At 41.1% G+C, this 72089-nt stretch overlaps 1 protein-coding gene across 3 annotated transcripts; it reads left to right on the forward strand.

Moving 5' to 3' along the window:
* The first annotated feature begins 25279 nt into the window (after positions 1-25279).
* Positions 25280-52623, forward strand: LOC147606426 (NAD-dependent protein deacylase-like). 3 transcript variants are annotated; one of them, XM_086791789.1, is made up of 9 exons: positions 25280-25402; positions 25536-25599; positions 25920-26015; positions 26104-26171; positions 48727-48829; positions 51101-51241; positions 51481-51678; positions 51762-51853; positions 52291-52623. In XM_086791789.1, the coding sequence occupies exons 1-9, from the start codon at positions 25377-25379 to the stop codon at positions 52373-52375; spliced, it is 873 nt and encodes a 290-aa protein (XP_086647915.1). In that variant the 5' UTR covers positions 25280-25376; the 3' UTR covers positions 52376-52623. The 3 variants fall into 3 exon arrangements, with proteins under 3 accessions (XP_086647915.1, XP_086647914.1, XP_086647913.1); XM_086791788.1 differs by having other exon boundaries at positions 25320-25438; positions 51122-51241; XM_086791787.1 differs by having other exon boundaries at positions 25323-25438.
* The last annotated feature ends 19466 nt before the right edge of the window (positions 52624-72089 follow it).

Genomic DNA, 72089 nt, shown 5'->3' on the forward strand with positions numbered 1-72089 from the left:
TCAATTAACTTCAATAGCATTAAAAAGCCATTCCAATTAAGCTTCTCAAGCTTGAGAGGGGTTGAGAAGAGAGAAACATTGAGAAATTATAGAAAAAGATCAAAATTCACCCTTTACCTTACAAATTGCTTGATTCTTTGATCACGGTAGAGGCCCCCAACCAATCAATTGGTTTGGTATATTGATGGAGCCACCAATGGAGATTGAAGAATGAGGGAAGTTCTAATTTCTTCAATTTGGAGAGAATAGTAAAAATTATTATTATTTCAGCATAATACTGGCATAGTATAGTTCTAATATTTTTTTACAAAGGGCTAAGGATCTATTTATAGGAGAGGAAGGCCTCTAACCAAGTCCAACTAATTTCTAGAATTTTCCAGGTTCAGCTTGGTTGAATTTGGACAAGATTTGGACCTAGTTTGGTTCCCTTTTGATTTGGTTTGATCCAAGAGAGAGGAGAGATAAAAATATCACATTATTTTTGAGTTTAAAACTCATTCAAGCATGTGAAGTAGGCGCCTCCTTGAAGGGACTCCCCTTCCTTACATGTGTCAAAATGGAATCATTATACCCAAAATATCTCATTTTTTTCTAAAACTCATAGTCTTTTACTAAACCTTGTACATAGTCAACTCTTCATCTTATGTGGGCATTCACTCATTTTTGGGTATCTTCTTTTACAAATTGGATTTATCTCCTCCCCACACATGGAGTGATTCTATTGGCCCATAGGAACCTTAATTGGACCATAATCCAAAATTTTTTGAAAATCTAGACCCTTAGGCTAAGGTTCTTTATACCCATTTCCAATTAGTTCCAATTGCACATTGGAAAGTTCTTTTTGAATTTCTGTTTCAGGGGAATTCATTTTAGACACTAGGAGGATTTTTATATCCAAAAATATCTCAATTTTGGACTACCTCCCTCTAGATATTTTCTCTCTCTAGATCAAAACAAGGTAAAACAGAATCTTTCTTTTATTTCAAAGAGGGGAATAATTATAAGATCAGAAGGGGAGGTTCTTACACCTGCACACCTCAAAAAGCTGGAGGGAGGAATCTTACACTGACGTATAACTCGGAATGGACTATAATATCTAGGAGATAATTTTGAGCACTTTCCTGTTTGATAAAGTCTAAGAATCTTTAGGAACTTTCAAATAAACCAAAGCTTCTAGCTCAAAAGATCTAGGTGAGATTCCCCTATCAGCATAAAACCGTGCTCTATCATGAGCACTCCTGATAGAATCTTGAGCTTGGGTCGCAAGAAATCTCTCGATGCATCAAGCTCAATGTCCTTAAGACTGACATCAACAAGTGCCCTGGGTTGATACCCATACATAAGCATGTGAGCATAAAGGGTTAGACCTAACCTTGGGTTGGGGTTAGGGTCAAGCAACCAAGGGTCACACATGGAAATGGAGAGTCAAGAGTCACTTGAGAGCTCTCCTATATATAATAGGGGCATGGGGCACTCTCAAGGGATGTTCTCTTGTGTAGGGCATGATATCTACTCTCTTGCCATTTCATGCTAGAGCTACATGCTGCTGGATTGAAGGCATACTTCCTGGTGGTATGGGATACCAAGGTTAGGTATGTGGTTCTTCATTACTTTGATATATGCACCCTTGGGCTCGAGGGTGGTCGGGTGGATGAGTATATGCTTGGATTATGTGTGTTTATGCATAGTGATTAGCTAGAGAGATCTATGGGATTTTAACAGTTGCTTTGGCTTATAAGCTGAGTTTTTTACAACCAAGGGTATTGACTTATATAAAAATGATTAATTTTGAATCAAAATTATGCTTTTTTAAATGAGTGATTTTTTGCAAGAAATCATAGAAATCAAAGAGTGAAAAATAAGTCTAAAAATTATGAAACGTTCATGTTAAAAGGCAACCATCTGTCGATTTTTTAAGACAATAATTTAAAAAAAGGGTGAATGAATGTTCGTTCTTCTTTTTTTCATTTCACCATTGTTCAAAAATGTTCGTTCTTCTTTTTGTCATTTCACCATGCATAAAAAATTGTGGTCAAAAGGGCAAACATTTGTTCGGCCTTTTTTTTTTAAAGACGAAAATTTGAAAAAGCTCACCCTTTTGGCCATTTCACATCCACATAAAATGTGGTCAAAAGGGTGGACAGATGTTCACCCCTTTTTTTGTTTGAAATTTTGAAAAAGGGAAAAAAATAAGTTACCCTTTTGCATGTCTTGAAGGGCCAAAAAACTTTACTAAAGGGCCGAAAAGCCCTCTTTTTTTGTAGTTGCATGGAGAGTTAAATTTGAAGAGAATACACAAGAAAGATGGAGAGCCAAAGTTGAAGAACATACATAAGAAGGATAGTCTTTACAAGAATTAACCACTATACTTATGACATATCAAAATATTAAAAAGATATATGCTATAACTATTATAATAATGTACTTTTAAAAAAAACTCAAGTAATGCAACTACTAACCCCTATGATTTAGGGATAATAGGTCGTTCTATTAAGTCATGTGCACCTCTTGGTGGGTGTTAACTTTGTGTCCTGCTATGAGTCATGTGTACCTCTTGGTGGGGGTGTTAACTTTGTGTCATGTTTTGATCCATTGGGTCATGCATACCTCTTGGTGGGTGATGACTTTGTGTCATAATGTTTGCTTTACTATCTAAAGTTTTGTGAGAAAAATCTCAAATTCAAAAATATTGTTCAAATCTAGTGCATTAAACAATTTCTAATATTCTTCGGATCTAGTGCATTGAATAATTCTTTAATAGTGTTTTTTGTACAAATTATAAATATCTAATGTTGTGTTATGAGAATGTATTTTAAGCTCTCTTAAAAATATTATTATACCCTCTTAGATAATTAAGGGATGCTTGGATTCTCTTTACATCATGCCAAATTATGTTAATAACATGGGTGATGCCATTGTAAATATTAATACGTTTAGTATACATTGATGTATGTTTGGGGGCGTCCAATGTTTGTTACATTTGGTTTGTCTGGCAGGGTGATTCCTGGGTTCCTTACGCGCCTAGCAAATATGTGTGTGGTTCCCATGGAATATTTTTTAACCAATTTATTGTTGGATATTTTATAGGTGAAGAGGATTCATAAGATTGAGGAGGATGTGCACATTATTATTTGATGGCACACATTTTTGGAAACAAGCTATATATATATATATATATATATATATATATATATATATATATATACATACATACATACATACATACATACATACATACATATACATATATATATATATATATACATATATACACACACACACACACACACACACACACACACACACACACACACACACACACACATATACATATATATATACACATATACATATACATATACACATATACATATATATATATATGCTAGCTTATGCACATTTTGATTTAATTTAAAATCTTAGATTTATCAAGTTTAGACTTGAATATTCAAACTTTAATATTTTTTTAAAGTGTTATATGCTTTAACCCTAGCCTCAATATATTGACACTCTATTTGAGCATAAGAGAGTGCCATGCAAGGAAAAGCATACCTTTTGTATTTTTGGACACTATGGCCTATTAAAGGAATAAAATTATGTAAATACGCATGTGTGGGATAGGCCACACATATGAGGGGAGAAGATTGCACCCATTAATGTGTCGTTTTCATGAGCTAAGTATTTTTGCAAGTTATTTTATTCAATTCTTGAATATGTTAAACTTGTTGTCTTTCATGCGTTATTTTGGTTGAATAATATATTTCTTGCAAGTCTCTATTTATTCTATTTTGCTAGTAGTGGATCTGTCATTGGTATTCGAACTATGGGTCTAGGAAGATAGAGGCAAGATTTAAAAGCTTGAAAGATTAATCAAAGGTTTGAAGAGTTGCAAGCTTTTATCCAAAGGGCAAAGACCACAAGGCAGAAGAAGGTGGAAAACCACTTTATATAAGCCAAAAACCACTCTTCTTCATGAAAAATGGATTTTCCCAATTCTTAACCTCTCCATAATTCAATCATATAGATGGAATTAGCAATTGAAGGAGGCTTGAGCCCAATTGTCACTCTACACTAAACCAATGGTAGTAGTGTTAGAAACCTATAATGGATGGCAGTTGTTTGCTCTCAATTCAATTTTGAGGAAAAAAAGAGAAAGCTATTTTTTATAAGCTATTAATCTTTTAATTAAATATTAATTAAGCTTGATTATCAAGATTTCAAAGAAAAAAATCAAAGTTTTATTTTTTTTTCTTCCCCTCCTTCCAAAAATCGGTGGCAAATTCGGGCATAGGCGAATTTCTGTGTGTGTGTGTGGGTGTTGTTATCGGGAGGTGGATTATTACAGCCATGGAGAAGTAAAAGTTTTTAAAAAACTTAAGCTTTAAGGCGTAAAGATTATAACCTTATAAGCTTAAAAGCTTAGTCTTATAACTTCATAAGCTAAAAGCCCATTATGATAAAGCTTTAAAAAATCAAATTACCACCACACAAAGGAAGTTCATAGCCCTGTAAATTTAGTTCTAAAGAAGTTGCAAGTCACTTACAAGACAAATTCTAGCAAGCCAAAGGAGGGAAAAATTTTTCAAAAGTGTAATTCACAACTTCTTCATCAAATTTAAGCTTTTGGCAAGATTCTTTCAACACTCTACGAATTCAAAGTGGCTTATAGTCTTGCTAAAGTTGACTGAAAACTCAAGACTCTTGACTATGCTCGAAATTCATTCGGAATTAGAGTAAAGGATGATGCTAAGATAACCTTTTGACAAATTTCAAACTCGAATTCAACATGGTTCAAGGTATATCAAGAGATAAGTTTTTCATCTTTATTTTATTTATCTACATTATAAATGTATATTTTTTTATTTGCAATGGCCAATTTACCCACACAACCCACTATGAAGGAGCAAATTGCCACACTTCAAGAGAAAATAGCAAATGGGCATGATCATAGGCATGAGTTGGAGTGCCGTATTAAGCGTAAATGTGATTCTTCTGATCTTGATGAAGAGGAAAGTGATCATGTTAGATCCACTATTAAGACTACTTTGCATACCCAGAGTTCTTGAAGAGACTCATGAATTAGCCAAAGAACTATGATGGGAAGAAGATGCTCGAGTGGTTATTACATGGCTTAATCAGTTGGATTATTATTTTCACGCAATTTTTTTTGAAAAAAGACAAGATTAAATGTTATTGTAATCATTTAATTGTTGAAAGCACTACTTTATGGTGGAATGTGATTAAGTAAGGCAAGCATCGACCTACTTTATGGAAGGAATTCCAAAAACTGAACTAAAGAAACATTTTCTTCCTTCGCAACTCAAGAATATAATGAAAGAAAAGAGAACATAACCCTCAGATTGATTATGACACCCATACAATATAGTTAATGAAAGATGATAAAGAAATGTGTCTTTAATGTTAGACTAAGGGTGCTTTAGGTTCTCTTTTAATGCATACTCGAGCTAAAAGAGCCACCCACACTCACACACTTGTAGATACATGTAACACATAGATCACACATGGATACACATGCTCAATCACATGGTGATTTGAAATGTAATATTGATCTTTGATTGTAGTTTCAATGAAAATTTGCATGTTTGTTGCCTTTGATTAGATGTTGAGCAAATTTCCTCTCATCACAAAGGCTTGCATTGAAATTTATGAATTTTTAGAAGTGCTCTCTCTCTCTCTCTCTCTCTCTCTCTCTCTCTCTCTCTCTCACACACACACACACACACACACACACACACACACACACACACACACATGCACACAAAAGGGTAAACACCCAAATGTACAAATTTAAACACACGTACGAACACATAGTAGTTACAATTTTGATTTTTACACCCATGCACACACACACACACACAGTAGTTACAATTATGATTTATACACACATGCACACACATTTAGTAGTCACAATTATGATTTTTATACAGATATAGTAGTTACACTTTTATGAGTTTTACAAATTATTGCTAAAATTAACACACACACACACACAAAATGGTAAGCACCCAAATGTACAAGTTCAAACACACATGTACACACACAAAGTAGTTACAATTATGATTTTTACACCCATGCACACACACAATAGTTATAAATTTACACTCAATTGCACACACATAGTAGTTACAATTATGATTTTTATACACATAGTAGCGACACTAATGATTTTTACAAATTATTGCTAAAATTAGAATCGTTCAATGGTGGCAAAGACTTGGAAAATATTGTTGTTGTTGTTGTGTGTGTGTGTGCGTGCGTGTGTGTGCGTGTGTGTGCGTGTGCATGTGCGTGTGCAAAAAATTATAGTATTAGAGGAGAACCTTCTTTTAAATATACATGTTTTTTATGTAATGTTGCTTTTTAATTAATACACATGAGGAGCACCCTTTCCTTTGAGGAAAGGGTGAATTTAGCATACAGAGTTCGAGCGTCACTTTATTCATGGTGGTTTGAAGTTGCTGGATGGTATGATGCTTTTAAAATTATTATACATTTAGAGCCAAAAAAAGTAGATAAAAATATTGTGCTTATGTATATTAAGGAAAGTCTATGCTTGATAGATTTTTATGAAATAGACTATAATGTCTTTGTGATAGAGATCAAGTATGATAAGTATTTGATGAAGTTATTAAATGTATTCTGAAGCATAAGAAAATAAATATAGGTGTGTCCTCCTTTTGTGACCATTAGGTCTCTTTTAGTATTTTAATAGTTTGTAAATTATATATATATATACTATCTTTCTCTCTCTCATTCTTTTCTTCTACTCTCTCTATCGCTCACTATAAAAAAGATCATGATTGTTATTTAATGTAAATTTTGATTATCTATATTAATAGTTTGTAAATTATATATATATATACTATCTTTGTCTCTCTCATTCTTTTCTTCTACTCTCTCTGTCACTCACTATAAAAAAGACCATGATTGTTATTTAATGTAAAGTTTGATTATGTTTTATGCAAGAGATAGGTCATTAGACATTTTAAAGCTGATCTACGAAAATAATAAATTGTCAGATACGATCTTTTTTTTAGGAGATGTCACAGTTGTGTTTTTTTGGATACCATGGATACCAACCTAGCCCAAAATAGAAAGTTCTTGGATTTGATGGATGGGATGATACTAATCCATGGTATATTTATATAGTCTTAGACCCCCTATATGCTAGATGACAATCTCAAGCTCCTCTTAATCAAAGAGGCATTGGGACTACTAGATGGATTTTATATTGTGGGTAGCAGATGTAGGAGCTCCAAGGAAAAGCGCTTCATTTTTAGGGACATACTAAAGTGCATTCCGATAAGGAAATTGATAAAGATAATGATGTAGTAATCTTTGAGATTATTGATGAATGTCTCCTCTCTCTCTCTCTCTCTCTCTCTCTCTCTCTCTCTCTCACACACACACACACACACACACACACACACACACATGTAATACACAAATAGTTACTTTTGCCTTTTTCTATGTGTTTGGTGTGAAACGTAGATGGGACAACGTGAGAAAAATAGAGAGACCATAAGTTTTGTTGTTTTGGTTTTTGTGTGTGATTGTGTAGAGGTAAGCACAAGGACGATAACTATCAAAGTTGGTGGTTTCGAATATCATTCTCTCTTCAACTTGAGGTTAGTTTTATTATTACCCTTTTTCTCTCTGCTATGGGCTACCGTACCTCCCAAGAAGGAACTCCACACAAACACCAATAGGAGAAGCAATAGACACAAAAATCGTTGGGTACTTACCAATGCTTTGAGCTCATGTCCCTTGAGGCTACCGAAGCTCACTTTGACAGCTCCACTCCTCCAAACACCACCTCCATGCTGTCACCGTAAAGTCGCTCACACCACAACGTAAGGCAATCTACCTCTCACTCTTCCACACATACATGCATAGAAAAGAAACATGCACTAGAGTACTCTCTCTCTCTCTCTCTCTCTCTCTTACACAAGACAGAGAAAGAGCTCTCATAGTACAAAGGGGATTGTGTCCTTTCATTATAAGAAAATGCCTTATATACAACTGGCCCTTATTCACACTTGGGTGCCTAACACTTATAACTAAGGCCTTGGGTGGCTAATATCTCATAATGTACAACTTGTATAGTGCCTTTGCATGACACTTATTAATGTCCTCAAATGGAGGAGCATATTTGTTAATCCAAAATGGGATTAACATCCCCCCTACTACCTGATGTAGGTTCTATCCCTAGAACCTTATCGAGGTTGAAAGACCTGGTTGCCGAACTCATGTCTGTAGAAGTTGTGGCATGATTGAAGTTTTTTTAAGGTTCTTCTAAATGCTAAGTGATATGTCCAGAACCCTGTGTTGACCATATCTTCAAAGGTTATATGCATGTAGCCTAGAAGACACCTTAGACAATGATAGTACAACATCATGTCTCTTTTATTTGGCCATGTGTTCATGTCGAAGAGAAGGTGCTATGCACCAAAACCATCATATTTCTCCTTTGGTTAATCAAGAAGCACAAAAATTAACTTCAGGAACCTGACTATTGCCACGATACCGAGATCTAGAATACGATGCCATGCTCGTATCCAGGTCAGCATTTATTGCCTTTGTTATGCTATATCTGAAAATGTTGCTGGTACAAACTGCGAGAAATTATAGCACACATGAGAATCCCTTTACTTGGCATCATGGAACTACAGTGGGGTGAGCCTCCGCTTTAGAGGCATGTATAGCGGATCAACCCTTTGGGTTGGTGATGAGCATTGGTATTGCTGACTATACTTAGGAATTGTCAAATACTCCTTATGCAACTTTGGTTGTATATCGAAATCCTCAATGTAAGGATTGGTATCATATGTTATGATGGCAGTATAGCCCCCTCTTGCATGAATAGGATTTGCCTTTTGCACCACCCATAAGAAAATAGTGACTAATCATGAATGTCACAATTCTTATCTCGAGCAGGTCTGCTAAGTGTGGGTTGGTCAGCTTTGTATGTTTTGCCACATATTCCCATAATATACCTTCTCTTGCAACTGGTAACAGTATCTCCAATTTGAGCATTGGTACTCGGAGAGGATGGGGCACATAAGGTTGCCACGTAGATGATATTGTAGAATAGACATTTGGCAGAATTCTCTGGTTGGGATCAAACGGTGTGATTTGCATCAACACCTTGAACATTAGCTTTGGCTTCAGTAATGGGTTACCTACCCTGATAAATCCTTTATATTCTGCACACGACAAGGACTCAAGAATATTGATGTTAGTAAAACGCTCAATGTCATCTCTTGGTTGAATGGGACATACCTCTTGGCCTTGGTGGAGATGGGTTTGTTGTCGGCATCTCCTCGGGGACGAGTGTTAGTGGGAAAATCTATAGGTATAGAAGGTATTCGAGAGAAAATACAGCCGGCCTTAGTTTTGTTAGTAAGAATAACACTCGAAAAGGGGTGTAGTAATTTACTTGCCATAGAAGAGAACACTGGATAGGTAGTAGAAATGGATAAGCCTTGTGTTTCCTCTTGGCCCTCACCTGAACTAGGGGTGAGTGGGTGGGCTTGTTAATTTTCATGAACTCTTACTCTTGTAGTTTTGTGAGATCTTCTATGGTAATGTTAGGATATTCTATATGTACTTTATCAAAGTTATATACCACATTAGTCATCATGGCCTCCAAATGTTTATGTATATTACAGTAAATTTTTATAATACCAAACGGATGATAAAGGGTGGATTTAATAGATTTAAATGTTGGTGTGTATTATAAACCTCTAACCACCCATGACTAATGATCCATTGATAACTATGTGCAACCACCTCGTAGTTAGTCAGTGGTGATGCGAGTATCATCTGGCATAAACAGGTTGAGTTTGTCGACACTGTTATCCAAGATGTCAGATTGTTGTAACACCCGACACCAACTACGGAGGTTAAGCATGATTGGATGTAAGGGATAGAAAAATATATCAACTGGATCCGGTTAGTACTAAGTCCTAAAGATACCCACCATAATGATAATTGGATGTAAGGGATAGAAAAATATATCAACTGGATCCGTTTAGTACTAAGTCCCCCCTAAAGATACCCATAATGATAATTGGATTGGCATCTCTTTCTGTATTTTAGTGAATTAGTGTTAAGTTGGCATCTCTTTCTGTATTTTAGTGAATTAGTGTTAAGTCTCTTAAACTAAGGTTGTCAGTTAAGTTAATCTCATATTGAAGAAGGGAGAGAGTTAGTGTAGACAGAAACAAGGTTAAGGTTTGAAGAGGGGCCCGAGGAGTTACCGACAACGAACCTATCTCTCCGAGGCTCGTTCAATGAGTAGTCTCAATTCATCTGTTCTTTATTGCCAACTGGCACTCTAATTCCTCTATCCTTGAGTCTTTTGTGATAGAAGGAAAGATATTATAGTCTCGTGTACAATTTGTGCAGCATCCAACTCTTCATATCTTCATGTAGCCGCTTCTTGTCGATGCTTCCAATGCATTAGCATCTTCAATCCTCTTTAGTTAATCTTCGGCTAATAACTGGTTGTTCTTAGCTGTTGATTGACATGATCAAGCACTTGTTTGTGGACTGGCCAGCATCTAATCTATTTCCAAAGATTTGGCAGTGATTACCTCATTCAAAGCTTTAACCTTCTCGGCATGGGCTTTGTTTAAATGTTTCCTTTCAACTTGAAGATTAACCACTTTTTGTTCTGCTGCAGTGAGACGGATTCAGTGAGGGTAGTGATTTTCTTTGTTAACCCTTATTCTTCGACCTGGAACATTACATAAGCCTCATGGAGCTGCTCTATATGTTCTTCTTTCTCTCGAGCATTTGCCACTTCCTTTTGAAGCTACTCTTTAGCTTGTTCAACTTGTGCCTTCAGCTCTCTGTTTTCTTTGATTCTTTACACTACCATTTTGCTGAGCATTTGGTTGTTTCCTTCAACACTTGGTATCTCACCTCTTGTTCTTCTGTAGCCTTCAAGCTTTTGAGGATGACCTCTTTGTGTGTAGCATCGGTTGCCGCCATTTACTCTTTAAGTTGTTGCACTTGATATGTGGCTTCTTATACTTGCTTCTATAAGGTGACATTCTTGTCCTAGAGCATGTGTGTAGTAAGTAAGTAACAGTGCCAAACCCTCTGCTCTTGTTCCCAGATAGAAGCGATTATGGAGGCTGCGCCTTCTGTTTTTGCGGCATGGTAATTGCAGCAAGATGTCTAGGCCTTCCATTGTCTCCTACAAGAAGCGGCTCTAAGTTATGCAAGAAAGAAGTGTCACCAATTGGGCCTTCATCTTCCAGTCGTTTGTCGCTTGTTTGGGCTTGCAAGTTCTTCTGCTCTTTCTTTTCTCAACTTCCAATGCCGTAGTGGTGGCTGCGAGATGAATGGGGTTTCCAATTTCGAAGTAACTTTATGTACCCCACGTGAGTTGATGAATGTTTCCGCTACAAACACCTCGCTTGGTCATGGTCTCCATCTAGACAACCAAGCTCTAAACATCTACAAACTATTGCGGACATATGCGAGCGCACTGAGAAAAATCAAGTTGCTTGCAAGGAGTACTTAGATGCCCTTTGGGATGAGATTCATGGAAGTGGCAGTCAAAGGGGAGATATGCTAAGAGATGAGTTGACACATCATCTTCATCTTAGATGCCCTTTGGGATGAGATTCATGGAAGTGGCAGCCAAAGGGGAGATATGCTAAGAGATGAGTTGACACATCATCTTCATCTCATTCTTGATAGTAGTGGTCACATGGAGGCTAACCAACTAGACATGATTTCTTTCATGGAAAATTTGCATGTTGAAATTAGGAACGTCTAGGTGGATGTAATAGGGAATGTAAAGAACAAGCCAATTCTCTGAAAGAGCAAATATGTACATTAGGCTTGGAGGTATTGAGTCTAAAGATATCCGTTAATTGACTCAATAATATTATGAAAAAGATGAGCCGTATGTTGGAAATTAGAGATTTTGTAAGAGTAATGATGTTTTTGTTCAAGGGACAAATTATATTGCAACTTTCCAGATTTGGCTCTCCGTGGTGGTGTGGTGATTTTTATGAATTCTTTATTTTCTCAAAGTCTTTATATCTCTCTTTCTATTTTATTCTCTTGCTCTTCTTTTTCTGTCACTCGACATGTTTTATATTTCTATGTTTTCTTCTTGCTCTCTCTCTCTCTCTCTCTCTCTCTCTCTCTCTCTCTCTCTCTCTTTGGAGACGGGGAGAGGTTTTCACTTATTAGTGTCATAAGGAGATTGATTGTATATGTTAGACACACATATTCTAAATTTCTCTAATAATTACATCATGTTTGCTATTGTGCAGAGTCTATCACTGAGAGTCGGGTCACATTTGCTAATAATTACATCATGTTTGCTATTGTGCAGAGTCTATCATTGAGAGTCGGGTCACATTTGTGATATACGCATCCAAGATCATACGTGAGGATTATGGCACTTGAAGTAAAATAAATGTAATAAGGTAATAATATGTTGTTCGTTTTTGAAGTTAAGAATGTTTGTAAAAAGCAAATTAGTATTTGTTTTTCTAAGGAGGTAAAAGATTGTTAGGAGCTGTATATACCTAAGTTTGAACCAAATTCATTAGCTTTGAATTTTGGATGCAACACGCATGTCTCGCTGTAATATTCGTGAACTAGGACTTGCATTCAAAAATAAATTGTTGGTAATTTAATAGAGTACTTTAATATAAATGAAATTGAAACATTTGGAGGGGTTGAAGATGAGGAGCATAGAGAATTCTATGCTAGAATTCACTTAGATCCGGGTAATAGAGTAACTCCTAATGCTATGTGTTAGCACATTCATCCCCAGTTTCTGCCCATTTCTGGTGTCCTTTTGGTCCCTTTTGCATGGCCCTTGATTGTGGGCTGGCCACCCCTATTTTCCATATTTTTTTGGGATTTTTTCGAGCCCATTTGGTATTTTCCTAGTCGGCCAGCTACTCTGCTCCAGTCGCCTAGCTTATTCAGCTCCAGTCGGCCAGCTCTCCCCACCTATGGCCTCTCACTTTTCATCTTGTCTTGTACATCTTTTGCTCCCTCACTTATGAGACTACTTGTGTCTCTTTCTTGGGACTATTTTGCTTCAGTATATTCAGCATAGTTGCTCCATATCTCTCTCTTTCTTGCACTCTCTATTCAGCACACTCTAGTGCCCTTTTGCTTCCACTCTGTGTACGATTTCATGGTATCATCGCTCCCGGTTTAGTGACTCCTCTGTTGCCCCAGATTCAACCCTATGTTTTGCACTTTTTTTTTCTTTGAAAATTATATCTTGCAATAGCTAATGTTATTATCTTAAATATATTTTTTGGACAGATGGAGGCGAGGAGTATAGGCTTCCAAGGAGAGATAATCTAGCTGCCTGAAAATTGTTTTGATGCTTTGCTCTCAAGTGTATTAAGATTATCACCAATATATTGGGTTGGAATGCTAGATGTATATTTATGCCAAGTTTGGTGCCTTATTCAAAGAAAAGTAAGTGCTTTAGGAGCTCCTACATGGATATATATGGCAAGCATGGTGTGCTCATATATAGGTTACCAAGTTGAGGACCATGAAACCCGAAATGGGCTTCAAATATAAGGCTTATCTCTACTCTCCCCTGAGGACGAGTCTGTGTTTTTATGCATGCAAGAATACTCTTTCTCGTTCAGGGATGGGTCATGCCACTAGTTTTCTCAATTGAATAAATTAAATCAAAATTTAAAAGGGAATAGGCATACCTTGAATTTTTTGGAATTGCTTCAAAAATACGTTTTTGATATAAAAACCTTGAAGAGATGTCCTTTGTACTTGCCAAAGCTCTGATACCACTAAAACATAACTCTTTCTCTAAGTACAAATTTAAACCATATACTCTCAATAACTCAATTAAAATAAATAAAGAAAATAATACAAAGCATAGAAGTGATGAATGTAAACACTTGAATGGAAAAAAATACTTCACCACATTATACAAACCATTGGGTTCAATCTCTCCTCCCTGTATGTGTGAGAAGCTCTCCACCATGACATGGGTATTTTTAATCATGTTTCAAAATTTATCCCTTGAGCTAATAATAGAGTGCATGTACAAGATTGGGCTTTCCTTTTACAATTTTGGCTAGGCACTTATCCTATTCACACTTATGTGCCTTCTGTTGAAATATACAAGTGAATAGGATGTGTGCGGGAACAAGCCCTTAGCAAGAGGCTATAAAAGAGAATCTGTAAATGTGAGAGAACCTGTGAAAAGGTGAGAAGTATCTACTAGGAGAGAATAAAGGGTAGCATGAGGAGATTTAGGAGGTGTGGAGATATTATGGGAGATTTAGGAGGTGTGGAGATATTATGGGAGAGGTGGAGAGAATCAAGCAAAAGAGGTGGAGTGAATCAAGGAGAAATCAGTGGGATTAGATGCTTGGATGTAAACTCTATAAATTGAGGCATTGGCCTAATGAGAATTTGCTGGTTTTTGATTATCCATGCCTATATTAAGCTATTAGTTAATTGCTCACTAATCACATATTAATTATCATCTAATCTCTTTGCTAATGATATTGATTCTAGCATTTGATCCACCATAGCTCATCACATTGCTATAATTTTAACATGGTATCAGAGCCTAGCCTAGAATCCATCAATTTGTGAGCCCATTATCTTACTAATCACCTGGCTAATTAAGATTAGTAGATAATTAATATTTTTACCTCTCTTTCAACAAACCCTCTGTACCCCCAGCTAGTGGAGGAGCTCTATCTCCCATCATACATCAAATTAGCTCAAGCCACTTTAGCCAAACATAGCTAACATCCTTGTGCTCCAGCCCCCCCATCCAAATAGAATCACAAACCACCAAGCGTAGCTACCAATTTTCGCTAAATCGATGGCATCTTTTTTCTGAAGAAGATTTGATATCTCTGCTGTTCGAGATCAAATTGCTCTAATTCCTCTTGGCCCTAGAGGTTTTCAAGGGTGCTCTACAAGCTGGTGAAGACAGAATTTGATTTGATCAAGTCTACAGTGAGATCCAAGCTCTTCATCAAATCTGCAGGTGACTTTGGTAAAAAAAAAGATTAAGCATTCAATATTTAGTCAAATCTTGTGTTTCTTGGCTTAATCCTCTACTAGACTAATTGCTATTGATGGCCTTGAAAGGATTTGAGCTCATTTGAACTCTAAGGCCTCAGATCTGGGCTCCCTGCATACTCTGTTTTTTGCATACAAAATAGAGGATTAATTTGTTAATCAATGATTAATCAATACTAATCACTGTATTTTGGTACAATTGAGGGTTCAAATTAACCATTAGGTATCTAAAACAGATCCCTATAACTTCAGATTGCAATTCGGAGATGGTTTGATTCTCCAACCATTCCGTACAAATTGGTTACCCCTGATTTAATGTAATTTTTGGTAATTTTATGTTGATAAATATGTTGTAATCATCTCATAAACACCAGGTTGAGTTGTAAAAGGGTAGACACTGCCCTTGAATCTTGAAATTGGATCAAGAGGTAAGACCCCCTTCACATTATCATGAGTACGGCACAAGAGATAGCCAAATTTAATGGGGATCAATTTTACACACATGACAGACAAAAACCATGTATCTGCTCATGAGGAAAAATCTTTGGGGACTAGTTGAGGGAAGAGATGAATGCCTAGAGGTGAGAGGGAAAAAAGAGTGGAAGAGTAGGAATGAAAAAGCATTGGGACTTATCGCACTCAGTTTAAATGATGAAATCATTCATCACATTACAGGGATACAATGGGCAAAAGATGCATAGGATGAACTCAATAAATTATTTGGCACACAAGTTAAAAATTCAAAGATAAATCTGTTAATGCAATTCTACAAATTGGATATGAAGGAAAGTGAACCTTTAATCACACACTTGAACAAATATAAAAGCATTAAGCAACAACTGGCAGTCATTGGCAAAAAAAAGGTAGAAGATGATGAGGCACTAGCAGTGCTTCTGAAGAGTGTGGACAAAGGTGAATATGAAAACATTGTAGCAACACTAAAAAATGTACCTGAATTGAAGCTACACGAGATAGAAGGAGCTCTACTAGAGCAAGAGACCAGAGGCAAAGAGAAGAAATGGCTCGACTCAATAGTAGGAGAAGAAAAAGCATTCTTCACCCGAGGAGGATTCTCTCGAGGACGAGGACGAGGAAGAGGCAGAGTAGGAGGAAGGACCTTCACTTGCCACAACTGTGGAAAGCTAGGACACATGGCAAGAGATTGCTACAGCAAGCCCAGTGGAGAAGGAACGACATCGGCAAACTTCATGGAGGCTCCTAAGGAAGTGGAGTCAGATCATCTTTTCTGAGAGAGTGAGAGAGAGAAACCCCACAATCCAATGTAACCTGCCCCCCAACAGAGTAAAACCACCTCTGAGCCACCAATGATGTAGGCCATGTGGTAGATGTATGTGTGAGCACTTTAGTCAAGGTCACGGGCACTTGTAGTAGCCTTAGACACATGGAGAGAGAGAGAGAGAGAGTGTCAAGGATTATGAGTTTAGGGACTTGAGGCACTAGTCGCGGACTATCAAGTAAGAGGGAAACTTGGTATAAGGTCCAGGTGTGCTAGGAGTATTCACTTGAGGGGAGGTGTTGAAATATACAAGTGAATAGGGTGTGTGCAGGAACAAGCCCTTAGCAAGAGGCTGTAAAAGAGAATCTGTAAATGTGAGAGAACTTGTGAAAAGGTGAGAAGTATCTACTGGGAGAGAATAAAGGGTAGCATGAGGAGATTTAGGAGGTGTGGAGATATTCTGGGAGAGGTGGAGAGAATCAAGCAAAAGAGGTGGAGAGAATCAAGGAGAAGAGGTGGAGTGAATCAAGGAGAAATCAGTGGGATTGGATGCTTGGATGTAAACTCTATAAATTGAGGCATTGGCCTAATGAGAATTTGCTGGTTTTTGATTACCATGCCTACATTAAGCTATCAGTTAATTGCTCACTAATCACGTGTTAATTTTCATCTAATCTCTTTGTTAATAATATTGATTCTAGCATTTGATTCACCATAGCTCATCACATTGCTGTAATTTTAACACCTTCCACCATAAACTTTGTTCATACACTTACAATTTAAATGTCCATGCCAATTCACACAAGGGGCGGATAACATCAAAATCATGGCTCATTGCCATAAAATAATCAAACGAAATAATAATTTGAGTTGACACAAGGTAGGATCCTCCACGTGCGACACACTCCCACTGCTCATCACCACTCACACCTTTTATGGACCTTTTAATGTGATTCACAAAATTAATGATGTTTCTTATAGACTAGAATTACCTTCTTATTGGCAGATTCATAATTCGTCATTTTAGTTTGCTTAAATCTTTCAGGGAATCACTTCCCACTCATCTTGTGTATGAGGATCCACCTCTTATTAAGAGTGGGAATCACTTCCCACTCATCCTGTGTATGAGGATCCACCTCTTATTAAGAGTGAGGAAGAAGTTTTGATTCCAGATACTATCATTGACCAACAGATTACATCGACCTATTTACTGGCAATCAATATATCAAATATTTAGTGGCTTTTCAAAATCATCCTCGTGAAGAGGCAAGAATGATACCTGAGAAATATTTTCGTATCTTTCCTGATATCCTCTGTTCTTTTCATCAACAAACATGTGATTGAGGGCAATTGCAAACTCAAGCAAGAAGGAATGTCATGAGAATGTATTTTAAGCTCTCTTAAAAAACTTATTCTACCTTCTGAGATAATTTGGGGATGCTTGGATTATCTTTGCATCATGCCAAATTATGTTAATATCATGGGTGATGCCATTATAAATATTAATTCATTTGGTGTACATTGACATATATTCGGGACCTCTAATGTTTGTTATAGTCGGTTTGTATGGGAGGGTGATTCCTTGTTACTTACACATGGTAAATATATTTGTGGTGATGGTTTGTACGCCTATGGAATATTTATTTACTAATTTATTGTTGGATGTTTTATAGGTGAAGAGGATTTAGAAGATCGAGGAGGATGCACATATTATTATTTGATGGCACACATTTTTGGAAACAAGCTTTGTATATATTTGTGCTAGCTTGTACACATTTGATTTAATTTAGAAGCTTAGATTTATCAAGCTTAGACTTGAACATTCAAACTTTAATATTTTTATAAAGCATTATATGCTTTAACACTAGCCTCAATTTATGGACACTCTTTTTTGAGCATAAGAGAGTGTCGTGCAAGGAAAAGCACACTTTTTGTACTTTTAGAGGTTATGGCCTATTAATGGAATACAATTACGTAAATACTCATGTGTGGGGATAGGACACACACATAGGGGGGCAACGGGGGCAACATTGCACCCATTACTATGTCGTTTTCATGAGCTAAGTATTTTTGCAAGTTATTTTATTCAAATTTTGAATTCAAATTTTGAATACATTGAACTTGTGGTTTTTGATACGCTATTTTGGTTGAATAATATATTTCTTGCAAGTCTCTATTTACTCTATTTTCCTAGTAGCGGATCCGTGTCATGTTGCTTGCATTGTAGCTAGTTTTGGTCTGATTGTTAATTGAGAGGGATTGTTTATGTGCCACCCATATGTGTGCACTTGTAAAGCCACCCATATGTATGCACTTGTATATGAGATACATAATATGGACTACCGCATGACATACTTTAGTATGGACTACAACATGACATACTTCAACCACACACATCTACCTTGTATTTAAATACATATTAACATAGGTAGCTAGTTTTTCAGAGCTTTTTTTTATAAATGAGGCCCATTACACATTGCCATACCCCTGCCTGCCCATGCTGATGTGGTGGGGGTATCCACCGCCCATAATTCATGGGCATGCAATCTCCCCCGCCCATACATGGGTGGTGGGGTATGTGTAATGGGCACGAGTTTGTTCATTTTATGGACTTATTGTAATACCATTTTGTCTCATAGACCCCTCTAGGTCTTCTGAAGATGAGGATCTCTCTCTCTCTCTCTCTCTCTCTCTCTCTCTCTCCTCAGCAAGTTCTCAAAAAAGCCCCGAGAGAACCATTAGAAGGAAAGGATGCGGGTAATAAAGTCAATCACACACACACACTTTTTTTTGGGTAATATCCAGTGCAGTATATTTATATGCTCATAAATTTACATGATGAGAGGTCTCCGAAATGGAGAGTATCCCAAAGATCAGTGCAGTATATTTATATGCTCATAAATTTACATGATGAGAGGTCTCCGAAATGGAGAGTATCCCAAAGATCAGAAACATAAAAAGAAAAGCTCTATGCAAGAAGCATCCATATCACCCTCATGTGGCAGGCATCATATAAGGATTGCCGCAATGAGTCTCGGAAAGATTCATATGACTTGTGAATCTGCCGACCCAAGTATCCCAAATTATGCTCACTCTAGATTGTCCAAAGAGCCCAATATCTCACCTAAGAGAGAAATAGTGAGTATTGAGACAAAGACCTCATAAATCTGCCAAAGAGCCAGAAATGTTTCCCAAATCTGTGACTCAAGAAACGGAGCCGAAGATAATCTGAAATTCTCCTGAGGAGGATCTTAGAACACGGGCAGTGCCAAAGCAAATGAAGAACAGTCTCTGAAGGAGCCTGACATCTTAAACATGTGGATGGTGCAATGCGACGTTTAGCAAGTGTGACCCCCACTGACAATGTGCCTGTCATACATCTCCAAAGAAAAAGTCTTTGTTTCAATGGCATTTTACATTTCCATAACATCCCAAGATTCTTCCGCCACCATGAGAGGGGCTTCCTTATATGCCACAGAGAATTAGCATGTTGCTGAATCCATGGAGCAGGCTGAAGAAGCCTATAAGCTTTGATGGAGGTTAAGGCGGGAAGAGGAACAGGATGAGTGCATGTAGCAGAGGGTTGCAATTGCCAATTCGTAAGCCTGCCTGTGTCAGCCACAAGAGGAATAGGTAGAAAAGGATGTAATAAATCAGCAATTTTCTTCCATATAGACCTATGATGCATTCCCAATGCATAGGAAGCAGTGGCTTGAGGAAAAGATAAGACATAGCCCTGATCATCTACCACATCATGTATGTATCTAATTCCCAATTTCATGAGATTGTATGCCTGAACAGGTTCCTATAAAGCGAGTGGAATGTCAAAGATGGCACTCCAATGAATACTTTCTTTCCTCATTGAGTTTGTCCCCGAGCAATTATCAGGAGCCCATTTGACCTTAGAGAGTACTTGTTTCCAATCAAGTATCAGAGCAGTAGAGAAAGGACAGCCAGGTATCTTCCCTACGAATCTCCCAATGACAACCTCCCAATGATCAGTAATCCAATGACCATAAGCACAAGTCCTCATGTTGACACACATGGATGCTAGCATACAAGTCCATGGCTGTTGTTGGCAGAAAAAAGTATGCAGCATAGTCGCCTTCCTTGCAAGTACATGATATCTTATATTGAGGACATTAAGTCCACCATGCGCCTAGGAGAGCACAACATTTCCATCTTCATCAGTCTCAATGCTTTCACAGCAGTTTTTGTCCTCCATAACATCTCCATAGCTTGAGACATAAAGGCTGAAATATCCCTAGAGGACCAATGCAGTAAAGGCAAATAGAACTGGACATAGGACATTACAATGGACTGTACTATTCTGAGCCTGACATGAAGAGGCCAAGTAGAAATCTTCCAGTATTCTAGTTTATGTTGAAGTCTTTGGAAGATCCATTTTAGCTGCTGCTTCCTGGTGATATGCCATCCTATGGGATATCCCAAATGCCTGACTACATCTTTGGAATGCACCACTTGACCCGGCCAAAGAATAGAATGCCAGTCACATTGTTTCAGGGGAAGTAATTTAGATTTGTCAAAATTGACATGCAATCCCGCTGCCAAGCCATACAATGAAAGAGTGGTCATAAGCATTTGAACTTCCCGGGAAGAATTCTGTGGCATAAAGAAGGAATCATCAGCATATGCTTGTGCCAGAAAAGATGCAGCCCCAGGGATTTTAAGACCAGTCATCTGTCCTGTGTCTGTAAGATGATCAAGATACATTAAAAGGGGATGTTCGCAATGTCATAGAAGAGAGCACTAAGAGGACAGCCCTGTCTAACTGATTGACCCAATGTCCATGACCGAGACAGATGACCCCCAAGAATGCACTGAGAAGTAGAGCTAGAATAAAGCCAGTAAACTGCATTTGCCATCTTGGGACCAAAGCCCAACTTGGTCATGATTTGAGAGATAAACTCCCATTGAATAGTGTCAAATGCCTTAGCAATATCCACCTGCAATATAAGCACATCTTAATGCGAATACTTAGCATATTCAATTGCAGTCAAGGCATTAGATACATGGATTTGTCTTCGCGGCACAAACCCATACTCATGAGGATGAAGTCCTGCATCCAGTATCCTGTGAAGCCTATGCACAATCATTTTGGTAATGAGTTTGTAAACTACAGGCATCAAAGTAATAGTCCTCCAATCTGACGTATGGTCACACAGATGTTTTTTGGGCACAAGTTTGACTATGCCATGCTTCCAAGAGTGTGGCAACTGATTTTCTTGCCAGGCAACATTGATCATTTGCAAGAGGACTTTTTTCAAATCATCCCAAAAAGAAATATAAAATTCCACCGTAAGGCCATCCCAGCCAGGGGACTTATATTTGCTGTGGTGGAACAATGCATTATCAAGTTCTGTGTGAGTAAAAGGTCTCTCCAAGGTAAGAGCATCATCCATTTCCACTATTCCAGATGGAGAAATTCAATCCTAGCCTCAGTCATTTGATTCGATGGGGAACCAGGAGCGGAGAATAATTTCTGGAAATAATTCTGGCATTCATCTTGGAGATCAGAGAAAGAGTGTGTCCAAGAGCCATTTAGCTTCCTTACCCTTAGGCATGAGTTTTTCTTTCGAGTAGCATGCAAGCCCTGAAAAAAAGGCTTTTGATGAGCAGCCCTTATCCATGAAGGGCTTCATTCTTGCCCTAATCTACCATTTGTGCAATTTCCTCTGATCATTAACAGTCAATTTAAACTGAGCAAGTGAAAGGGAATCCTTTTCTGAATCAGAGAGAGGCCTTAACTAAGAAAATTCAGTCAATTGTGGTGTTGTCCTTTTTGCCCATTTAACCTCATTCCTCCATTCAGTCATATGCAAGTTGCCATACTCCCTAATGACATTCTGCATACAAGAGACAAAGCTGTCCCAAGCATAATTCATGTCCGCCTAGGCATGCAAAGGCAAGGGATGAATTGCAAGTCTGATCATTTGCTGGAAATAGTGATGTCGAAAATAAGCCTGATTAACATGCAATAATCTACTGGAGAGGGGTGGCAAATCATCCAGAGGCATGCCAAGCTGTAAATTCATCCACAATGGGGCATGATCTGACAAGCCCAATGAGAAATCTATAAGGAGATGAGGGCAAATTGTTGAGGGTAAAACAAATACCATCTGTCAAGCCTTGCCCAGTATGTGGTAAGTGCATTATGATGAAAAGTATATCCAGGCACTGACCCTTGGAGAAGCACCCATAAATCTTCAGCCTGCACAGAAAGAAGCATGCTGTCCCATTTCTGCCTTTCCAATGATAGCATATGAGATCTTGAAGTGGTATTATCTCTTGGCAGAGGGGAATTATTAAAATCTCCACAGATGAATGCATTGGATCTCCATGGATATCTGCATAAAGAATCCCATAATGAAGCCCTCATGGCAGAGGTCTGGGAAGCATAGACTGATGCAAACTCAAGAATATCACCATTGACATTACATTGTATGACCATCCATCTGCCACTACTGTCATTGAAGGCTAACTGAGGCTCCAGCTCATGTCTAACCAGTATGCATACACCTGAGTAGGTAGTGGTACCAGCATAATATATATCATAACCGCCAAAATAAACATGACGACCAACCATGGAGTCTTGATTATGCTCTTGCAAACAAACAATATCTGGCTGCATTTTATGTACATAATTCCATAAAAATCCTCCACTTTGAGACATTGCAGAGGCTCTGTACATATTGTAGGTAAAGCACTTAAGTGTTTGAGGCATGAAAGAGGTATATATAGCAAAGTATCAGATATAAAAAACAAGACATCAAAGAGGCAAAGCCTCTGTCTGGATGGGCTGCATTCCTTCATGACCCATGAAAGACATAGCATTCTCCCCTTCTTCTGAATCACATATGGGGATGCCCTTCTTCAAAACCCCCACCCAATTTAAGGGCAGGAGCTGAAGTAGAAGCCTGTCCTGGTGGTGAGGGAGAAGAAACATCCCATTGACGAGATTGAAGGGGGCGTTGCTTCAATACAACCACCTTCTTAGGTTGTTGAAAACCATCCTGATCAATCCCCGCAGATTCCTTCATCTTCTCTTTTCCTTTTCCAGCAAGTGACTGCACTTGATTGATTGGTTTGGCATTCTTTGCTCCATTTCTATTTTCTGTCTTAGCTTGCAAATTCTCATTCTTTTCCCGTGTCTGGGGCGGCAAGGCATTGGGAGGGGGCTGATGCACCATTGGGCATTCAGAGGCTAGATGCCCAAACTTGTGGCAGGCAAAACAAGCTCCTGCAAACACACCCCACTTCAATTCAAAATACTTTTTTCCCAATTGCACTCCCTCAACTTCCACTGCAATAGAAGGAGGGGTAGGTGTATCAGTGTCCCAGAGAATGCAGAACCTGTTACGGTTTCCCATGGGGCGTGGAGGACAAATGACCTGTCCCAAAGAAGCAGCCAGGCCAGGCAACTCTTCACGCATATAGTCCGGGAAGTTAACAACCTCAACCCATACAGGACAATGATGTCGTATAAGACTTTGATAATCCTTGTTTGGGGACCAGGGCATAGCATGTACCATCTGCTTCCCGTAAAATAGGGGAGAGAACTCAAGAAGCCTCTGCTTGCACGAAGCATCTGATAAATGCACCTCATAAAAGCCTCTGGAAGCAAAATACACTCCCTCTACAAAGCATCCTCCAAGGATGGACTTAATCCACTGTGCGCGACATCATTGGCCCCGCTGGGATTCTTCCTGGAAAGAAAATTATAACTGCAGTTTGAGACAACTTCCTGAGAGGATTCACGAGGGATGGCAATTTCAATTTGTACGTGACCTCTGGAACCGGTTTGCCCCATTCTTGTCGTGACTGCTGAAAGTCATCCTTAAGGGTGTCAAAGACGTACTGAGCTTCTATAGTAAGTTCATCATCTTGTGATGCAGGCTTTGATAGGCGGCGCTTAGCATCTGCAGGTCTTTCTTTTCGAGCATATGTACAAACATCCAAACCTGAAGCCATGATTGAAATACGACAAGACAAGAAGGAAAAAAAGAGCAGTAGTACCAGAGTGTGGAATAGCCAGGAGAGAGGCAAAGGTAGCCGGTAAAGGAAGGCAATAGGCGGGGCAGTAAGCGCAGTAGACAGGCGCGCACACACACACACACACACACACACACACACACACAGAGGTGCACTGCACACTCTGCGCCTTCACAGAAAAAACCTTACTGTGAACACAGCTACGAGGAGAAACAATAAGCGAAAAAAGAGGCGAGCAGAACGAGGTAGGCAGTCAACAGGGTGGAGCACGTTACGCGAGCAGTGTCCACACAGGCGGCCACAGCGCGAACAGAAGAGAGGGGGGAGCAGCCTTCAGCGCGCAGCGCGAACAGAAGAGAGGGGGGAGCAGCCTTCAATGCGCAGCACGAACTCTCTGCACTGGGCAAAGGGCCTGGTCCGACAGCGGAGATTGACGGGGCAGCTCGGGCGAGAACGACAGCAGCAGGCGACTCACACACACACACACACACACTACACACACACACACAAAAACACAAAAAAGCAATCAATCACACACACACACACACGCACGCACGCACGCACGCACACATTCACATGCGCGCAAAAAAAGATAATCATGTAAAGGATCTCAATAACCTTCTTATTAGTATACCATTATAAAATTGATATATCGATTAGTCTGTGTTAAAAATTGACTCCTTTTTTAATAAGAAGAAAAATTCACCTTTATAAAATACTAAGTGATGGTGTATTAAGTACCCAATGGATTGGAAGAGGCTCGTGGGATTGACTAATAATATATAAACTACCAGAAAATTATTTTAAAATGTTTTTCTATTTTAATTTTGTAAGAGGCTTGTGGGGTTGACAAATAATATATAAACTACCAAAAAATTATATTAAAATGTTTCCTATTTTTAAATTTGAGTTTCTTATGTATGTCAATGGAATGAAATAAATAAATAAACGATAATGCTATTTTTCTTAAATTGATTATCTTTCTTATTGAGGCAGATCTTCTCTAGTCCTGCAAAACAGCAAGCTTGTTTTCATTTTGATGCTACGCTTTTCATCGTCGCGGAGGTATGGACCTGCCATTTTTATAGAAAAAATCGATTTGTAAGTAAAATTTTGGTGATGTTTTTTGTAATATTATGATTTTTTCACGCCCAAAAATTCAAATAAACACAGTAAAGTGTGAATCTCTCAATCTCAGGAGCATGGCACATCTGCAATTACCTGATTTGGAAAGCTTCTCAGCTGCCCTATCCAAAGCATCAGTATGGTGATATACATACATATACACACCAAAAAGAGTAAATGCTTGTTCAAAAAGAGTAAAAGAGTAAATGCTTGTTCAAAAAGAAAAAAAGCCCTTTTTTTTGGGGGTAGTTTTTGATCATGAAAACAGTATGTGTTTTTGTTCAGGAATGGGTTGACCACATAATATACACCATGGAAGAAATGTTTTTTTTTTTCACACTATTCCATTTCCTAATGTTTCATTTTAGAGCAGCTTTTTTTGTACTAACAGTTGGGTTATGGAGCTGCTTTTTTTTGATACCAATACTGTCATGGGTTGGGTGGTGTCATGCTGCAGAAAATTACGGTGCTCACGGGCGCCGGCATATCTGCAGAATCTGGAATCCCGACATTCCGCGGCGAAGGCGGCTTATGGCGTACATGGAGTGCCACAGTAATTTTGACACTAGCATGCCATTTATCATATGTTTCATTTTGATTTGACTTTATCAAATTGTTTTTTTTCTCTTCCCCTTCTGAAGGAGTTGGCAACACCTGAAGCATTTGCGGCGGATCCTTCCTTAGTTTGGGAGTTTTACCACTATAGGAGGTAATTGGTGTTCCAAACAGAAAGAACTAAATAAAAACCAAAAGATTTAGGGTAGCATGATGTATTGTTAATGGGAGGTAGCTACTTTACATACATACATACAATGTATGTATGTATAATATGTATTTATGTATAATATGTATAAGTTGTATGTATAATATGATTTAGGGAGAGCCACACTGTTTCTTTGATGAGATGACTGTTTGATTCCCAAGTAAGTTGTTTGGAGCAAAGGCGGGACTCGGCTTCTGGCTTTGTAGCACATGTGGCTGCCCCATGTGTTACACTTGTTGTATGATGTATATGGAGAGGCCTTGTGGTGCTATCCATCTTCATGCTTTGACATACCAAAAACTGTCTACTCTCTGCAAAGCCAAATGCATGAAGCAAGACAAAGCCAGCCATTGAAGCCACTGTCATGACCTTTGTGGTGCCTCGAGGGTTGTGTGCCCTCTGAGCAGCTAAAACATTGTGCCCAAAGACATTGCTTCACAACAAGACTTTGAATTAGTGTTTGGTCAGAAAGCTAAGGGTAAGAAGGATTGCAATAGTCAAAGATCAAGATAAGTCCAAGAAATCCAAAAAGAAAGCATGTTTGAAGAAGCATACATTGCGTGGGATATTAAAGAAGTGATGCTTGTAAAGTATTCTGGTGGAAGGGGTTTGTCAAAGGTGGCCATATCTTTTTGCATGAAACTGCACCTACTCTTGGGCTCTGTGATGTGAGTGGGGTTATAGCACACAGTCTATGCTATGCATGATGGAGTTGCTGGTTTGAAGCTTTAAGAGGAGACTTTCATGGTGTTAAGATTTCACTTTGGTTTTTGTCAAGTTTGGGAAGTAACCTGAACTCTCCCTGAACTTTCTATTGCTATACATCTAATGCACTGAATTGTATAGACATTCATAGAAACACTAATTAGTGGGAATGGTTCAGCCACACAGGCACTAGGTCTTAATGCCGTTACATGTGAAGGTGACCACCTGTGATTCACCACTATGGACGCAAAAGAAAAGAAGGTAAAGATAAGGCAAAGGTACCTATGTTTAAAGCCCAAAAGAGGCCAAGCAATGCAAGTTGAAGCATCAGAAGCACTGATAGGTTAAGGTGAGGGAAATCAGCAAGAGAAACCAGTGATGAAATATGGTGGAAATGGGTTGGGCGTTGGGATGGTGCTGCAAATGGGCTTTCAGATAAGTATCATTACGCCTCCTCCAAAAGTAGCTAGCACATGCAGAAAGGGACTCCTAGTCCTGATTTTAGCATTCGGTCCTTTCGGTCTTTGGAGCATATTTCCTTGCTACTGAGAGGAACCCTGCAGGAAAGGTTTGGACATCTAGCTGCAGTATTTATTGTTTGGTCTATACACAGCCCTTGAATCCCTCCTTCCAACCAAAAAAAAAACCTAAAGGTCAGTTTGTCAGCCTGCTGGGGTATAGCCAACATGAGGAGATAATCCCTCTTTGACCCCTCTCTCTGGCCTTTTCACTTGCAGCCCATGGTCGGTGGGCCGGCCAGGGCTGGTTTAGGGCTAACAATGGGTAGCAAAGGTTACAAAGCCTTTTGAGATTGCTCCTCTTGCTTTTCCATTCTTAAATCGCCGGTTCGTTGCTGTCCATATACACCAGTTTCTAGTGTGTCATTCTCATAGGGCATGCGCCTTATGGGCTTGGAAATGTAGTACAGGAAATGGGCAAGTACGGGCATTGTGGACATTATGGACCAGTTTGGGCAGCTTGTGTGTATACATGGGGTGCCCAACATGGGTCATGGGCCGGACAACCAGGCACACATGAGAAAAGCAGCATTAAAGGCATGAATATCTATTTTTTTCCTGATTTTCGCAAGTAGTGGGCTGTGACTGCTCGACCAGCCAACAGGGGCTCCCCTCCTATATAAAGGGCGTTTGGAACTGATTCTCCCCATCTCAAGTTCTTGAAGACTAGCAAATCCAGCCCTCGAACAGGAGATCTCAAGGAGTCCAGAGCTGTCCCAGAGCACTGCAGCAGGTTAGTCCGAAGCTCAACAGGCCTCCACTTTAGCAAGACCAGCAGCTCGGTATGCATAGTCGCCATCAGGAAATCAATGTGGAACAGCCTAACACATGCCCACAAAGGTCTAGACATTCAAGCATGTCAAGCTAATTATTGGTAACATCTGTTGGTACATTGTATAATCTAGTAATAAAGCAAATACACCATCCATATGTTATAAGTCATCTCCTGTCCAGTTTTATACACCAGGGCCTTTGTTGTGGGTGTGCCCGCCCTTATGAGGTGTTTTATCATTTTTCCCCACTCTCTGCATTTTTCCCTTATTTTTTCCATTTTTTCTGTGGCTTGGGAGGCAGCCCTGAAATGGTAGGAGGATCCATTTGCTGGCCGACTACATCAGGATGTGTGTACTGGAGCTGGCCGACTGTACTTGACCAGTCGTGGACCCTCAATGCTGGCCAACTGGTTGCATGCTGCTGGCCGACTTGATGCAGTCGTGGAGTGCCTTTTTCAGCAGGCTGACTGCTCATATGGGGGCATATAAATAGGTCCCCAGCCCCCTTGCCACTAGTGTATCATACCCGGGATTTTCTTGTGTATATAGAGCAGAGTTACATGCCTATTTCTCTCTCTCTCTTGTGCTGTATTTTTTCTGCATGCGTTTTGCTCTAGTGTTCCCAGATCTGGTCATCATCTCCGCTGCATATTCTGACATGGTATCAGAGCCTAGGCTCTAGATAGTTCTTGGGATTTGTGTGAGCAAGAGGGGGGCTGTTGTGTGGCTGATTGGTGGACTGTTTTGGACTGTTCGGGAAGAGGAGAAGCAAGAGGACGGTGGGCTGATTTGCTGGACAGCCACTTGCAGGTATTAGTTCTTCTTTGTTCCCACCGACCCACCCTTTTCAGAGTACATCCCGCAATGGCAGATCTGTTTGAGATGGCCGAGAGGCATGTGAAGATCCCGACACTCCCCACGTTCCCGGTGGACCGTCAGTTGGACGGGAGCAAATACGGCATATGGAAGGTTATGATGGAATCTGTTCTGGAGTCTTACGACCTCGTTGATTTCGTCGTTGTTGGGGTTCCACGGCCGGAAGTTGAGGAAGGGGAGTTACCGTCGATCCGAAAGGACCGGGAGGCTCAGACACAGATGTGGGATTGTGCGTGTCAACGCCAGGGTCCGTTCGTTTATCTTTCTCAACTGCACACCCACACCACAGGTAATCAATCATGTAAAGCATATGACGCTGGCCAGAGGTATATGGCAGCATTTGGCCTCTCTTTACAACAGGGTATCGCCCATGAAGAGGATTTCCTTGGAAGTACAAATGCGGGTTATGAGCCCTGCAAAGTCGTCGATGATGTGGGAGCATATTAACAAGCTGCAGGCTCTTCAGCAGGAAGTTCTTCAGGCTGGGAAGGAGATATCGTCAGAGGACATGGCCATAATGTTGCTATCGCATTTGCCCTCTTCGTACTCAGCATTTTACTTGTCTTTGATTACCAGTGGCAGGCTCAGCACCATCACGTGGGAGGAGCTTGTGCCCATGGTCCTGGACCAGGAGGAACGATTCACGAACCCTCCTCAGGGTGGAGGTTCGGAGGCCTTAACTGGCCAACGGTCGAAAGGCCGTAACTCGGGCAAAGGGAAGGCTTCATCGGAGAAGTCTTCGGAGAAGAAGTCCAACGCCGACCGCGAGAAATTGAAGGCAGAGAGGACCTGTAATGATTGTGGCGAGAAAGGCCACTATTGGAGGCAGTGTCCCAAGCGGAAGACCGAGAAGGGTGAAGATTCCTCAGCAGTAATCATGAAGACTCCGGCTTTTGTGCACCTGGAGGTGATGGACGCCGATGTTTCATTTTCTTCAGGCAGGGAGGAGATTGGAGGACTCTCCGCAACGGATACTCAGGAGTGGATTCTAGATAGTGGTGCTTCTAGGCACATGACTCCTTCCCTTTCCGGTTTACAGGATCTCTGCAGGCTTTCTGGTCACATTCTTACTGGGGATACGTCCACTATCCCAGTTCACAGTGAGGGCAGGATGGAGATAGTTCCCAATGGCAGAGAGGGGAAGCATTCCTCCCAGGTATTGTATGTTCCGGCACTCGGTTTTCATCTGTTGTCAGTGCATCAGGTTTGCAAGACTGGCGTACGGGTGGAGTTTGATGAGCATTTTGTTGCTCTCTGGGACAAAGCAACAGGCCAAGTGGTTTGGGAAGGCGGAGTGGAGAATGGAGTTTACAAGCTTTCAGCACTCTCTCTCCGAGGTCCTCAGGTTTGTGATGAGTGGCAGTCTGGTAATGGCCACTTAAGTGTGGATACGCTGCAGGTGCAGGCTTTCCGGGACCAGATGGTGGATAGCTTGCCAGTAGATGGCAGCAGTTGGCAGGAACTTTCCAGTACTGATGTTGGTGGTTCTTGTGTTCGTGAGTCAGAGGAAACTGAACAGGTCACTTATGCTCTGATGTCTCGTCGTGTTCGGGACAAAGAACCTCCAGTAGATGAGGATGTTCTTTCCACGGGGACCTTTCGGAAAGCCAGGCAGGTGGTAGCTGATTACTTGCAGAAGGAGGTGGTTTCTCTAGGCTTCGTGGTTCTGGATTCAAAGGGGGTGGTTGACAGGTTTCAGAAGGCCTTGCGTGGTCTTCAGGAGGTTTCCAGGACTTGTTTTTGCACGGTAACAGGTGTTGATCCTTGTGAGCAGTGTGATGCTTTTTTGACTCAGGAGCAGAATGGTTCATTGATCTGGTTGATGGACACCAGATTGGACGGGAGCTTCCTGATGAGGCGGTTGAGCTCATGGTTGCGGATGACTCTCTGGGAGGCAGGATTGCGTTTCCTGTGGTTTCTGCGGCATGCGAAGGATCATGGACTCTTTTACACAGGAGGGGGATTGTTGGATGGAGTCCGACTCCATGGTTGGAGTGACTCAGTTTGGGGAGGAGATCCGGACACGAGGAGATCTACTTCAGGCCCAGGAGCAGTTTTCCGGAGCAGTAAGAGGCAGTCATCTTTTGCCTTGTCGCGGACAAAGGTAGAGTACCGGGCTGCTAGTGATGCTGCTTGTGCGGTGGTGAGGATGCAGAGGTTGCATTGCAGGTTTGGGCTTCCACTGGAGGAACCCATGGTCATCCAGAGGCGCTTTGTTCGTGAACAGATCGTTGCTGATGACATCTTGCTAGAGTTCTGTTCGACGGAGGACAGTACGGTGGACCTCTTCACGAAGTCGCTCTCTCAGGATTTGCTCAGGCGGCACCCCAGCTCCCTGTGGTTGGTTTCACGGCCAGGAGCTGAGAGGGGGTGTTAGAAGTCATCTCCTGTCCAGTTTTATACACCAGGGCCTTTGTTGTGGGTGTGCCTGCCCTTATGAGGTGTTTTATCATTTTTCCCCACTCTCCGCATTTTTCCCTTATTTTTCCCATTTTTTCTGTGGCTTGGGAGGCAGCCCTGAGTTGGCAGGAGGATCCATTTGCTGGCCGACTACATCAGGATGTGTGTACTGGGGCTGGCCGACTGTACTTGACCAGTCGTGGACCCTCAATGCTGGCCGACTTGATGCAATCGTGGAGTGCCTTTTTCAGCAGGCGGACTGCTCATATGGGGGCATATAAATAGGCCCCCAGCCCCCTTGCCACTAGTGTATCATACCCGGGATTTTCTTGTGTATATAGAGCAGAGTTACACGCCTATTTCTCTCTCTCTCTTGTGCTGTATTTTTTCTGCATGCGTTTTGCTCTAGTGTTCCCAGATCTGGTCATCATCTCCGCTGCGTATTCTAACATCATAGAGGGGGCCCTTAAGTGGGTGATTGGGACCCTATGTACACATCATTTTAGTCTCATAAACCCTTTGGGTCTTTTGAAGACGTTAATAACTCTTTCTTTCTTTCTTTCTCCTTAATCTCTTCCAATCAAGTTATCGCATGGCTCATCATAAATCCACGACATATGTAGATTGGTATAAGAGCTTTTGGCTTTGATAAGGCTGTGTAATAATTTTTTCTTGATGTGGACAGCTTACTTGAGCTCCTGGGAACGCCCACACATCTCTAGTGGATGATTCGCACCGATACATTGAGCAATATTGAAGAGACTCTTCTCATGGAAGAGGAATCACCAGAACCCCAAGTAACCACCCCAAATTTTTCACATCAGGATGCATCCAACATACCTACTATATGAGAGATGTGTGCCATGTTGCAGACAGTCTTGCTGAGATAGTGGCTGACTAGCAATGGGAAGCCGAGGTCGCTTGCAGTGCACCTAGGAGGTATGAAGGAACCAAGTGTTTACAACCATCCTATACCAAGCTCTACATGCACTGTCAATGTTAAAAAGTCAACTGCCCGTGCAAATCTAGTTTAGTAAATATGATGGCAAGATGGATTCTAATGCTTTAGATTCATAGTTACATCAATTTGCTGCTTACCTTTCAATAATACATAGGTCAGATATGGAAAAGATTATGCTTGATGCCTATCACTTGATTGGGAACGCTTTGCGTATGTTGGCAAGGTTGGTTAAGAAACAACATGGACCCCTTTTCCCAAGTTCTTACCTACCAGTGGCCTAAGTGTGAGGAGGACCTCAAGGCTCGCTTCTTGCCTCCCAATTCTTGGACGATGAGTTTAGGGATTTTGATAGAACTGGAACTGGTCCTCACCTTTGCCAACTTGGTCACTTGGTTAGGGGTGCAATCGCAAAAAATCCAACAAAGGCTTTCCTATACAGACTGGACCACTAGATTCAATGGGATGTCTGTAGTCTTTATCCTAGGACATTAGCCATGCCATCACATTGGCCCAAAACATGGAGATGAAGTACAATCATGGAAAGCCTAAAACAGCCCAAGGGTTTGTACCCAAGCCTTACCCGAATGGGGGAAATAAGGCACCTGGCATACATCACGGGTCTTCTCAGAGCCAGAATCAGTCAGTCCAAGGGATTTAAGCCCTGATTGACTGCTGACCAAAAAGCCAAGGAGACAGCCAGCAAGATTTCACAAAGGTTTGCAGACCTGAATCCAATATGAAGCCCGAAATGCTAGACTGGTCATTCAACAAGTAGAATTTGTTTGCAATTTCTTGTTGCTTCCTTTACAGGTAAGGACGTGATATGGGGCATGAAGTGGTTCCATAAATTTATGCCAATACTAGATTCGGACAGGCACTTATTCACGATTTTATCTTATCATCTCCTTCTCCGAAACCACAAGGAAAAGGAATTGGAGCAACTGGTGATCAATAGATACCAAACTGACTCTTCCCATGCCCTACTATACTCCCTTGAATTCGAAGGGCCACTCCCTAATTAGGCAAATGACATGTACAGGATGGTGGAAAATATAATTTGGAGACATCTAGGCCAACTAATCACAATCTCACTTTCTCCAAACCAGATTAGTGCACTCTTGATCTAAGAGCTCTATCCCCAATAAACAGTCAACACATACACGGGGTGCCAGGAAAGTAACCATTAGCTCTGAAGCTTAAGTGTCAGTGGTTCCCAACTGTAGAGCATAGCTCGTCGATATGTATACACGTGTGCACTGTGGAACCTCTTGCACAAATCTAGCTGCAGCAGGGTTGGGATTTGATAAGGCTACTGGTGAAATGCAAGCGTGAAGAGAGAGAAAATGAACAACTCAAGACTTCAACACACAATTCTAGTCCTTGTATTAATGGTGAATGTCTACAATGAATTGGCCAAGCCAGCTGAGACCTGGACGCCACATTTGGCCATCTTGGCTGTTCCAAACACTGCCCAAATCCATGCAAAACTGGTTGGTCAGATCTTTAGGGTAGTACATGTGTGTCAGGTTACTTGCTCGCCCTGCTTCTGTGAGTTGTTCTCCCATTGCTTCTGCAGCCTGTGCCTGTAATCAATGGGAGTGAACTCTTTTACTTTTCACCCAATGGGTAATCGTCTCAATTTTCCATGACATAATGCTCGAGTTAATCTTCCCACATAGAAGTCCGGCTCCTCTCAGTGCTCTCGGGACAAGATAAAGCTGGAACACAACTGATGAAACTGGCCTTCAGAAAACTTGACGGGCGGTGAGCACACTTAATCACACTTAAATCTCTTTACGAATTGGAATAATAAACTTGGAAGAAGAAGAAAAAGAATAAGTGGAGCTAGAGTGCTCTTGCACAAAAGACCAATTGGCCCCAAAGCGTGGCGCCCCCGCAGGTATTTATTTATCAATCGAGGTCGGCGTAGCCCTTGTACAATTCCTGAGAAGAAATCCCCTTGCTCCACGTAGAGGAGATCTCCTTGAAGCTTTCACCCAATTTGTGTTGTGGGATACAAGAGCCTTGGCCCCCTATTTATACAAGTCTAGGGGTGAAAAACTATGCTTTTCCCCCTTAGAGAAAAAAAACTATACAAGTGCCTTTATCTCATTCAAAAACTCTTTGAATATTTTCTATATATATAAAAAAAAGCACGGCGCTAGCGTTTTCGAAAATCCCACGCAGCTTTCTCTTTTTCACGATTTGCTGCCCGGTGCTTTTTCTCCATCGCGTTTTTCCTTGCTGCCTCGCGCCTTTGCGTCTAGCTACCCGTCGCCTCTCTCTTGTGCTGAGTGCGGGTGCCAGCCGCCTTTGCCTCTCTCTCTCTCTCTTGCTTGTGTGTGCCTGTGCCTGCCACGTAGGCAGCGCCTGTGCTTGTGCAGCCAACTGCCATGTGTACCAACAATCAGCCCGGCCACTTGCGCTTCTTGCAGCCAGGTGTACCACACACACGTGCGCTTCAGCCAAGTGCCACATCAGCTACAGTCCATCCTGTGCAGCCAGCCGTACCACTTGTCAGCTGCCACGTCACCTGTGCCACGTGGCAGTGCCATGTCAACTGCCTGCCATCAGTGCCACGTGTCGGCTGCCTATACCTGATTGTACTTGCAGAGCTAACCCAAGATGCCTCAGCTGATGCTCCTGCAACAAGATAAGAGAGAGAAAAAAAAAACATGCACACACATGTACACACACACACACACAACATGTATCTATACCCTCACACGTGTACAATCTTACATATGCTGCATGCATATACAGAGTAAAACATGATTAGTGAATGCTAAATATGCTTAAAACATAATTACAATGCTTAAGAAAAGAGGTAAAATACTCAATCCTATAGCATACCCCCCCTTAAAACAAAGCAATCGTCCTCGATTGTTCATTCAAAGGATCTGCCAACTGAAACAACAGAACCTAAGAGAGCAACGAGAAAACTATGTCCTGCCAACTGAAACAGAACATTTGAATAACATAAATCAAGAGCATCCACCTCGTGACTAGTCATGTACCCCTGGATGCTTTACCTGCTCTGCTCATGGCCATCCCACAGGACCCACGATCAGTAGTACATCATGAACATGAGTAAACACTGATGCATATCAAATGAAAGTCTAGAATAGGCGTCTCCATTCTCTCAAAAGATTCGTATATCCATGAATCAAACCATGTGACTAGTACACATATATCATAGAAATCCCATAGGCAAATATACTATCAGTTCAGTATCTCGGGTGTGCTGATAAAAACACCAAGCGACTTCCTGATCTCATCCAAGTGAACTTTGTGACAAGGGAGCGGAGTCACCCCCCTCTCGAGTAACAGGTAGTACTCCGGAATCCACAGCTGAACCTATTGAAGCACTTTCTAAGGTAGGCTCCAAACCAAAAGCCTTGAGGTAAAGTTGTAGTATCCTCGGTGAATCTGCCAAGTCACCCTCCTCCATCCACTTCGAATCCATAGGTGAATAGTTCACAAACTTCACCAGATATCGACGTGAAACTTTTCCTCTGACTTTTCTTTCTTTATGTGCCAGAATCCGTTCCAGTTGAAGAATCTCATCAAGTTCTTCTACCTCTGGTTGTGTCTCATCAATTTGATCTGGAGGCACCTCACCTCTGAAAGGTTTCAGAAGACTCACATGAAATGCATTATGAATCCTCCAATGATCCGGTAACTGAAAACGATAAGAATCATCACTCATCTTCTCAATCACCCGGAAAGGCCCATATAACCGCATACTCAATTTAGGATATAAGCTCTGTTTATCCTTCATTTTCTTGAGTCTAGCCTTCTCGAATCTCAAAAGCACCCAATCACCCAATCAAAAACCAATGATCGACGGTGAAGGTTTGCTGTTTTCCTCTGTTTCTCTTGAGTCCTTTGAAGAGCCACCTTGACCTTCTTGTAAGCCTCATCCATATTCTCCACAAAACGATCCGCCTCGAAGATCTTATCTTTTGTATGCAGGATTGGAGGTACTTTCTTCCCGCCTTCCACAATCTCGAAAGGTGCCTTACCTGTCGAAGCGTGAATGGTGGTGTTGTAAGCAAACTCCACCAAAGGAAGATACTTTTCCCACTGTTCCTTATGATCCAAAACATAACACTTTAGAAGATCCAATACAACTGACTTTTGAATGGTGGTGTTGTAAGCAAACTCCACCAAAGGAAGATACTTTTCCCACTGTTCCTTATGATCCAAAACATAACACTTTAGAAGATCCAATACAACTGAGTTGGCAATTTCCAATTGCCCATCTATTTGTGGATGAAAAGACGATGAGAACTTCAACAAAGTCTTCATGTTCTCGAACAATGCTCTCCAAAATAAACTCGTCATTCGAGGATCTCTGTCACTCATAATATATGTGGGCATCCCATGGTACTTGAAGATATTTGTCAAAAATATCCTCACCATTTACTCTGCATTAATCTTCTTCCTGACTGGAATGAAATGAGCTTGCTTGCTGAAACGATCCACGATAGTCCAGATGCCATCATCCCTGCTCTTTGTCCTAGGAAGATCAAAGATAAAATCCATAGCAGTACTCTCCCACGGTCTATCTGGAATAGGCAAAGGATGAAGTAACCCAGGTGTCTTTTGACGGTCATACTTCACCTTCTGACAAATGATACAATCACGAACAAAAGCGTCAGCATCCCTGCGCATAGTAGGCCAATAAAAGAATGCCTCCAAAGCTTTCACTGTAGCCTGAATACCACGATGGCCTGCATAAGGCGGAGCATGGCATTCTGTCAAAACCTTCCGCCTCAATCGAGATGTGTCACACAATTTGTCATGCATCATCAAAAATCCTTCCTTGAAAGAATAATGATCAACTCGCTCTCCTTCAGTCAAACGATCAAAAATCTGCGCAAAATGTGCGTCATGAGCATACTGTTCTCGCATATCATCAAGTTCATGATGAAAGATAATAGAGACGACGGCCACATGTGGTTTCCTAGACAAGGCATCCGCAACCACATTCTTTTTGCCATCCACATGAACAATCTGAAAGTGAAACATGGACAAAAAGTTAGCCCATCTTATATGCTTCTCTGAGATTCATTTGAGTGAGGAAGTATCGAAGAGTCTGATGATCACTCTGAACAATGAAATCAGCCCCAAGAAGGTAATGCTTCCAAGTAGAAAGAGCATGAATAATCGCAAGAAGCTCCTTCTCATACATTTGTAGATTCCTTTCTGCTGGTGACAAAGTTCTACTCTCATAAGCAATAACATGTCCATCCTGCATAAGAACAGCTCCAATGCTATTCCCGCATGCATCACACTGTACCACAAAAGGTTCATGTAGATATGGTAGAACCAAAACTGGACGAGTGGTTAGCTTTTCCTTAAGCTTGTTGAAAGCTTCCACTTCCTTCTCTGTCCATCTAAGTTTTACATCCTTTTTGGTCAGGTGATGTAAAGGTGAAGCAATTTCTGCAAAGAATCGGATAAACCTCCTGTAATATGAACAAAGTCCTAAGAAACTTCTCACATCATGAATAGTCTGCAAATCCGGCCAATTCTTTATCGCTTCAACTTTCGCTGGATCCATCCTGACGCCATCCTTAGACACTGTGTGCCCAAGAAAGTGAATCTCCTGCATGAAAAATTCACTCTTCTTTCCATTGACAACCAACCTATGCTTTCTGAGTTCCTCAAACACTTTGGTCAAATGCTCCCGATGCTCCTTTGAATGAGAAAACACAATCATATCATCAAAGAAGGTGCCCACAAAAGCACGGTGGGGTCGGAAAATCCGATCCATCATCCTGTTGAAGGTCGCTAGAGCATTCGTAAGAACAAAAGGCATAACCAAAAACTCATAAAGTCCAAAAGTTGTCCTAAAAGCTGTCTTGTGCACATCTTCTGGCCTGATGCGAATTTGATGATATCCACTCTTTAGATCAATGCGACTGAAGTAAGCTGCTCCCTTTAACCGATTCAAAATATCATCGATTCGCGGTATAGGGAATCTGTTCTGGATGGTAATCTTATTCAGTGTCCTATAATCAATGCACATCCGCCAAGAACCATCTTTCTTTTGTACCAAAAGCACTGGTGAACAATAGGGCGAAGAGCTCGGCTGAATCAACCCTTTGTCCAACAGATCACGCACTTGGCTCATAATCTCTTCTTGTTGGGCTGCACTCATCCTATAGGGTGGCTTATTCTTTGGTGAACTTCTAGGAATCAAATCAATCCCATGATGATCCTCAGGCCTGGCAGGCAGCAATTCCCCTGGCAAAGCCTCTGAAAAACAATCCTGAAAACTTTTGAGAAAGTCCAATCTTTCCTTGTCCAACTGAGACAGGTTAGAATCTGTGGTATCCTGATTCTCTTTAACAAACACTAAGTAAACAGAAAGATGTTTCTTTATTAAACGAGAAATGGCCGAAGTCGATACAAGAGGAATAGATTCTCCTTTAAGCTTTACATCAAGAGTGTGTTCCTTATTCTTGTGAGTGAGAGAGATTTTCCTGTTGAAAGTATCTACTACCGCTTTAACCTTATGGCACGAAGGCATACCCAACAAAACATCACAACTCTCCAAAGGCATAATGTAGAAATCATCCTCTTTGTCCGTGTAAGTCTGCACAATGAGACGCGGTTTCCAATGATTGGTGTAACCTCAACCGAATGTCCAGGACAAACCAAAGTAGCCTCATGCAACACACCCATCTCCTCTGGTTTGATGCCCAACTTTGCTGCAAGTTCGGGGGTGATGAAGTTTGCATGAACCCCAGGATCAAAAAAGATCAAAACTTCCTGATCTCGAAGTCTTCCCCATGCTCTGCACAACTCTGAAGATGCATCCCCTTGCGTCAACCCTATCAAGTCAGGTACTAGTCTAGCGGACGGTTTTTGTTTCTTTGCTTTAGGCTCTTCCTGTGAGTCATCTGCGTTTTTAAGTGCTCTCTTCGGACACCTATAGTACCGATGTCCCTCTTCTCCACAAGAGAAACATTTGTTGGTAGCTATAAGTTCTTTCTTTTCTTCATCTGTTCTTTGAGGTAAGGGCTGAAATTTTCTCTTTTTGGATTGCCCCTTCTCTCGTGGTTCAGTGTTTTTGGTCTCCTTTGACTCTTTTGCCTCTTTAAATGCCTTCTTTGAGAAAAGACGTTGATCCTTGAATCCTGACATCTGACCAGTAAGCATGGCATATCCAGTCTGAGCATTTTCTATCATCTGAGTCATATTAATGACCTTTGTTTTAATGCAATAATCACGAAGCTCCTTGGGTAACCCACAACAATATGTCTCTACCTGCTCAACTAGTGACACGGACCTAAAGGATGTGACCGGTAGCAAAGCATCCCAAAATTTCTTGTTATACCAGATCGCTACAATCTGTGGAATCTAATCGATGCCAAGCTGTCAAACATCCACCTCAAAAGTCGGTGTCAACCATAAAGAAGAGAAGATTTGCTTGAACTCCACCCAAGTGCTAGGTGCTATACCCTGATGAAGAAGTGTCGACCACCATTGAAGAGCATTTCCCTTTAGGAAAGAAGCTGCCTTTTGTACCTTAGATGCCTCTGTGAAGTTACCACCAGAAAATGCCGCATCAAACTGTTGAATGAAGGTGAGAGCCTTCAAACAATCCTTTGCACCACTAAAAGTATCAAACTTTACTGCAGCACCCCCCCTCTTTATAATCTTTTGGCTTCTCGCCCTGAACAAGATTATCATATGGATGTGGCTTGAGAAAAGAATTGCCCACAGCATTAGATCCCATGCCCATCATACCACCTCCCATACCAGGCATACCAAAAGCACTTCCACCACCACTACCACCACCACCACCACCACCACCAAACGTTCCATACATACCTCCTAGCATACCTCCATACATACCTCCATTCATACCTGGTTGCATACCATAGCTCCCAGTCATGCCCATGTTGGGTACACCCGTCATGGAATGAAAGACAGAGCCTCCGCCAAAGTAACCAGGATGAGAAGTATTAAAAGGGTGTCAAAATATGCAGCGGAGATGATAACAAAATCTGAGATCACAAGAGCAGTGGAGTGCAGAAAATAGACATCACAAGAGAAGGAGAGAGATAGGCGTGTAACTCTTCTCTATACACAAGATCCCGCAATGAAAACTGAATACAACAATGTGGGGGCAATGGGGCCTATTTATATGGCCCCAAACTGCAATCGGCCAGTGCTGAGATGTGCCGCCAGCCCACACGACTAGTACTTCCAGTCGGCCAGCTCCATGTGCAAAAGAGTGCAGTCGGCCAGCTCCAGTTGCTCCTGCCAGCATGTGGTAGCCACCCACACCATGGAAAAATGGGGAAAAAATACGGGGAGTGAGGAAAAATGAGAAAACACCTATACAGGGCGGGCACACCCACAACAGAGGCCCTGGTGTCTAATAAAGACAGGAGATGACTTCTTACACCCCCTCTCAGCTCCTGGCTGTGAAATCAACCCCAGGGAGCTGGAGTGCCGCCTGAGCGTAGCCTAAGGTAGAGACTTCATGAAGAGGTCCGTCGCATTGTTCTCCGTCGAACAATAAAGTAGCAAGATGTCACCAGCCAAGATCTTCTCACGGACAAAGTGATACTGTATCTCTATGTGCTTGGTTCAGGCATGGAAGACCGGGTTCCGAGCAATAGCTATACAACTCTGGTTATCGCACTGGATGACTGTGGGCTTCTTCTGTGGAAACCCAATCTCGCCTAGCAACCTCCGTAGCCACGCAACCTCGCAAGCAGCACCACAAGCAGCCCGGTACTCTACCTCTGTCGAAGATAGGGCAATAGTTGGCTGCCTCTTACTGCTCCAAGAAACCGCTCCTGAGCCGAGGGTAAAACTGTAACCTGAAGTGGATCTCCTCGTGTCTTGATCTCCTCCCCAATCTGAGTCACTCCAACCTTGGAGTCTGACTCCATCCCCTCCTGTGTAAAAGAGTCCTAGATCCTTCGTACTCTGCAGATACCGCAAGATCAGCAATCTTGCGTCCCAATGAGATTTCAATGGCGTCTGCATAGAAGAGCTCAACAGCCCCACGGAGAAGCTCAAGTCCAATCTGGTGTTCAGCAACCATATCAATGAACCAACCAACTTCCGATATTGCGAGGCATCAACTGGCTCACAAGGATCATTAACGGTTAACTTTGTGTTTGGGTCCATCGGCGAAGTAATAGGCTTGCAGTTCTCCATCCCAAAGGCCTCAAGCAACTCATGAACATACCGCTATACTGAGAGACAAAAAACCCCCTCTGGGTCTACCAGATCTCCAATCCCAAAAAGAAGTGGAGTAAGCCTAGGTCGGTCATCTCAAACTCCTTTGACAAGGCAGCCTTCGTCACGCCAATGTGCTCCACATGACCGCCGGTGAGAATGAGATCATCCACATAAAGGATGATAATCGTAACCATGCCACGTTCCCGAAAGAGATACAGGTTGGGATCTGCAACCGATCTCTGAAAACCAGTCCGAACAAAGAAGGAATCAATCTTCTGATTCCAAGCCCTGGGAGCTTGCTTAAGACCATACAAGGCCTTACGTAACCTGTACACCATCCCTTCTGATCCTGGAACAACAAAGCCTGGAGGCTGCTCAACATACACCTCCTCCTGCAGGTCACCTATAAGGAACGCAGATTTTACATCCATTTGATACACTGGCCACCTCTGAGAAGAAGCAAGGGCAAGAACAGTCTGAATCGTGGTCATCCGTGCTGTTGGTGCAAAGGTATCCTCGTAGTCGATGCTTGGCCACTAAGCATAACCTTTAGCCACAAGTCTGGCTTTGTGTTTGTCCACCGACCCATCTGATGCATATTTGGTCTTAAAGACCCATTTGACACTAATGATTGACCGTTTCGACGGCCTCAGTACCAACTCCCATGTTTTGTTCTTCTCGATGGCATCAAGTTCCACCTGCATGGCTTTGTGACTCTGCGATCTTCGAGGGCCGTCCTCTGTGGTCCACTCGGAGGGTAACTCCGTGACACCTGACTCCCGAAGGGTGTCCAACAACCGCTTGGGTACTCGAACAGATTGTGGAGCCTCCTACTGTTTGCAGGGGCTCTACTCCAGCTGCGGGCTCAACCTCCTTTACTGACTGAGGTGGATCAACTGGAACAATAGTCTGGGAATCATCATCAGACTCTTCCAGATCTCCAAGAAGTGGCGGCTCCTCGACAGTGGATACTGGGACATGCTCATCAAAAACCACATCCCGGCTGACAACAATCTCATTCCTATCTGGATCATACAATCTGTATCCCTTGGAAAGAGAATTATACCCCACAAATATAAGCTTGCGGGATTTGGAGTCAAGCTTCCCCCTGTGCTTCTTCGGAATATGTACATACGCATCACTCCCAAAAACACGGAAGTGAGAGACATCAGGTTTCCTGCCAAAGTATGCCTCAAATGGAGTCATATTAGGTACTGAAGTCGTTGGAGACCGGTTGAGGGTATGGACAGCCATTGCCACAGCCTCTCCCCAAAGTGGACGAGGAAGATCACGATGCTCTAGCATGGTCCTCGCCATCTCCACCACAGTCTTGTTTTTGCGTTCTACAACTCCATTCTCTGAAGGCGATCCTGTATTGGCCAGTTCCCTCTTGATGCCATGATCTGCACAAAATCTGAGAAATACATTCGAGGAGAATTCACCCCCTTGTCAGCCCTGAGAGTCTTTACCTGCAATCCAGACTCTTTTTCCACCATCACGTGCCAATCCTTGAACCATGCAAAAGCTTGGTCCTTTTGTGAAAGAAAGTAGACCCACGTGAATCTGGTACAATCATCAACAAGCAGCATAAAATAGAGAGATCCTCCCACTGATGGTGTCTGCTGAGGTCCACACAAGTCAGTGTGAATCAACTCCAATGGTTTTGAAGCCCGCCGCGTGGAAGTCTGCTTCGGAAAGGATTCCCTGTGCTGCTTACCACGTATGCAAGATCTGCAACGTCCTTGCCTGCTACCAACATCTGGCAAGCCAACCACCATCTGGTCCCGGAAAGCTCACCGCAGTGCACCCACATTTAAGTGGCCAAAATGAAAGTGCCACAGATCTCCGACCTGAGAACCTGTCACTGAGGAGAGTGCAGAGAGCTTGTAGATACCATTCTCCACACCGCCTTCCGAAACAACCTGGCCAAACTCGCGGTCTCGTAGAGCAACCGAATGCTCCTCAAATTTCACCCGAAAGCTAGTCTTGCATACTTCATGCACTGACAGAAGATGAAAACCAAGAGCAGGGACATAAAGAACACGGGAGGCATGCTTGCCTCCCTTGCCGTCGGGAATAATCTCCATCCAGCCCTCACTGTGTATCGGAATGGTGGTGTTGACGCCAATGAAAATGCAACCTGACTGCCGTTTCAGATCCAGAAAGAAGTCACGGGACGGAGTCGTGTGCCTAGAAGCACCACTGTCAAGAATCCATTCCCGGGTGTCCTTTGCGGTGAAGCCAATTGCCTCCTCGCTCGAAGACGATGAAGCATCGAAGTCCATCATCTCTAAGTGCACAAATGCAGGAGTCTTTGCAGCTGAGGCTAAAGAATCAGTACTCTTCCCAGTCCGCTTAGGACACTTCCTCCAGTAGTGGCCTTTCTCGTCACAATCATTGCAGGACCGCTCGGCCTTCAGTTTCTCTCGTTCTGAGTCAGGCTTCTTCTCAGAAGACTTCTCCGATGAAGCCTTCCCTTTGCCCTTGTTGTTATTCCGGCCTTTCGATCGTTGGCCAGTTAAGGCCTCCGAACCTCCGCTGTGAGGAGGGTTCGTGAAACGTTCCTCCTGGTCCAAAACCATGGGCACAAGCTCCTCCCAGGTAATGGTGCTGAGCCTGCCACTCGTAATCAAAGAGGAGTAGAAAGCGGAATACTGAGCAGGCAAGTGGGACAGCAAAGTAATGGCCATGTCTTCAGATGATATCTCCTTCCCAGTCTGGAGGACTTCCTACTGAAGGGCCTGCAGCTTGTTAATGTGCTCCCGCATCGTCGATGACCTTTCTGGGTTCATAACCCGCATCTGCACTTCCAAGGAGATCCTCTTCATGGGTGATACCCTATTATAAAGAGAAGCCAAGTGCTGCCATATGCGTCTGGCTAGCGTCATATGCTTTACGTGATTGATTACTTGTGGTGTGCAATTGAGGAAAATAAATGACCGAACCCTGGCGTTGACACGATCCCACATGTGTGCCTGTGCCTCACGGTCCTTCTTCATTGACAGTAACTCCCCTTCCTCTGTTTCCGGCCGTGGAACCCCGATAACGATGAAATCAGCAAGGTCATATGACTCCAGCACAGACTCCATCATAACCTTCCAGATGCCGTAATTGTTCCCGTCCAACTGACAGTCCACTGGGAACGTGGGGAGAGTTGGGATCTTCACATGCTTCTCAACCATCTCTAACAAATCTGCCATCGCGGGGATGTAACTGAAAAGGGTGGGTGGGTGGGAAAAAAAAAACTCTAAACCTACAAGTGACTGTCCAGCTACTTAGCCCGCCTTCCTCTTGCTACTTCTCTTCCCGAATAGTCCAAGACAGTCCACCAATCAGTAACGCAACAATCCCCCTCTTGCTCAGAAAACTCCCAAGATCTTTTAAAAGCCTAGGGCTCTGATACCATGTCAAAATACGCAACGGAGATGATAACAAAATCTGAGATCACAAGAGCAAGTAGAGTGCAGAAAATAGACAGCACAAGAGAAGGAGAGAGATAGGCGTGTAACTCTTCTCTATACACAAGATCCCGCAATGAAAACTGAATACAACAATGTGGGGGCAATGGGGCCTATTTATATGGCCCCAAACTGCAGTTGGCCAGTGCTGAGATGGGCCGCCAGCCCACACGACTGGGTACTTCAGTCGGCCAGCATAGAAATCACCCACGACCCCTACTGAGCAGGTCGGCCAGCTCCATGTGCAAAAGAGTGCAGTCGGCCAGCTCCAGTTGCTCCTGCCAGCATGTGGCAGCCACCCACACCATGGAAAAATGGGGAAAAAATACGGGGAGTGAGGAAAAATGAGAAAACACCTATATAGGGCGGCCACACCCACAACAGAGGCCCTGGCATCTAATAAAGATAGGGGATGACTTCTAACAAATGGTTTCCATGGGTAGGTGGGGGAAAAGAAGAAGAAGAATCGGGGTATGGCTGAAAATTTGGGTAGATGGGAGCCGAATGTTGAGGCTTAGCTTTCTTATCAGACCCTTGCTTCCATGGTTTAGCATCAGCTTTGAAGTTTTGTGGAAAACGTGAGTCCTTTGCGAGTTCCATTAATCCCTCCATCAAGCTCTACATCTTTGCTTCATAGGTGGCATCGTCATCTTCAGCTTTTGGCATATCGGAAGGTATTTCTTGTTCGCTTTCCTCATCTTCATCGAAGTAGTCGTCCTCTTCTGAAGATAAATCCTTCATCTCCGCACTAGTTCCAGCCATAGAATTAAATGTGTCGACCACAAGCTCGCCCCTTGAAAAAGTTGATGATGGATCCCGGCAATGGAACCTTGAAACTGGCCTTCAGAAAACTTGACCGGTGGTGAGCACACTTAATCACACTTAAATCTCTTTACAAACTGGAATAATAAACTTGGAAGAAGAAGAAAAAGAATAAGTGGAGCTAGAGTGCTCCTGCACAAAAGACCAATTGGCCCCAACGCGAGGCACCCCCGCAGGTATTTATTTATCAATCGAGGTTGGCGTAGCCCTTGTACAATTCCCGAGAAGAAATCCCCTTGCTCCACATAGAGGAGATCTCCTTGAAGCTTTCACCCAATTTGTGTTGTGGATACAAGAGCCTTGGCCCCCTATTTATACAAGTTTAGGGGGGAAAAGCATACTATACAAGTGCTTTTATCTCATTCAAAAACTCTTTGAATATTTTCTATTAAAAAAAAAAAAGCACGGCACTAGCGTTTTCGAAAATCCCACGCAGCTTTCTCTTTTTCGCAATTTGCTGCCCGGCGCCTCTGCGTCTAGCTGCCCGTCGCCTCTGTCTTGCACTGAGTGCGGATGCCAGCCGCCTTTGCCTCTCTCTCTCTTGCTTGTGTGCGCCTGTGCCTGCCATGTAGGCAGCGCCCGCCGCCTGTGCTTGTGCAGCCAACCGCCATGTGTACCAACAGTCAGCCCAGCCACTTGCGCTTCTTGCAGCCAGGTGTACCACACACACGTGCGCTTCAGCCAGGTGCCACATCAGCTACAGTCCATCCTGTGCAGCCAGCCGTACCACTTGTCAGCTGCCACGTCACCTGTGCCACGTCAACTGCCTGCCATCAGTGCCACGTGTTGGCTGCCTGTACCTGATTGTACTTGCAGAGCTAACCCAAGATGCCTCAGCTGATGCTCCTACAACAAGATAAGAGAAAGACCAAAAAAAAACATGCACACACATGTACACACACACACTAAACATGTATCTGTACCCTCACACATGTGTACAATCTTACATATGCATATACAGAGTAAAACATGATTAGTGAATGCTAAACATGCTTAAAACATAATTACTCAGTCCTGTAACAACTGAACGGGCTGTGGCAACAAAAATGGTGGACATTTCCCTGGTTGAATTCATAACCACCTCACCATCCATCTTCCTATTGAACTTGGGAGGCTTGGGACCACTCTTCAGGTGTCATGTGGGATGAGTCTTGAATCCTTGCAGTACCTTTGGGATGAGCGGTGGATGGAGAAGAAACTTGGTGGAGAGGAATCCTGTGATGGGGATTGGCATGTGGGATGAGTCTTGCATCCTTGCATTACCTCTGCGGGACCTCTGTGGCGAATGGGGGATGGTGAAGAAGAATGGGAACCCAGTGGCGAGAGGGATCATGTGATGGGATTGCTGATGTCACCCATTGGAATACTGATCTAATATGAACGGTGACTCCTGTGCTTGATCTTTGCATGTCTGAGGGGCAGGAGCAATGTTTGGAATGCTGTTCACTGCATTGTTTGAAGAGGTGATTGGACTGCTTGGGCTTATCCACCTCCTGCTGCTTGTGATCATCCTCCACGTTCCAAGACTTGTGGCGGCCACCCATTGACTTGAAATCCATAGCCCGTTTGGCCAGAAACTCCTGCTGGAGGGCAGCTATCTGGCAATCAAAACAGGCTGCCAGCATCTTGAGCTAGGCTTACATCTGCTCATCTGTAGCCATGAGGAAGAATGCTGAAAATTAGCAAAAGAAAAGAATACCCAAAAGCAACTTCCCCCAAACCCTGACTATGCTTTCCTGATTCTACCCGAATCAGGCATACAACACACATCCGGCAAGCATAATTGGACCGGCCACCAGGGTTGGCCACCCACATGCATGAAAAGTAAACCTTAACTTAAAGGTGTTTTATTGGCAATTCGTTGGTGGCTATACAACCAGCCCATGACCAGGAGGGGATTTGTCCTATAAATTGGCTCCCTCCCCTCCTGATTCAGTCATCAATCAATCAAGCCTCCTTCAACAGTCAAGAATCCAGTGAGGACAATTTCCATCAACTTGGGCTTTTCTTCCTGATTGTTGATCATTTGTAACTTCAAAATCCAATCATGCTCTAATCTGTTGTATAACTGGGCTTGGGTTCTTGGAAATACAAAATTAGAGTAGACTGGTAGTGTATGATTGTGTCGTGCAAATCTTTGCTATTTGTCTTTCTCTGCTAGCACATTCTTTGCATTAGTAGCTCTACATTTGGTATCAAAACCTAGAGTTCTTGCAAAATTATCTTTTCCACTATCCTGGCTCAAAATAGGCTGCAAACTGTATGAGTCTTTGCTGGCTTGCTCCATGCTACCACCTGCACTGTTCACCTGCTGTCCGACCTGCCTTGGTTTCTGCTTCCTGCTGATCTGCAGGTGCATCACACAGAGACTATAACAAATTTCTTAATTTTCTTTTAATGAGAATGGAGTTTTAGGAATGAATTGTTAAGAGGACGCTTCTGCAAACCAACTGTTTACGAGGCTTGAAGCCAGCATCAGTGACCATGAGAGGGATAATAACACGTGTCATACATGAAGTCAATCAATTATTCTTCAAGCTTCGATAATTCATTTTTCACATTGTATCATTCCTTGTTGTTTTGAAAAGCTTATTTGTATGTAGGTTAGGACTTTTGGTTGTGCCAATCAATTATTCTTCAAGCTTCGATAATTCATTTTTCACATTGTATCATTCCTTGTTGTTTGAAAAGCTTATTTGTATGTAGGTTAGGACTTTTGGTTGTGCCAATCATGTGAATGGGCTACTTACTAGAGCGCATTTACGTAACCAGGGTGGTGGTTTCGAAGTGTAAACCCAACTCTGGCCACTATGCCATTGCTGCATTAGAACAACGTTGCAAACAAGAGGGAAAAGTCTTCACTTTACTTACCCAGGTTATCTTCTTGCTTTTATGCATTCTCTCCTAAAAAATATGGAAGCATCTTGTGCAATCAAGTTCCACAGTTTGAATTAGATGTAATTCAGGTGGCTTACTGTTGTTATGTTGAGTAATTGAACCAACAAAAGGGATTTATTATAGAAATTAATCTCAACTTTAAGCCCAGGGAGATTCTCACTCAGGTTATCATCTTTGCTCCAAAGGCAACACCAAAGTGATGCCCCACTTCCCTCATGAGCTTCTTTCTGCAACTGGGAGACAGTGTGGGCAGATGGTTGAGTTACCTAGTACTGTTGCGCACACGTGGCTGGATACCATTGCTCAGAGAGGCTCTTCCTCAACATAGTGCAATTCCTTTCTCGGATGGCTCTCTAGAGGGTCGAGTGCACAGGTGTGAGACAATGTGCACAATGACAGAGGCCATCTGACTGCTAACAACCTGTTCAGTCCTGTCCCACCTCCCACCCAAATTCCCTCTCAACATTCCCTTCCTGCTCCTCCCCCCCCCCACCCACCGCCGCCGCCCCTCAACTCCTTTCTTCCTTACCCTTCCCCCCAAAAAAGTAAAAAGAAAGAAAGAAAGATAAGATCCTTTATAAGTCAAAAGAAAACATCCATGTAATGTAGACTACGACCCTTAAAAGAGGCCGAACAAGTACAGGGAACCATCATATGAGGTCGATGAAAACCTAAAAACATAAGAGAGGGGAGCTAGAGAAAGTCCTTCCAGTGCTCTGTTCCCTGGCTAAAGACCACGAAATATCAACTTAGGGCTCTGCTCTGAACAACACGATCAATGAGATCAAGGCCTCCCCGTTGAGGTGGCTGTAAAAGAACTCTCTAGGCCACCTTGGTCCTTGCCCTAACATGGTGGGTTCTAAGCTATGGCCCCTGCGGTCCTCAAGCATGTTAAAGTCTCCTCCCATGCACCAGGCGTCTGCAGGGGGCAGACCCTGGCGCTCTTGAATCCAAAAGGCAGTGTGATCCGCTGCTCCGTTGGGAGCATAGATGTTGAGGAGGCCAAGTCTGGTCTCACCAACTTGGAGAATCAGCCACTGAGCTCGTCCAGGGACTATCGTGCTTGTGTCCACCACCAAGGAGGGCACTGACTCTCCCACTGAAATTCATACTCCACCCTGATTCCCGAGGGTCCAAAGCTGGGGACAGTAAAAATCTTCCCACACCGGCTGTGAGGTGATGTTCTTGGATCATGAGCACATAAACAGCTGCCCCCACAAGGGCCCTATGGAGCTCGGCCTTGATGGTTGACTTGCACCTTTTGCAAAAGGCACCTCCAAGGCCGCGAACATTTCATGAGACAATACTCATGGCTGAAAAGCTAGGTGTTGTGCCACGGTCAGTCTCTCCACCATGGCATGGCTAATCTTTGGGGTGGGTTTCGAGGGGCAGCAGTGGAAGTTGCTGCGAGTTTGAAGCTTCTCCAAGTCCCTCGGATGTGGGCGAAGAGATGCACCCACTACTGCCTAGCCTGCTGTGGCAGGACCTCCCCGAAGAGTTATTTGTAGACCCCGCACTCCATTGTGAAGCCAAAGTGGAAGAAAATGAAGAGGTGTAGCCCCTTATGCCCAGGGATGAGGCGAAGGAGCTTCATCGTAGCAGTATCCCAAGAAGCACTGATGGCATCTCTGACCCAAATTTCTTCCACCATCTTAGTACACTGCCTGGTACTACAGAGTCTGAGTCATGGCCTTGTTGTTCCAGAGTCACACTCAGGGGAAAGAAGAAAACCACCACTCTGACATCGGCACGGGTTGGGCGGGAGTGGTGCATGACCGCATAGCAAGTTGAGGTCATCCCCCTCTAGGTACTCCAATAACAGTGGCGTTACCACCTCACATTTATGCATCCCCAACCTCCCAGTGAAGAAAATTTAAAACAGGACCCTGTCAAATCTGTCTGAGTCTGTGCCAAGGACTCACAGTCCTCTTGATCTCAACACCTGTCAATGATGATGTTGAAATGTTCTGGACCACCATAGTCTGACATGCCAAAACTCGGAAGACACTTCCCCCTGTTCGAGCAAAACTGAGCAATTGTACATGAAGCCTACGTACTCCCACATCTTGAAGTCTGCTAGCTGCTTCTGTATTAGAACTCCGAAAGTTCCATGATCACACGCATGTGTGCTATTCCTGTGGGATCATGTGCAATCATAAGTGGTTGTCTGCACTTGCTATGTTTGATCCAGCAGATTCTTTTCAATTATTTTTTTGAGTGTCCATCAGGGAATATTTATCTTTTCCAGAATATTGATGGACTTCATCAGAAAGCTGGAAGTAAAAAAGCTGTAGAGCTACATGGGACCCTCTGGAAAACTCGTTGCTGCACTTGTGAAGATGTACAGGAGAACCTTGACATTCCTATTTGTCCAGCTCTTGAAGGCAAGGTATGCATGCATGTGGGTACGGTGTATCATGTATGTATGTATGCCATGCATGCATGTACAAATGTGCATGTATGTATGCATGAACGCATGCGTGTTTTGTCTTCTATAAATATTTTGGTTCCCTTATCAGTAAGCACGTTGACATTGAGAGACATGCATAAAGGAGGTGTCTTCAGTCTTAAATAGCTAATATACCTTCAAGTATTTCTTCTATTGTTGAAGAATCCCCTCTTCTGCAGGGAGCTCCAGATGTAAACGCAACAGATGCTCGCATTCCAAGCATCCAACTTCCACGCTGCAAAAAATGCAATGGGCTGTTGAGACCACATGTGGTCTGGTTTGGTGAAACCCTTTTTCCTGAAATTTTGCAGCAAGCTTATGATTCGTTGGACAATTGTGCCCTCCTTCTTGTAGTTGGGACATCCGCAGTTGTCCAGGTCTGCTACCCAACTTGTTACATGATTCTCAGCCATAGCTGTTTTCAGTTACTTGAGCGTCTAACATGGGTGTTTATATACAGCCTGCAGCAGGTTTTGCTCCAATTGTAAAGGGAGGAGGAGGTCATGTTGCAGAATTCAATGTTGAGGATACACCAATAAGCAGAGCTTGCAGGTTGACACTTAACCTTCTCCCTTATATAATATTAATGTGAGCCAAATCGTTATGCTAAGGTCCACCAAAGGTTTTTCGTATGTTTATTACTACCATTTCCTATGGTGACATAGAGGTTGTTCCCTGTCATGATGTGGGATGCTTGTTTGTGGGGAGCGGTTTGTATGATGTGTAGGAGCGTGCCTGTGGAGTGGTGGTGGGGGGCGGGGGGGGGGGGTGTGGAGTTGGTGGGCATGTGCACATGCTTGCGGTATAGATGCATCTGCAAATTTGTGTGGTCATCTAGGTCTGGTTCTAGCTGTGATATTGTTGCTTCTCAGATAGGAATTGTGTTGTGCTTGAAGTGCGCGAAGTGTTAAAATAATGTATGCATTTCTACATGAGGTTTGGCTGAGCATCAGTGTTGGAAGACTAAACTTGCATGTACATTGTAACAGTTTCAGGTTTCTTGGGAAATCAGGAGAGACTCTCATGCACGCTCTTGGTCTTCAACCTGATGAACTTGGAAAGCAAGAATCATAATTATCTTAAAAGTATGCTACAGAGTTTTCCTTGCCACAATAAAACTAATCCATCATTATAAAGAATATGGAAAGTACGAACATTGAAAGCGTTGAAAAACCAGTAGCCAACGAGCGTGTGCGGCTTAGACTTGGCAAGCCCATGCTTATGGGTCCAAAGAGATGTTTATGGGGTTTGGTGTGGCAAAAGGATGTAAGTGTGAAGGGCCAGACCTTAAGGTTATGTAATAATTAAAAGTTTTTTGTGTCTTTTTGATTGTTGTGCTTATCTTGGTGGCTGAGTCATGTGTAGCTTCATGCTAACTGAAAGTGATGATCCCTTGTGTTCTCTTGGCTTATCCCTGCTTAGACAGTGTGAACAAGTGCCCAAGTCATCTGCATAGCTAGGGTTAGGGTTGTGTGTCCCAGATTTGGTACCAGAGCTGGTTCTCATTTGGGGTGAGGGGATGTGCGTAGGTTGCTTCGATCAACATGAGCAATTGCTTATCTGATTGACGATCCTAAATCAACTCACATTATAAAGATGGCACCTTGTTTGATGTGAATGCTGCTATTGTTTGTTTGAGCGAGAAACTCTGCCTGCAAAAAAGGCCAAGGTCACCTCTTCTCGATTGACGATTAGCCTTTCTATTACAGAGGAATTTTGCTATGAGATTGCAGTAGGAGCCGACAAAAGCATATGCACTTGATGCCAAATGCATGCATGTATTTGGGCTTGCTTAAGGGCCTTGTCAGAATATCGGGTATGCATTGAGACAGGTGGCAATCCGAGATTTGATTATAAAGGAGAGAGGAGATGTTTTCCTATTTGGTAGTTGAGGGGAGGCATGGGTTCTCTCACAGACTTGTAAGGTTCATTGCTAAATTTATGTGGTGATTGTAATTGGCAGATTCCAAATGATGTCATGGATGAGGTGAAGTAGATGAGGCCATGAGCCACATGGCAAGCCACCTGTGGATGTGACTAGGGTCGATAAGCGTTGGAGTGAATGAGGTCAAGGTGGAAGATAGGTTAAGGGTCTATATAAATTTGGATGTACCTTGGCTCTTGAATCAATGAGAATGATTAAGGTGTTCGCCTTGATTGTTACGTCGATCTTAATCAAAGTCTAGATATCTTAATCTTGCATAAGTTTTGTTATTTGTGTTAATCCACCCTAGATTAGTGGAATCTTAAGTGGCTTGTGGTTCTACAAGAGCTTATTTGTGTAAAAGACAGCTCTATGCATGCATAAAATACGTGCAATCTATTACCTTTTATGCTATCCACAGAGAATCATTGCCAGCACAGGAGAGTAAACCATATGCTAAGCATATTGGGTATTGCATTGAGGTTGTCCTTACACCTCATCATGAACCTAGTCATTTAACGTTTGATTTTGGGACATTGACAAGCCTATGGCAGCACCCATACATCACTTGGGGATCACCAAACCCATGGGAGCAGCCTATCAACTAGAATGTGGGTGGTGAAAAACTTGATAAATGAGGATGCACTTAGGATTTCCTTGATTTGAATGTGCACTGTTTCTGATGAGAAACACTGATCCCATCGCTTAGGATTTCCTTGATTTGAATGTGCATTGTTTCTGATGAGAAACACTGATCCCACATACATGATAAGACAGAGTGTTCACAACTAGCCCATACATGTGACTAGAGAACCCACAACTAGCCTACATACATTATTAGAGGGTGCACAAGTAGTCTTAATAAACAAATGGGGACTCTAGAGTGTTCACAAAGACCCACATGCGCGACCAGAGTGCACACAACTAGCCAAAATAAAACAGATGGAGGGAAGAGAAGTTTCCACAATTGGTCCACAAATGATATTAGAGTATGCAAGAGTCGTCACAATTGGTTCACATATGAGACCAAAGTGCATACTACACAATCATAGAAAAAACAATGAGCTAGAATGTTCACGACTGTTCCACAAAGGTGTCATAGTATACATAACTAGCTCAAATTCACATTGATATCACACATAGACTATCTAAGATAAAAATTAAACTTTAATTTAAAGACACATCTATCTAAGCTGAAAAATCTAAATCTATCTAAGTTGAAAAATCTGATGTCAAAATCAAAAGTATTTTTCACATTCAAATTAAATACGTGTAAAAATTAAAAGACAAAAAAATGAACTTAAATTTAAAGACAAATCTATCTAAGATAAAAAACTTAATGTTAAAGTTAAAAAATATTACACATTAAAATTAAATGTTAATTTTTTAATCAAAATATTAAAAAGTTAAGTTAAAAAAGTACATTTACATAAATAATGTACACATAAAATCAAACAATTCTAACTGCATACAATTGGTCCCCATATGTGAATAGGATGGTCACGTATCTGGGCTACCCTAGTCATATAGAAATAAGAAACATATACACACACAAACGAATAGTTTAAAGTGCACACACTTAGCCCACATTTGTGACTAGGGGGTCACGGAACCAAAACACACAAACACACAGAGTTCAAAGCATACATATGTGACCAGGGTGGTCACAAAACCACAACATACAGACACACACACACGCACGCACACAAAGTTCAAAGTGTACACACTTGGTCCATATATGGAAGTGGGATGGTCACAAGGAACCACAATATCCGCCACACACACACACACACACACACACACACACACACACAAGAAGAATGTGAGGGAGAGGGTAAGCTTGAGCTCCTTGCAAGCTTTCTTCTTTACACACACACAAGAGTAGATAAGCAAACAAGGGAGATGGATGGTTGAATTTTCTTTTGTCTTCTTTACTTCTTCTATAACCATAATATAAAGATAAGAGTACATACTATAAGGGAAAGTACTCTCCTATTAAAACATACAAGGTCAGGCTATAGTGTGAACCTGACTATATAAGTTGGCTATAACTATGCCATAACTCTAGTAAACCATAGTAAACCATAGTAAACCAAAGTGGCTGTCACACAGCCTGTAAAACCATTGGCAACACAGCCTGTAAAACCAGTGGTGGCTGTCACACAGCCTGTAAAACCATTGGCAACACATCAACTATAATCTCACTAACCATGCCAGTGGACTAAGTGCGGAGCTATTATCCTAGCGTGTCATCCATATCTACACTAGTTGAGCTCGATGTCTCAATACTCTCCCTCGAGCTCAACTCCATACCCTGCACTCCAAGTAAGCTCCTAAACCTTCGAAGAAGTGTAGAGCTATCATTCTAGCGTGTCGTCCATATCCGCACTAGTTGATCTCCATGTCTCAACACGTTCCCTTGAGCTCAACTCTATACCCTGCATTCCAAGTAAGCTCTTGAATCTGCGGAGCTTCTCTGTATCCAATGCCTTTGTGAATATGTTAGCTACCTTATTCTCTATGTTGACATATACCAAATCCACATCCCCTGCTAGAACCTTCTTCCTCACAAAATGATAATGCAATGTGCTTTTTCCTAGTATGTATTAGCCAACTGTATGCTTCTCATGTTATCACAATAAATGAAAACAACCCTATTCATTGCCCGACCCATATCTACAATAGCTTCTACAACCGAACTACCTCACATGTTACTATAGCAACGCCCCTGTACAATCTCAGCCAATGTACTTGACAATATAGGCTGCTTCTTGTTACTCCAGCTAATAGTAGCACTTCCAAAAGAAAATATAAAGCCTTGCTAGTAGATCTCTTGTCTGAGGACACTACCAACGTAATCTACATCTGTGTACCCATAAACTTGTACGTGTATCCCAACCTCATAAAAAGTCCGTAACTCAGAAAAGATGATCTGACTCCACTTCCTTAGGAGTCTCCATGAAGTTTGCCAATGTCATTCCTTCTTCTCTAGGTTTGCTGTAGAGTAGTCTCTTGCCATGTGTCCTGGCTTCCCACAGTTGTGGCAAGTGAAGGTCCTTCCTCCTCCCCTGCTTCTTCCTCGTCCTCGTGAGAATCCTCCTCAGGTGAAGAATGCTTTTTCCTCTCCAGCTGTTGAGTCTACCCATTTCTTCTCTTTGATCTTGGTCTCTTGCTCTAGTAGATCTCCTTCTACCTCATGCAGCTTCAATTCAGGTACATTCTTTTAAGGTTGCCATAATGTTTTCATATTCACCTTTGTCCACCTTCTTCAGAAGCACTGCTAGTGCCTCATCATCCTCTACCTTCTTACCAATGGTTGCCAGTTGTTGCTTAATGCTTTTGCATTTGTTCAAGTGTGTGATTAGAGGTTCACTTTCCTTCATGTCAAGTTTGTGGAATTGCATATTAACATATTTATCTTTGAATTTTTTTGCTTGAGTGCCAAATAATTTATTGAGTTCATTCCATGCATCTTTTGCCCATTGTATCCCTGTGATCTGGTGAATGATTTCATCATTTAAACTGAGTGCAATGAGTCCTAATGCTTTCTCATTCCTGCTCTTCCACTCATTTTTCCCAATCACCTTTGGGCATTCATCTCTTCCCTCAACTAGCCCTCACAAATTTTCCCTCATGAGCAAATACATGGTTTTTGTTTGCCATGTATAAAACTGCTCCCCATTAAATTTAGTTATCTCTTGTGCCGTACTTCTAATGATGTGAAGGGGGTCTTACCTCTTGATCCAATTTAAGATTCAAGGGCAGTGTCTACCCTTTTACAACTCAATCTGGTGTTTAGGTGATGATTACAATAGATTTATCAGCATAAATTCACCAAAAATTACATAAAGCCAAGGGTAACAAATCTATATTGAATGGTTGGAGTATCAAACCATCTCCGAATTGTAATCTGAAGTGATAAGGATCTGTATCACATACCCAATGGTAAATTTGAACCCACAATTGCACCAAAATATAGTGATTAGTGCTGATTAATCACTAAGTAGTAAAATAATCCCATGTTTTGAGTGCAAAAAACAGAGTGTGCGGGGAGGCCAGATCTGTGGGGCTTAGAGTTCAAATGAGCTTAACTCCTTTCAAAGGCATCAATAGCAATTATTCTAGTAGAGGATCAAGCCAAGGAACAAAAGATTTGACCAAACATTGAATGCTTAATCTCTGTTTTACCAAAGTCACTTGCAGATTTGATGCAAAGCTTGATGTCACTTCTCGTTGAGGAATTTCACAAATCTGACATCACCAGCATGTAGAGCACCCTTGGAAACCCTTGGGGCTAAGAGGAATTAGACCAATTGCTTCTATGTAAGTGCAGATCTGAGTTTTTCTTCCAGAAATGGCCACGTGCAGATTCGCGAAATTCAGGAGCAGCTGACGGCAGTTTGGCGATTTGACGCGATGGGCTAAAGCATGGGGAATGTAGCTAGATGAGGCTAGAAGGTTGAAGCCTATTGTTAAGGCTGGAGGGAGAGGGAGCTCCACCAGTTGGGGTTACAGAGAATGGTTGAAAAGAGGCTAAAAATGATTATCTCTTAATCTTAATTAATAAGATAATTAGCAAGATAATAAGATCATAAATTGGATTAATCCTAAGATTGGCTTTGATACCAAGCTAAAATGCAAGCAAAGTGATGAGCTATGGTGAATCAAATGCAAGAATCAACATCATTAGCAAAGTGATTAGACGATGATTAAGATAAGATTAGTAAGCAATTAACTGATAGCTTAATGTAGGCATGGATACTCAAAAGCTAGCAAATACTCATTAGGCCAATGCCTCAATTTATAGAATTTACATCCACAAGATGCCAAGCATCTAATCCCACTGATCTCTCCTTGATTCACTCCACCTCTTTTGCTTGATTCTCTCCACCTCTTCACTTTTCCCAGAATATCTCCGCACATCCTAGAACTTCTCATGCTACCCTTTATTCTCTCCCAGTAGATACCTCTCACCTTTTCACTGCTTCTCACTCATTTACAGACTCTCTTTTATAGCCTCTTGCTAAGGGCTTGTTCCCGCACACACCCATTCACTTGTATATTTAAATAATACACTCTTGGTCCACTAAGTGCATGTGCATTTGAGGCACCCATCTAATTGTTTGCTTCAATATCCATAAAATTCTTCTCTTCTTTTTTGGGCATACGAGCTGCATATCTCATCAAACACAACATCCTTGGTCACCCGCATCTCGTGCACAGTAGGGTTATAGCGTATAAAACCTTTCTCCTCAAGGGAGCAACCAACCTTGTGATCTAACTTACTTCTCACCTCACCTAGTACATATACATAAGTAATGCACCTAAACACTTTCAAGTGTGCCAAATCTGGTTTTCTACTTATAAACTTTTGTTCAGGTGCCATGGCATGAATTGTTACAATGGGCATCCTGTTCATGATATAAACTACAGTTTTGTTACTACTTCAGCCCAAAAATAGTGAGACATCTCTTTCTCACTTATCAATGCACAAGCATGTGCTTATTCTTCCTTTCTATAACCCCATTTTGTTACCGGGTGTACCTGCATGTAAATTTTCTCTTTATCCCCATCTCTCTCAAATGGTCAGTGAACTCATTGATATGTGCATGCCTTTTTCTTTCTCTACCATAGCTTTGAAGCTTTGAAAAAGTATCACGGGAGTGAGATTTTTCAGAATATTTTATCATGGGAGTGAATCCAGTTAATTATGTGTGATACATGGTTCATGTATGAAATATGGTACTGAATGATTTCCATTTGTTAGAATTATTTTTGTGAGTGATTCCAAAGTAATTGTGATCTAACATTGTGGATTATGTTGAGTAAGGTGGACATTGGACGTGATTATCTAGCTAAGCACATGTGTGCTAAATATTTGATTTTGTATGGTTTGGCCCATTGTACATATGTTGGGCAAGGTTTATTTTTTATGAGATGCTTTAAAAGCATTAGACTAAGGTTCAATTTTGTAAAAGCCCAATTTTAGAAAAAGCTATGCTATTTATGGCTCCAAGGGCTAAATTTATGAATATGGTTTAAATATCCCGTGCGGGAGTGGAGCCACACACATAGGGGAGGAGATTGCACCCAATCTTTTGTTCTTTGATTTTTATGTTTTTGTTTTATGCTATGTTGAAGATGGTTTATTTCTTCTATTATTCAATTTGTGAAATATATGTACCATGGTCTTGTAATAGTGGTATCAGAGCACGGCAAATTCAAGGATTGAATTTGGGTCATGGAGAGTTGAAGAAAAATCAAGAAATTGATTTTTTACTCAAAGGTTATTGGCTTGGAGCAAATTTGAAGGCTTTTCAACAAATTCAAAATACTTGCACACAGGAGCAAAATCTAGAGGAGCAAAATCTATAGCAAGGGTACAAAGGTTTTGGACAAGGACACACTTCATTAAAAAATCCAAGAGATAAAAGAAAAGAAGGTGTTCAAAAATCCAAGAGATAAAGAAAAGAAGGTGTGGAAGACCTTTGGGCAAAAGAAGGCAAGGTTATGTGAATTTTGTACACCCTTGGATGTGATTGAAGATCAAGGGTAAGGAAAGAAGGTGGAAAACCACAAGTGGATAGAAGTGGATAGAAGTGGATTTGCAGTAAACCACCCTCTTTAAGAAAAAATGGTTTTCATGGATTCTTTTTGTTTTTCGTACACACCCGGGGCCCACTCAAGTGGGTGGAGCCGATTTCCCCTTCCAACAATTAGCCAGTTATCATGGTCGGGCAAGGGATTCTCAACCTCTTCTTGATCCATCTGTATGGATGGAATGAGCAAGACTTTAGCAATCATCTTCTAATTTCAGAATTTGGATAGCTTCTCAACTCAATAAATCCATAAGAGAAGGTGTGGAGGGATCTTAATTTTCCTTTTTTTATTCAAAAAAAAAGAGAGGAACGTGCGCTGGTCCTTCTTGCAGAACAAAATAAAATCTTTTCCTTTTTTATTGTATTTTTCATAATTAACATTTTCTTTTCCTTTTTCCTCTCCACCCTTTGTTGAACGGCGTTTTTCTTCTTTTTATCTCCTCTCCAAGGCGCGCTGCGCACGGGCGGTTTACTATTCACAGGTGATTGAATTTTTTTAAAATATTAGCTGATCGTGCACCAAAGCTTTTAAATAAGCTTAATATAATATAAGCTTTATATAAATATCTGTATATATAAAGGAAGTTGGATGTATAGCTCCATTTACAGCCATGGGCGATAAAATTTATTTATTTACTTATTTACAAAGCTTGATAGCCTTGCTTCAAAGCTTAATAAAGCTTTTATTTAAAAGCTTTAAAGACTTAAAGCTTTAACTTTTTCAAAAGTTTTCTTTAATTGCACTACTGCGCAATCGTGTAAAAAAAAACAAAGCTTAACGTCGGGCGCTTGTTCTAGCGGTTGATAGGGGTGGCTTGTAGGGGTGGCTTGTAACCTGGAGGTACCAGGTTCGATCCCCGGCTGAACACCCGATAGTTACCTTGCCCTCGCTTTGTAGAGGATATGAGGGGTCCTCACGGAGTACTTTGCTCCCTTCTAGTAGTCGCCAAATTTTTTTAAAAAAAAACAAAGCTTACCTCGGTAAGCTTTAAAACCTACCTCTTCTTTTCATTTAAGACCTTAAATTTTACATTACATTTAAGACCTTAAGCTTTACATTATAAAGCTAAAATAAATAATAATAATAATAAAAAGAGACCAAGCATATAACTAGAGCTTTAAAGCCTTAAAGCTTTATATTGCAACCTTATAAGCCTTCAACAAAAGCATCTCTTCAACTAAATTCAAAGGATTCCAAAGATCCAAGACAAGCAACATGAGAATTTAAAAAGTTTTCTTGAGGTTTACTTCTTACAGATTTCATCAAGGATTGTTATTTTTCAAGTCAACCATGAGGAACGACAACTTCTCTTTCGATCAAGAGGGTAATTATCAACATCAAGGTATTTATGATAATCTAGTTAAAGCCTAAAACACATACTTATGCAATGTTCATTAATTTTTATTAAAAAAACTATAGTTAAATTTAAATATAATGGTCAAGATAGTTCAATGATTGATATGTTCTTTCTATGCATAGAATAAAATACATATTAGACCATTCACTATTAGGACTTGAGTGAACTAACAATGATGCACATATGTTTTTCGACTGATCACTGAAGAATGTATGTAACTTATTATTATTTCACATTCAACCTTTAAACTTTAACACCTCATTTAAAACACTTTCTTCAAATTTTTTTTTAAATTTCAAGTAAGGATAACCAGGTGTCTGTGAAAGATACTTGTGTTGATGTCTGTGAGAGATACTTGTGTTGGTATTTGTGAAGGATACTCATGTTATTGGTGTATATGAAAGATACTCTTTTGATGTCCGTGACGGATAATCTAAGTGATATTTATCTGTGAGTGACGGATAACTTATCACAATCTAGTGTTGAGAGGGATTCTATTTGTGTGACGGATTCATATTCTGACTCTCTTCACTTGCTAATTAAATATGCAAGTGAGGTCAGTTGCAACCCAAATAAGAGGGAATGTTACGGTAATTAATTTATTATTGGGTGATCCAATAAGTGAAAAGAATATCTTGGGTGACCCAAGTGTAATTAAATTGGTTGTTGTGAGTGAATCCAACCAACTCTGACATGTGTGATGCATGTAAGAAATGTGTGAGTTTGATTGTGAGTGAATCCAATCAACTCTTATGAATTAATTCTTGATGAGGGTGACCCTAGTTGGTTGTGAGTGAATCCAACCAGCCGTTGACTGGTGTACTTTGTGAATACGTGTGACGCGTATGAAAACATTGTGAGTGAATCCAATGTAGGAGTTTGATTGTGAGTGAATCAAATCAACTCTAAGACACGTGTGATGCGTGGTAGCTTAATAAAATGAAATCTTAACTTTTTGGGCTCAAAAATTTACAAATCACTAAGAAACCATGGTTTTTTCCCTTCTAAAATATGAAAATAGAATGCCTTAATACGAATAAAGTTTAAAAAAAATTAAACACATCCAAGACTCCCAAACCGTATGTTTTCAGAGTGTGACCTCCTAATCAACAATGTGGGCAATATTGGGAAATCCCAATAGCTTGGAATGAATGGATGAATGGAGCTAATAAGCTCTAGGCGAGTCCCTGGCAGTATAGCAGTGCCAAATATGTTTAAGTCAAGAGCTTATTATAGCCTTGCCAAAGCATGTGTCATTGGGCCTTGGCTTAAAGCTACAAATGTAACTTCCCTATGTGGGTGGGCAAGCATGCTAAGCATGCATTTTCAAAAGATAAGAATTTAAGTGAAAGACCTTTGGATGTGGTACACTCAAATGTTTAGGGACCAACTAAGTTGGCATCAATCAAAGGATTCCACTATTATATGACTTTGATTATTGATGATGACACTAAGAAGATGTGGGTGTACTTTATGAAGGAGAAAACTAAAGTGTTTACTCACTTTTTGTTACAGGACCATACTACATGGAGATTAGAATATTTCACAAATTGAATAATAGAAGAAATAAACCATCATCAACATAGCATAAAACAAAAACATAAAAATCAAAGAACACAAGATTGGGTGCAATCTCCCTCCCCCCCCCTCCCCCCCCCCCCCCCCCCCCCCCCCCCGATGTGTGTGGCTCCACTCCCACATGCGGTATTTAAATTATATTCATAAATTTAGCCCTTGGAGCCATAAATAGCATAGCTTTTTCCAAAATTGGGCTTTTACAAAATTAGTCCAATGCTTTTAAAGGATCTCATAAAAAATAAAGCTTGCCCAACATATGTACAATGGGCCAAAACCATACAAAATCAAATATTTAGCACACATGTTCTAGCTAGATAATCACGTCCAATGTCCACCTTGATTGTCCCGAACTCATGATCTATACTCAACATAATCCACAATGTTAGATCACAATTACTTTGGAATCACTCACAAAAATAATTCTAACAAATGGAAATCATTCACTACCATGCTTCACACATGAACCATGCATCACACATAATTAATTGGATTCACTCCCATGATAAATATTCTAAAAAATCTCACTCCCGTAATAGTCCTCCCGTTTGAGAAGACAACTATCCTCAGTGTTGTAACTATCAGCACACACAAGTGATCAAACACATTAATCGTTCCCACATTGGATTCACTCACAATGTCATTATGTATTTAAGTGGATTCACTCCCACATGTGCTCACACGTCACATGTGTCTTAAAGTTGATCGGATTCACTCACGATCAAATTCCCATAATCTTTGCATCATATGATATCTCATCATGTTCTAGGTAATTAAGGTCTAGCACTATTCCAAAAGGATTAGGTGTCACTCACACAGCTGGATAGTCTGCTGATAGGGTAGAATGTGGAGATTGTGAGAATCCCATTTTCAAGAGGGGTGCATGGTTAAGGGATGCATTATAAGCTAGAACTAACATCATCATGAGGAAGTAGATATATTAGACAAACTATAGGTCAAACCATTTTCAAGAGGGGTGCATGGTTAAGGGATGCATTGTAAGCTAAAACTACTATCATCATGAGGAAGTAGATATATTAGACAAACTATAGGTCAAACCATGGGTCGAATTTCTCTGGGTTCCCCAAATTAACAAGTGGTGGTAAAATAAAGCACATAAAATTGTGGTTCATAGTTTTTTAGTACGTGGATCCAAAAACATGGTATGGGATGACTCTACTATAGGTTTTGATTCCAAGATGAATGTACAAGAACATATCCTCATGAGGGAATGTTTGGATAGGTGAACACATATGGGATGGCTCAAAGTATCAAGTTGTTGCACATAGAGTTCCTAAAAGGTCAAGAAAGTACAAGAGACAACAGTAGTTTGGGGCCAGGTGAAGTGTTTGATGCCTTATATTATACCTCACCATAGTGTGGAGAATAAGGTCTTGCTATGTGCCATAAGGATTAGGTGAAACTCATGTGAAAGGAACTCGTCAATTGGCAATAGGAGACATAATCAAAACAATGTAAAGATGGCAAAAATTCCACTTTCAAGAGGGTCTATGGGTAAAATATATTTCTTTGGGTCCCTTAAATGGGTGGTACAAGTGGTGGTAAATAATATAATACTTCATTGTTTTTAGTATGCAGATCCAAACATGATCAGATGACTTTGCCATGTTTAGTGTCCCAAATGTGTCATATGAGGGAGTCCTATAGTACATCTAGTTATGTTAGATAAGCTACAAGTAAAACTATAGGTAAAATAAATTTCTCTAGGACTGTTTTGTAATAAATAGTCTTTCTTAGTTTATGCAAAACCCTAAATTATCTCATTGGACTGTAGCTAAAAGAGTGCTTAGATACTTGAAAGGTACTCAGTATTGGGGTATCTTATATGTAGGTGATACCCTGAGTCTGCATGGGTTTAGTGATTCTGTCTATGCAGTCTATGGATAGAAGAAGCATCACTGGAAATGCATTCTTTCTTGGCGTAGGAGCCATTTCATGGCATTCTAAGAAGAAGAATACATTCATTCTTTCCTCTAGAGAGCCTGGTTACAAGACTTTAACCACCTCAGCCTGTGAGGCCATTTGGCTGAAAAGATGCTTGTAGGAACTAGGTCTTTATGGAGTTGATAGTCCCACTCCTATTCTCGATGATAACATATCAGTTGAAGCCTTAGCTAACAATCTAGTCATGCATCAAAGGACTAAGCATATTGAAGTCAGAGAACACTTTATCAGAGAGGAAGAGAAGATGACATAGTGTTGTAGCACTACAATACCAAAGAGAATGCTATAGACATCTTCACAAAAGCCCTTAAGGGAAGTAGTAAGGGCAGTTGCTTCATGCTTGGAGCAAGGGAAGGCTCAATAATCTTCCATAGAATAACATGTTTTTAGAATTTTAGAATTTTTTTATTTTTGTTGGTCTGAGTCAGCTGACTGTCAGAATCAGCTATCTGAATCAGTTGACTAAATCAGCTGATTGAATCAGCTATTTGAGTTATGTTGAAGTCAGCTTCCAACATGAGTTTACCAGAGTCAATTTTTTGAATAAGCTGTGACTGAAGCAGCTATCTGAATCAGTTATCTAAGTCAGCTAACTAAATCAGCTGACTGAATTAGTTTGTAGTTAGCTATCTACGAAAGGTTCAAAGATGTTGCTGATCTTGAGAAAAGGTGTTAGAAAATGCAAGATTCACATCATCAAAGGTTTGAAAAACCTTGAAATGTACCACGTAGTTGGTAAACATGTTCGTGAAATAATTATGGGTTGTCATTCTCTCATGAGCTAATTTTGCATTAGGTGACCTAACCAATGTGATTCAATTGCAGTATTCTAATCACACCAAACTTATTACCTCGGTAGAAATGAAGCACAATGCAGTGATTAATTTCTCTCTTGGATCATTGTAAAAGTGAGTTCTATATGCACAATAAACTAAAGAATTCACAATAAGTAGAAGCCCACTACTGAGTGCAGCTTGAGCTTGACACTCACAACATTGTACTAATTCTCATATATGAGTTGATTGAGCTCCTTAATACTAGTATTATGGTTTTGGGGATTAGCCCATCCACTGATTAGAGTCAGATCTATCATTATTGTATCTCATCTGATTCCGTAATAAACACAACAGTGCTGATTCAGTTTATGAACTTACCTTATTGTTGTTAGACGTGTCACATTTTCTCTGTCCTCAAATTCTAACACCCACCATTTATTTTCTTGGAAATGGTATGAAGCTGTGGTGTACTTTCATGGATGGGCATGGTTTTTTTTCTCATTTGATGTCAATAATTTCAATGAAGGGGTCTAGAATAGGCTTTGGTGTCGAAAATGATTGTCAATGGTCGTAGAAGTAGGTGCCCCCTTCTAGAGGGGTAGTTGAAGAGGCATTGGATAAGGAAAAGGCAATGTCTAGCCATTGAAAGGTCAAGGGAATTAAGTTGGAAGGTCATGCACCACTTAGGCCTATATAACCATGAGTTTAGGGACTATTTGGGATATGGTTGGGTGGAGGATCAAAGTACTAGTCTTACAAGTCCTTACATTGCATTGGTATTAGAGCCAAGTTCTTTCTCTTCCATGTTTCCATTCAACTACTCATTGCTAACTATAGTCTTTACTTCTTAATCTCTTTTCTATTTATTTCCATAAGCTAATCTCTATTTCTCAAATCTTCTCCATACAAAATACCTCTTGCTTGATAAATTGGGCATACCTCTTGCCTAATAAATCTTCTCCGTACAAAATACCTCTTGCCTAATAAATTGGGCATACTTTGGAGTTCTACATGGAGAAAGTGGAGTATAAGACAACCTTGAAGGATCTTTGAAGTAAATATCAACAAGGAGGAATCAATAGAATTGTTCTTCACATTATTGGGGAGACAATTCATAATTATCCAACCAAGTAAGGTCATTGTGTTGCTTCTTTTTTTTTTTTGCTTTGTAAGAAAGTTTTGATTTTGCTTAGTGTTAGTAAATGGCTTCTCAAGGTGGGAAAGATGAAATTGGTGATGAGAAGGGGAAAAACCCAATGTCCTCTTTCCACACATGAAAGAGGATATTACAAAACCAAACGAAATAGATATGCAAGATTTAGACCTTAATGATTATGAGGATATAGAAATGAAATAAAAAATCTCTAATATAGAAAATAAAATTGAGAAAATGATGGGTCTTCTTAGATTCTTGATGGGAGGGGAAGGATTGGGAGTAAAAGAAATATCTAAAAATATTGGTGAGGGAAGGAAAAAAACTCTAGAAAAAGGGTTGAATGAAACCACAATTAAAGAAGGTTCCAAAACATGACACCAGGGCATGGTATTCAAAGATTTAAAGGCACCCACTTTTAGTGGAGAAGAGAAGGAGAGAAATAAATATGCAGTCCATATTTTTCTACAAAAATGGCAAGATTTGCATCTTTTAAGAAATGTGCCTGATCATAACCGCCCTATTGAAGCTAGCCTATCCTTACAAGACAAAGCTTATAAGTGGTGGAAGAGTTTAGCGAAAGCTAGACGAGTATCCGATTCTTGGGATTCATTCAAGGAATTATTCTTAAAGGTATTGGGCTGAATTTAAATCTCACTCCATATATAGCTTGCTATAGGGAAATTATCTTAAAGCTTAAGGGAATAGACAATTTCCAAAAAGTAAGACGCTTCATTAGAGGCCTAAAAAGGGAGTACAAAAAGGAAGTTCACCCCAAAGAGCCAAAAAACTTAGATGAGGCTATAAGATTTGCAAAAAAAATTGGCGATACCATGGGTAATGGTAATCGTAAAGAAAAAGATAAGAATATATGCCTCATGGAGAAAATTTTGTCTTTCAAAAAAGAAAGGGTTTTTTCTTTAAAAAGGAAGAACCTTCAAAAAAGCAAAAATCCAATCCTAGTAAGTTTAAAAGAGCAAGATTTTGAGAGAGCGGTTAAAGAAAAACTTTGTTTCTCTTGTCTTGAGTCAGACATGATAAAAGGAATTATCCTGAGTCCCAAGGACAAGAACTCATTGGGAATGGTAATGATAAACCTAAAGGAAAATCAGTGCACACTATTCAAGTGGTAACACTTGGAAATATTAAAGATAAAAAAGTTAGAATCCTCATAGATGATAATGGCTATGCTAAAGATGAGTGAGATACTGTGGTAAACCAAGTTAGGATAAAAATTCAAGAGTATGAAACACTTTTGGATTTTCAAGTGATGTGTCTATCGACCGCATATGTAATTCTTGGGAGAAAATGGTTATTTCATTGGGGAAAACACTTTCGAAAAGCTATTTGCATAATACACTAACATTTGAGCATAAAGGAAAATTTATTACATTACAAGGAGAGAATAATATACCATCTCCTGCTTCGATATGTAATATTGAGCTCTAAAAGCTTCATCAAGATAATGAAATAGAATAAATGTTTTTCTGTTATGTAATACCTCAATTTAAAAACCATTGTGAAAAGCTCGATTCAAGTATTTGTGAAGTAGTTAATTCTTCTTTGAACAATTTATTAGAAGAATTTAAAGATGTTTTTCCAGAAACATTGACAAAAGGTTTACCTCCGGATAGAGGGATAAATCATCCCATAGAAGTTTTAAAGGATTCAAAGCCAATTAGTAAGCCACCTTATAGAGTAAATTTGTCTGAAAGATAAGAAGTTAAAAAACAATTGGTTGAATATTTAGAACGAGGCTTTATTAGGCCAAGTAAGTCTCCCTAGGATTCACCAATATTATTGGTAAAGAAAAAGGATGGATCTATACGCTTGTGCATAAATTATCGTGGATTGAATGCAATCACAATAGAAAATAAATTTCCTATTCCCAAGGTAGATGAGTTATTTGATCAACTCAAAGGTGCTAAATACATTAGTAAGATAGATTTAAGGTCTGGATATCATCAAGTAATAATTAGAATTGAATATGTGCCAAAAACAGTATTTAGGACACCTTTTGGGCACTATGAGTTTTTAGTTATGCCTTTTGGTCTAACTAATGCTCCCGTTACTTTTATGACCATGATGAACACTATACTTTATCCTTATTTAGGAAAATTCGTGGTGGTTTTTATTGATGATATACTAGTCTTCAGTCAAAATGAACAAGAACATATTGAGCACCTTAGAAAAGTATTTTAATTATTGAGGAAAAGAAATTTTAATTGCTAAAAAGTCTAAATGTGATTTGTTTAAAAAAGAAGTGCAATATCTTAGACATATAGTGTCCGAGGAAGCGATTTGTATGGATCCTGATGAAGTTGAAGCTATATTGAGATGGAAGGCCCCATCTAATATAGATAAGTTACAAACCTTTTTAGGACTTGTAGGGTTCTATCAAAAGTTTATAAGGAATTATGCTAAGATATCTGTTTCAATGGACGAACCAGCATAAAGGAAAAGGAAAACAATTTAGTTGGACTCATGATCAACAAAGAAAGTAGCAATAGCTATTGCTCCCATTTTTTAAATAGTTGGTCGAAATGAACCATTTGTATTAGAAACAGATGCTAATAATTTTGGCTAAGTGCATGTTCCTGAACCGACCTACAAGAGTGTTAACCCTCTTAGGGATGGCTATGTGCTTGTAGGTCGGTTCAGGAACATGCACTTAGCCATCCCTAAGAGGGTTAACTCCTCGATGTGAAGTCGCTAGGGGCTCACTCCACCACCACTTGTGTCACCCAAGAGGAGCTTTCCTTGAGCTAGATAGAGAGCAATAAGAGAAGGAGCTATGGAAAACTCAACTCCTATCTCAGTGCCTTCATATGTGCAAGAGAGAGAGAGAGAGAGAGAGAGAGAGAGAGAGAGAGAGAGAGAGAGAGAGAAAGAAGAAGAAGAAGAGGGAGAGAAGATAGGGAGCACCATCTACAAGCACACACTCACAATCAAGCAAGCAAGTATGCATCAACACACAGGCTCACCACCATAGCCACAAGAGAGCAAGAGGGAAGAAGAAGGAGACTCAATTGTGATAATGGGATTGTTTCCTTTTCATATTTCATTAAGTCACTTATATACATGAGCTCTTTTTTTACAATGGCCGCATTAAAAAAATCTAACAAGAACAAATGATTGTTATTATTTTGTCACATATATTTGGTCTCAATCTAAAAAAGAACTGCACAATATCATTGCTTCCTAATGACAAAATAATATTAGTTGCCCCATTATTTTGTAGAAATTTCAAATGACCATCACCACCACCTCACACCATGGATAACCACATCCACACCTCCATCCTCATCCTCTTGGCCTTCTCAAATAGATGGAGATCCTTTAGGTCTTCTTAGATAAACAATAACCAAAATCGCCTTGTTTCTTACTAAGATGATAAGCCTTAACTTATTGAGGTCTTTAAATTCCACCCTTTCTCTTAATTAAAAAAAATAAGTTTTTTCTTCATTGCACCACACATAACGACGAAATAATTTAGTTGTCTTGTAGAAATTTCAAAAGGCCTTCACTTGACATTCTCATTTTCTACTTGGCCTCCTAAAACACATGGAACTCTATTTGACATCACTAAGCTAAGGTCATTTTCCGCCCTCTCTCTTTTAACTGATAAAAATAAGGCTTGATTCTTTGTAGAGGGCCTCCCTTTTCTGCTCAAAAAAGTCTACTTAGGTTCACAAAGGGATGACGGACATGTTAAATTTAACTCGTACCTTTTCCCTTAAACAAATGTGCTTAGGCCAAGTGGTTTGAAGTCTTATCTTTGAAGATTGTATCTTAGGTAAGACTTTGAAATTGAAGGGAAAGAACAACCGGGGTTCAATGCGGCCATTGGCCACAAAGAGATGAGAGGCACCCGTAAACTTTCTGCCTCTTTTTGCTTGAGGCAGAAAGTCCGTCTCGGCTACTATGCTATCGTTCTATCTAACGGAAAACATTCATTTGTCTATTTGTGAGATGTTAAGTCTTAACCTCCCTTGGCCGGCCGGAAGAGAATTTCCCCTCGAGGCAAGTGTAACTTCTCCAAATAGTGAAACTATCAAAGCTTTTTTTTTTGCCACATCAAAGCTGTTGATAAGTCCACACACGTCCGCCCGACCCAACCTAAAATTTTGTTTCCCTTTGATAAGTCCACACACGTCCGCCCGAGTGGACTAGCTGGCCGAACATCCTTGTGATAACGTCCGTCAGAGGTGAAGTTCTCAGCTCTCGACGTTGGGGTTCAACGCAATCGAGGTATGTGCCTGTCGTTCTTGTATCCATATTTCGCAAGCATTCTTTGTGTTGGCCTGATTGTTTGGAACAAGTTCTCTGTTGCTTCTTCACACTGCCTTGCAAAAGATTGTCTAACCTAAACCTGTCAGAAAATGTAACCTAAACCTGTTAGAAAATCCTACTCTCACACCCATGATCTCAGAGGTCTTAAAATAACATGTGGTTTTCCCTTCCCTGTTCCCTCACCTAGTTCATGGTGTTGATGGTTAATCATCTTCGTCTTTTGGTGACCTAAAGCACCCATATGCCCTAGCTGTACTTCCGCGGCAGTTCGCTTCGAATACTCAGAGAATACACAATGCAACTAGTGTGATATGCGCTATACACCACACCTAGGGGCCAATCATGGGCCACCCCTCCTCCCCTTCTCGTCGCTCGGGAACTTTATTGCACCATGGAATTCGAATAAAAAGCTCAATGGGTGCTTGGTGAAACTCTTTCCCTGAGCACAAGCTTACCAATAACGCTTATCACCTCCCTACTGACTCAATTTAGGCCCAAGAGGACATATCAAATCGATCAAAAACAAGTTCCACAGGCTCGTCTTGCCATTGGGACCTCAAGAAGCTCACACCAGTATAGCCAATGTTGTGAAACTTGGCCAACTCTTGCACCCAGACTTATGGGCACTGGTGGGAACGGATGAAACAACCAAAAACTACTTGGAGTGATCCTGGTTCGTCCAACAAGAAAACCACTCGCTGAAACAATCCATATTGCCGAAACAATCCATCCATATTGCTGACATCCACATGACTAACGTTCGTATATCTCCATGATGCCGATGTACAATGCTGAAGTGGCTAGGCAGCCTTGGGAACCAACAGTTGGCTTGCCTTTTACAATCTCTTGACTATACATTGTACAACACTAGTACTTGTTGTACCAAGCCTTTGACCAACTACACAAGGCCTTTGACCAGCTGCACAAAGCCTTTGACATGATGATAGAGATTGGCATGAGGACGTCCATAGATTAGTGAGCCATATCAACGACCATGGAAAGAGGACCTAAAGCACCCTCTCTACATGAGGATGAGGAGAAAATACCTTTTTCAACATAAGATGCCCAAGAAATTAAAGACCGAAACAAAGATATCAAATTCAAGAACTTGTAAGATGGGCATTAATATGAATCTTGTTTTTGGT

The sequence above is a fragment of the Cibotium barometz genome, chromosome 57, assembly GCF_041138505.1.
Source record: "Cibotium barometz isolate CiBa-2024 chromosome 57, ASM4113850v1, whole genome shotgun sequence".
NCBI classification, from domain to species: Eukaryota; Viridiplantae; Streptophyta; class Polypodiopsida; order Cyatheales; family Cibotiaceae; genus Cibotium; species Cibotium barometz.

Excerpts from the sequence above, each read along its gene's own strand:
- LOC147606426 (XM_086791787.1), top strand. The coding sequence starts at position 25,377 with ATGCTACGCTTTTCATCGTCGCGGAGGTATGGACCTGCCATTTTTATA. Across the intron at positions 51,242-51,480 it reads GTCCAGCTCTTGAAGGCAAG|GGAGCTCCAGATGTAAACGC; the intron begins GTATGCATGCAT and ends CCTCTTCTGCAG. Across the intron at positions 51,679-51,761 it reads GGACATCCGCAGTTGTCCAG|CCTGCAGCAGGTTTTGCTCC; the intron begins GTCTGCTACCCA and ends GTTTATATACAG.